General features: G+C 34.3%; 3 protein-coding genes and 1 long non-coding RNA gene across 4 annotated transcripts; 3 read left to right on the top strand and 1 right to left on the bottom strand.

The window, feature by feature from the left end:
- Positions 1-17407: 17407 nt before the first annotated feature.
- On the bottom strand, positions 17408-18332 carry LOC134243841 (uncharacterized). Its single transcript, XR_009987123.1, has 2 exons — positions 18073-18332; positions 17408-17878 (listed from the first exon to the last, which is right to left on the bottom strand). It is a non-coding gene; the product is annotated as an uncharacterized LOC134243841 (long non-coding RNA).
- A 1787-nt stretch (positions 18333-20119) lies between these two features.
- LOC134243843 (heat shock 70 kDa protein 12B-like) lies at positions 20120-23429 on the top strand. The gene is made up of 5 exons (XM_062726073.1): positions 20120-20171; positions 20479-20774; positions 21310-21528; positions 21697-21853; positions 22032-23429. The coding sequence occupies exons 1-5, from the start codon at positions 20156-20158 to the stop codon at positions 23108-23110; spliced, it is 1767 nt and encodes a 588-aa protein (XP_062582057.1). The 5' UTR covers positions 20120-20155; the 3' UTR covers positions 23111-23429.
- A 3250-nt stretch (positions 23430-26679) lies between these two features.
- On the top strand, positions 26680-42180 carry LOC134243840 (fat-like cadherin-related tumor suppressor homolog). The gene is made up of 11 exons (XM_062726070.1): positions 26680-26756; positions 27739-27848; positions 27987-28267; positions 29553-29618; positions 31728-31835; positions 32831-32938; positions 37458-37544; positions 41112-41303; positions 41408-41539; positions 41706-41891; positions 42037-42180. Exons 1-11 carry the CDS (start codon positions 26680-26682, stop codon positions 42178-42180), a joined length of 1491 nt encoding a protein of 496 aa, XP_062582054.1.
- A 155-nt stretch (positions 42181-42335) lies between these two features.
- LOC134243842 (cadherin EGF LAG seven-pass G-type receptor 1-like) lies at positions 42336-59568 on the top strand (the record flags this gene model as incomplete). The annotated part of the gene is made up of 16 exons (XM_062726072.1): positions 42336-42665; positions 42811-42996; positions 43205-43342; positions 43610-43795; positions 43971-44102; positions 52973-53158; positions 53355-53489; positions 53783-53971; positions 54113-54250; positions 55971-56174; positions 56539-56667; positions 56945-57133; positions 57219-57347; positions 58677-58862; positions 59065-59211; positions 59377-59568. Coding segments are annotated over exons 2-16 (2283 nt in total), but the record flags the coding sequence as incomplete, so codon positions are not given.
- Between the last annotated feature and the right edge of the window lie 8784 nt (positions 59569-68352).

Below are 68352 nucleotides of genomic sequence, written 5' to 3'. Positions count from 1 at the left end.
ACAGCGTGTACGAAAATCTTAAGAATTATTTTAAAATATCAGTAATTGTAGTTATCCACGTTTGTTTTATATTCAAACAGATATTGGAGCATGAATCTATTGCTTAAAACCCTCAAAACAAAATTTACCATAAGATGTACTCGATAAATACGGCGTAGGTCTGACAAGAACAAACGTATGCAAGAGCACAAAGACAGATTTATATGCAATTTTCTTAAATATAAGTGGTACTATTGTTCAATTTCGTAATCGGGGAGACAGTTTAATTTCTGGAGGAGTCTAGAAGGCATTTTTTTGCCAAAAAATAGGTTTATTAGAGGAAGGACCCAGAATCAGGAATCCACTAGACTGAATTTCTTCACGACAGCGTCCAAACCCGCATGCCCTGAAGAGTAAAGGGTTTTCGGGATAAACAGAAAGTGATGTTTTTTCCCATTAACAATATTCGCCAGATCTTTGACCTTTTGACTTGTTTCGATTTCCAAACTTGTAAAAAACACCTTTCAGAAGGAAGAAACAAGTCCAGGAAATCACTGGATCTGCCTTTTCCAGTATACTAAGGCTCATACCCAAAAATGAGTTCTAAAAGCAATCAGAAAGTGGATAAAAATGTTACAGCCATGTAAAAAAAGTTGACTTCATGACCCTGACCCTGAGGATTGTCCTAGTTGTTTTAACTATAGTCGTTTGCTAGATATAAGACAAGGCTTTCATTTTATTCTCATTTTGTTTTTCACACAAGCATTACTTTTGACAACACCTTTAGGATGACCGTGATCTCGAACTTTGTTGCAGTTAAAAAAGAAAAAAAACTTTAATTTTAATTTTATAAGCCAAACATTTTGATATATTTTGAATGATGGACAGACAAGATTGGACGTAAGAAAAGACAGTTCGGTTTACCACAGATATATAATTGCATCACAACAACTAGATGCTGTCATGAGACAGTAATACCCGCACTAAGGTGTTTGCCTCTAGATACACGCTCCTACATATTGGGCGGCTTTCCAAGGAAAAATTGAGTATGAAATTCTCCCTGTGACCTATAACTCAGAACCTCTTATATTTATTATACATGCTTAATTCATTATATACCAGTTTGAATTCTATTAATGATGTAAATTAGATTTTGATAAATGTTTTGCTCATAATAGGACCTTTTTAAATTTACTAATCCCCCCCCCCCCTCGACACCACAATCACACAGTACATACTTTTGGAATAGGATAGATGGAACAGTTTTGTTAAAACATCGTTTGTTATGAATTAATTTAAAATTTGTTCTTGTACTATACATGTTAACATGTAAAATCTACATCACATCACGTTGCGTCACCCATTATCATATTTTTAGATTAAACTCCATTCGGCACACCTTGGCCAATTCCCACTTCATCTGATAAGGTGACGGCATCGACGGCCCGAAGGTTTGCCGAATGGAATAGCATTAGAATTGCATTAATTCATGTTGTGTTATAATTGGATTATACATGTATTTCATGAAGTTGACAAGACCTATGGAGGTCGGTAAGTACAAGTTTAAGTATAGTGGGGGGTAAAATAAACCCAAACGATTAGGTTAAAGTTCAAAAAGGGTCAAAGATCATCGCACGCCACACTAGACGAATTTCATATTGTAAAGTTATCTCCCGTTATCGATGTGACATTCAGTTACTGCCAATACTGGTGCGAATCCAAGTTTTTTTCGGGAGTAGGGAGGGGGTTCACATCTCAGTCAAAAAATTCCAGCCCAGAATTTCCTGACAAGCAGGAGAAAAAAAAAATGAAAACAAATAAACAAAATAAAAACAATGATAGTGGGGTCAATGTTTTCTAAGTTAGGGGGAGGATGTCCAAAGTCATTTTTTATTTGCTTCAGTATATAGTCTTGTTTAAATAACAAAGGAAATTCCAGGGGCGGGGGGGGGGGGGGTCCAATCTCCCTCCCACTCCCTGTCCCTGAAATAACAATCTATTTTGTGATTCCAATTAAATGGTATATTTTTTTCCATTTGACTAATTATACATATTTTGTTTCTTGTGTTTATATTATGTCTGTCTATTTGTCTGCAGAAATTATAACCTTCCCCATAAGTTTTAAGTGGGATGGGCTATACAAATGGCTTCCACATTTTATAAGTTTATTTCTTGTGACAATTAAGACCTTTTATTTGGGTACCATTAATTTTTACCTCTGATCGCTTGACTAGGATACACATTTTTACAAGAAAAATACCAAACTTTAAAGTTGGCCTAAATTTTGATCAGTAGGTGCTAGGGCTTTCATGCTTAACGTGTGTATTCATTGTGAACTGTCAACAGGTATAAATATGTTTGACCTTGACCCTAGAGTTTGAACCACTTAAAAAAAATTAACCTTGGCAATTAACTTTTGAACAGGAAGTACTAGGGATTACTTATTTTACATGTGCACTCCTTGTGACTTTCTTCTGATACCAACAATTTGAACCGTTTGACCTTGACCTTTGAGTTTGACATATATTTGAGAAACTTCAACCTTCGCCATAGGCTTCCATACAGGGACATCAGTGTTTCACAAACACATCTTGTCTTCATTATTATTTGGTGGTGTCTCCATATGAGGGAAAAATTCCCGAGAGAGATGTATTCACAACAAACAAACAAATTACTAACGAAAATATAAAACATGTTTATGTTGGTCATGCATATCTCTGCAAGAAAAAAACAGCTTTTCAAATACTGCAACCATATTGTAATCCTTTCCGAACACTCATTTGAGCTTTTCTGGTTTCCTTATCATATAACGTCTGTCGTGACGTGTCGTCCATCTGTTTGTCTGAAAACTTTTTACATTAATAACTTCTCTAGAAACACTGGGCCAATTTTACCCAATTCATATAGAAATATGTACCTTTGTATGTCAGACTTTCCATCTGTCTCAATAAATTTAACCTTGGTCATCACGGTCATAATTACTGAATGAGAAGAGACAAGGCATTCATATTAAACTTATGTACTAGTATTTACCTGTGAGAATGGCATGGTTATACCCGCACTTTCTAAAGAAAGTTCGGGTATATTGTTGTTACTCATGTCCGTCCGTCCGTCTGTCACACTTTTCTTCCCTGAACTCCTCTTACATTTTACACAGTAGCTTAATCATCTTTTGGGAGATGTTTGGTGGTGTCATGTAGATGTGCAGTAAGGTTTCAGAATTTTGATTTTGCCCCGTGGGGTCAAATGGGGGTCGAAAAATGACGTTTTTTATGCAAAAAGTCCCGTCTTCCCTGAACTCCTTTTACATTTTACGCAGCAGCCTAATCACCTTTTGGGGGATGATTGGTTGTGTCATGTAGATGTGCAGTAAGGTTTCAGAATTTTGATTTTGCCCCGGGGGGTCAAATGTTGGTCGAAAAATGACGTTTTTTATGCAAAAAGTCCCGTCTTCCCTGAACTCCTTCTACATTTTACTCAGCAGCCTAATCACCTTTTGGGGGATGATTGGTGGTGTCATGTAGATGTGAAGTAAGGTTTCAGAATTTTGATTTTGCCCCAGGGGGTCAAATGTGGGTCGAAAAATGATGTTTTTTATGCAAAAAGCCCCGTCTTCCCTGATCTCCTTCTACATTTTACACAGTAGCCTAATCATCTTTGGGGAGATCTTTGGTGGTGTCAGGTAGATGTGCAGTAAGGTTTCGGAATTTAGATTTTGCCCCTGGGGGTCAAATGGGGGTCGAAAAATGACGTTTTTTGATGCAAAAAGCCCCATCTTCCCTGAACTCCTCTTACATTTTACTCAGCAGCCTAATCACCTTTTGGGAGATGGTTGGTGGTGTCATGTAGATTTGCAGTTAGGTTATGGAATTCTGATTTTGCCCCTGGGGGTCAAATGGGGGTCGAAAAATGATGTTTTTTACGCAAAAAGCCCCGTCTTCCCTGATCTCCTCTTACATTTTACTCAGCAGCCTAATCATCTTTTGGGAGATGGTTAGTCGGGTCATGTAGATGTGCAGTAAGGTTTCGGAATTTTGATTTTGCCCCGTGGGGTCAAATGGGGGTCGAAAAATGAGGCTTTTTATGCAAAAAGCCCCGTCTTCCCTGAACTCCTCTTACATTTTACTCAACAGCCTAATCATCTTTTGGGAGATGGTTGGTGGGGTCATGTAGATGTGCAGTAAGGTTTCGATATTTTGATTTTGCCCCGGGGGGTCAAATGTGGGTCGAAAAATGATGTTTTTTTATGCAAAAAGCCCCGTTTTCTCTGAACTCCTCTTACATTTTACTCATCAGCCTAATCATCTTTTGGGAGATGGTTGGTGGTGTCATGTGGATGTGCAGTAAGTTTTCGTAATTTTGATTTTTTTCTCCATGGGGGTCAAATGGGGGTGGAAAAATGACGTTTTTTGTGCAAAAAGTCCTGTCTTTCCTGAAGTCCTCCTTAATGTTACTCAGCAGCCTAATCATCTTTTGGGAGATGGTTAGTCGGGTCATGTAGATGTGCAGTAAGGTTTCGGAATTTTGATTTTGCCCCGGGGGGTCAAATGGGGGTCGAAAAATGACGTTTTTTATGCAAAAAGCCCCGTCTTCCCTGAACTCCTCTTACATTTTACTCAGCAGCCTAATCACCTTTTGGGAGATGGTTGGTGGTGTCATGTAGATGTGCAGTAAGGTTTCGATATTTTGATTTGGCCCCAGGGGGTCAAATAGGGGTTAAAAAAATGACGTTTTTATGCAAAAAGCCCCGTCTTCCCTGAAATTCTCCTACATTTTACACAGTACCCTAATCATCTTTTGGGAGATGGTTGGTGGTGTCATGTAGATGTGCAGTAAGTTTTCGTAATTTTGATTTTTTTCTCCGGGGGGTCAAATGGGGGTGGAAAAATGACGTTTTTTGTGCAAAAAGTCCTGTCTTTCCTGAAGTCCTCCTTAATGTTACTCAGAAGCCTAATCATCTTTTAGGAGAGTTAAATATTTTGAAAATTATGTAAAACATCAACGTTAAAGAGTAAAAAAACATCGCATGCAGGGAAACACCTTGAATTCTTATGAGTAATTAATGTACATGTCAAATATGAGAGTCATATCTCATCTCAATCAAAAGTTATAAGCAAATGCAACATTTTTGAAAAGTAGGTTAGTCTTCAAGGTCAAGGTCACAGAGTAAAAGTCATGATTCATTTGGAAAGATCTTATCACAGGTAATAATATACATGCATTATAATATGAATGCCCTAATTTTTCTCTTTCAAAATGATGAATTTATAACAATTTAATTTTTTTGCAAGTAGGTCAAACTTCTAGGTCACATGTAAAAAAAAAACCATGCCATTCTCACAGGTAAATACTAGTACATAAGTTTAATATGAATGCCTTGTCTCTTCTCATTCAGTAGATATGACCGTGATGACCAAGGTTAATTTTATTCAGACAGAAGGACAGTCTGACATACAAATGTACATATTTCTATATGAATTGCATGGGTAAAATTGGATCAGTGGTTCTAGAGAAGTTAAAAATGTAAAAAGTTTTCAGACAAACAGATGGACGACATGTCACGACAGACGTTATATGATAAGGAAACCAGAAAAGCTCAAATGAGTGTTTTGAAAGGGTTACAATATGGTTGCAGTATTTGAAAAGCTGCTTTTTTCATGCAGAGATATGCATGACCAACATATTCATGTTTTATATTTTCGTTAGTAATTTGTTTGTTTGTTGTGAATACATCTCTCTCGGGAATTTTTCCCTCATATGGAGACACCACCAAATAATAATGAAGACAAGATGTGTTTGTGAAACACTGATGTCCCTGTATGGAAGCCTATGGTGAAGGTTGAAGTTTCTCAAATATATGTCAAACTTAAAGGTCAAGGTCAAAGGGTTCAAATTGTTGGTATCAGAAAAAAGTCTTGTCACAAGGAATGCACATGTGAAATAAGTAATCCCTAGTACTTCCTGTTCAAAAGTTAATTGTCAAGGTTAATTTTTAAGTGGTTCAAACTCTAGGGTCAAGGTCAAACATATTTATACCTGTTGACAGTTCACAATGAATACACATGTTAAGCATGAAAGCCCTAGCACCTCCTGATCAAAATTTAGGCCAAGTTTAAAGTTGGGTATTTTTCTTGTAAAAATGTGTATTCTAGGTCAATTAAGTGATCAGAGGTAAAAATTAATGTTACCCAAATAAAAGGTCTTAATTGTCACAAGAAATAAACCTATAAAATGTGGAAGCCATTTGTATAGCCCATCCCACTTAAAACTTATGGGGAAGGTTATAATTTCTGCAGACAAATAGACAGACATAGTATAAACACAAGAAACAAAATATGTATATAATTAGTCAAATGGAAAAAAATATACTATTTAATTGGAATCACAAAATAGATTGTTGTATCAGGGATAGGGAGTGGGTAGGGAGATTGGACCCCCCCCCCCCTGGAATTTCCTTTGTTATTTAAACAAGACTATATACTGTAGCAAATAAAAAATGACTTTGAACATCCTCCCCCCAACTTAGAAAACATTGACCCCACTATCATTGTTTTTATTTTGTTTATTTGTTTTCAGTTTATGAGTTTTTTTCTCCTGCTTGTCAGGAAATTCTAGGCTGGAATTTTTTGACTGAGATGTGAACCCCCCTCCCTACTCCCGAAAAAAAATTCTGGATCCGCACCAGTATTGGCAGTAACTGAATGTCACATCGACAAGGGGAGATAACTTCACAATATGAAATTCGTCTAGTGTGGCATGCGATGATCTTTGACCCTTTTTGAACTTTAACCTAATCGTTTGGGTTTATTTTACCCCCACTATACTTAAACTTGTACTTACCGACCTCCATAGGTCTTGTCAACTTCATGAAATATAAATCCAATTATAACACAAAATGAATTAATCCAATGCACACCATTCTGCAGCATGTTATAATGCTATTCCATTCGGAAAACCTTCGTGCCGTCGATTCCGTCAACTTATCAGATGAAGTGGGAATCGGCCGAGGTGTACCGAATGGAGTTTAATCTAAAAATATGATAATGGGTGATGCAACGTGATGTGATGTAGAATTTACATGTCAAGAACAAATTTTAAATTAATTCATAACAAACAATGTTTTAACAAAACTATTCCATCTAGCCTATTCCAAAAAGTATGTACTGTGTGATTGTGGTGTCGAGGGGGGGGGGGGATTAGTAAATCTAAAAAGGTTTTATTATGAGCAAAACATTTATCAAAATCTAATTTACATCATTAATAGAATTCAAACTGGTATATAATGAATTAAGCATGTAAAATAAATAAGAGGTTCTGAGTTATAGGTCACAGGGATAATTTCATACTCAATTTGATGAATACATGTAAATTACAGGCACGTAGCAACAGGGGGGGGGGGGGGCTGCCCCCCTTTTTCCCAACATTACCTGTACTATAAGAAAATGTCCATTGAAAAGATGGTTGCCCCCCCACACTTTTTACCACAGTATATACATAGCAAGGAAATATGGGAAAAAAATTGGAAGTGAAAGTAATTTTGCCTTGAAAAAAAGGTGGCCACTACCCCCCCCCCCATTTCATTTTTTTCCTTGTTAATTTTTTTAGGTAAGTAAAAAAAATTTTCTCAGGTTGGCCCCCCCCCCACTTTCAAAAACGATGCTACGTGCCTGAATTATATAGAATTGTTTTGACTTTTTCCTTGGTAACCCGCCCGTAGGATTGTGTATTTAGAGGCAAACACCTTAGTGCGGGTATTACTGTCTCATGACAGCATCTAGTTTGTTTTTTTTTTTACATATGACCTAGAAGTTTGACCTAGGCTACTTGCAAAAAAATTAAATTGTTATAAATTCATCATTTTGAAAGAGAAAAGTTAGGGCATTCATATTATAATGCATGTATATTATTACCTGTAATAAAACCTTTCCAAATGATTCATGACTTTTACTCTGTGACCTTGACCTTGAAGTCTAACCTACTTGTCAGAAATGTTGCATTTGCTTATAACTTTTGATTGAGATGAGATATGACTCTCACATTTGACATGTACATTAATTACTCATAAGAATTCAAGGTGTTTCCCAGCATGCAATGCTTTTTTACCCCTTGACTTTGATGTTTTACATAATTTTCAAAATATTTAACTCTCCTAGAAGATGATTAGGCTTCTGAGTAACATTAAGGAGGACTTCAGGAAAGACAGGACTTTTTGCACAAAAACGTCATTTTTCCACCCCAATTTGACCCCCTGGGGCAAAATCAAAATTCCGAAACCTTACTGCACATCTACATGACACTTCCAACCATCTCCCAAAAGATGATTAGGCTACTGTGTAAAATGTAAGAGGAGTTCAGGGAAGACGGGGCTTTTTGCATAAAAAACATCATTTTTCGACCCACATTTGACCCCCCGGGGCAAAATCAAATTTCCGAAACCTTACTGCACATCTACATGACCCCACCAACCATCTCCCAAAAGATGATTAGGCTGCTGAGTAAAATGTAAGAGGAGTTCAGGGAAGACAGGGCTTTTTACATAATAAACGTCATTTTTCAACTCCCATTTGACCACCCAGGGCAAAATCAAAATTCTGAAACCTTACTGCACATCTACCTGACATCATCAACCATCTCCCAACAGATGATTAGGCTGCTGAGAAAAATGTAGAAGGAGTTTAGGGAAGACAGGACTTTTTGCATATAAAACGTCATTTTTCGACCCCCATTTGACCCCCGGGGGCAAAATCAAAATTCCGAAACTTTACTGCTCATCTACATGACACCACCAACCATCTCCCAAAAGATGATTAAGCTACTGTGTAAAATGTAGGAGGAGTTCAGGGAAGAAAAGTGTGACAGACGGACGGACGGACGGATGGACAGACATGAGTAACAACAATATACTTGAACTTTCTTTAGAAAGTGCGGGTATAACTAGGACACTGATAGAGGGGGCTACAATTCCTTGAAATTGTTTGTAGTGTTACTGTAGATATTTAATAAATAAAATGAACAAATTCTTACGTTCCTGTGAATCCACTGTATATATGGAAACATTGAACCATAGAAGTGCAAGAAACAGCTGTAATTTGTTCCTATTCTGCATCTAGGAAGTGATAGAAAATCATGAGCAAGAAAGTTACTCCATATAACTGATTTTTCAACACGTTTTACATTTGATTCTGTTACATTACTTATTTTCCAAACTTCAAACGAATTAGGTAGGAAATACCAATACATGTATCTAAGAAAAAAATGTTCACTTTTCAAAGCATTCTGAAATAACGAATTCCAAAATTTCAAGGAAACTGATGTTATTAAACCCAAAATATATATTTAGCATTATAAAGTAATTTTTTGTCATAAAGTAAAAAAAAATTCTTTACTTGAATTCCTATGTGAAAAAGATAACTTCTCAGTAAATATAAAAGTTATCGGGGGGATATTGGTTTCAGTCTATAGAAAAAGCTTATCAATTCCCTTTCTGGTGGCTGACTTTAGGCCTTTCCATTTATTATTTTTTTATTTCTCGTGTATCGATTTAGTTTTAGACAAGTGCATCTGGCCCTCCCTCAGTATTTAGATACATCCTTTGTATGAGGTTCCTTACCTGATGCTTGAGTAATGAAAACCAGACATTTTACTTTAACATCATACCACATTTTCTAATATCTAATTTCTAAGCCTTTCTCCTCCATTTTAGTCGTAAAGTATTGCCAATGCAGATATTTTCCCCGAGGAATGAATTGCATCTACTAAGCAGTATCTCTCGCACACAAGGTCACAACTACCATTGAAGCTAGTAAGGTAAATGGCTCACTAAATTTCAGATTTCGAAAAAGTGAACTTTAATTAATTATGCGTGTCTTAGTACAAAATTAAAATCTTCAAATCAATTGTTTCATTTTCTGTAAATCGCTCATTTCATCAGGTGCTTCGTTATCGTCTTGAAATCGTAAATTATAATCCAAAACGTATATTCTAAAGATTGTCTTTATTTGCCTAAAAACTGATGGAACCCCACTCTCCCCCAAGAACCACCCTGGAACAGCTTGATTTCCCCCAGATCCCTTGCCTCACTAAAAGAATTAAGCCTTGTTTCGACCTTGCCGCAACAGTATTATTAGCAGAGATGTTCCTGAAAAGCAAACACGTCAATATTTGCTCGGCGTGATTCATATCGAGTACATGTACATGTAACACAAAGTACAAAACGTACTTACACTGTGATAAACTTGTAGTTCTGGTTGATTAAATCAGATTAAAAAGAATTTATGATCTGTATTTCCATAAATGCAAATATGCATTTAAGGAAGAAAACAAAACTAAAAACCTGTATAAAAATCAATTGGTGTTTTTACGAGTGAAAAGTTTGAAAAAATAAAAGTGTGTTAACCACATGCATTTGTTTCGTGTAAAAGTAAGTAGGGGGGTGTCCGGTTTATGAAACAAGTGCCAGTTTAGTGCCAGTACGTGTAGTACCAATAGGGGAATTCAAACCAGGACACTAAAATGTTGAGCGTCTACAGTCAATCTTTCAGAACTATACTTACTATGAAGACTCCTAAATATTAAACAGTATGAAAAAAATAGATTAGATTTTTTGTATTTTTTGCGAATTTTGGCCCTAGGGCAGGGATGCCCCTTAAAAAGATTGCTTTAAATTATTCCTTAGATCAAAATCTATCAAAATTTCAGATCAAATTAGGGACTGGCCTGCCCTGAAGAAATTCAAGCAGAAATTAGTACTACTAGTATATCGGACAAAATATATTGCAAATAATAACATTTTAGGTTCAAAATGCAAATCTGAAAAATTTAAAGAAATATACGGTAGAAAACAATTAGAAGATTGATGTTTAAAAATGACTTTTTTCCGGAGGAGTTCTCTCCTATACACTACAGTGTAGGTCAAATACATACATCCTTTAATATTCTAAAATTAGGTGAAACACATTGCTTATTGTTTATAAAAAACTTTTTGTCAACAAGGTGTTGCTCCGTTTTGTTGGATTGAATAACAAAATTTCTATAAATTGATACGGAAACATTACAATCCACACACACTTATTAATATGCACAGTTACATGTATAGAAGTCTGTAAATTTTAAGTGAGGCAAGGGATTTAAGGGGAACAAAGCTGGTCCAAGTGTGGTTTCTTAGAGAGCGGATCTCGAAACCTGGGTTTCTTAAACAACAAAATGCTTTCTTTGGTCGCAGCTATTGCTGAAAAAATTTACAAATAACCCTCCAAAGAAAGACATTTTATTGTTTATATTTATATCTGTTTAAAAAATCATTTAAAGTACGATTAAAACGATTATTGTATTAATGATGCGAACGTCTTTCATTGACGGAACAGCCAATGATAAAAAAAATCTGTACAAGTGACATGCCTAGTGTAGTTCATGCACTGATTAAAGCAATGGGTTTTTTCAGAAACATAAGAGTAAATATTCAGTGGATGTAAATAGTACGCAATTAATGTTTTCAAGTCTTGAATTATTTTTTACGAAAGCCTATATATAAGGATCAATCTAGAGAAAAAAAAAATTAAAAAGCGTTATAACGCCTTTCGAAAAGGCGTAATAACGCGAAAAAAGGCGTTATTACGCCTTTTGAAATGGCCAAAAGGCGTTAAGGTCAAGATCTAGTAAATGAAGGGTACCTACAGATTTATCAAACTTGAGAAATAAATTCCTTTATTGATGCTTTACAACTTAGGCTTGGTCAAATAAGGTGTTTCGGGGCATAATTTGTAGGTAAACAAGATGAAAAACTGTATTTTAATCTGTCATATTCAGTGAAAAATTAAGAAAACCAGTCATGAATATGGGAGTTTTTTTCGTATTCGGCAAAGGAAATGTATCCAGATTGCCTACAGTCTGTCAGAAAACGGTAATTAGTATGTTCATGACCTCTTCTTTAAATCAATATCAAATTTAATATAGGTATCCGGTTTACTTTTCATATGATTTCAAATTGAATGACATGAAAATACCCAATTTACTACTTAATTCTGCTAAAGCCGTAAAGTACGGGAAAAAGAAAGTTGAAATTGATTATGACGTCATAATGGATCTAGCACCAAAAAATTAGTCTCAAGTTATTTACTAGATCTTGACCTTAATGCGCCTTTCTAAAAGTTAACTAAAAGTTACGTTAAAATGCATTAATGTGCCACAGTTTTACAAGCTGCAACAAAATGTTCAGGAACCAAGCACCCAATTGTTAATTATAATATTTTAACTGTAGCGCTGAAGACCTTACCTCAAAAGTTTGTATGTGTGAAGGGGGGGGGGGGTTACCCCATTCGCACTCGTACTACTGGCCTACTTGAAAAGGAAAATGGAAAGGCGTTATTTAATGTAAATAAATATATGAAAGACTTAATTAAAACTATCTTTATTTATGCAATTCTGCAACTCAATATGCACTGACAACTGTTTGCATTCGTATTAAGAGAAGGCAACACTTTACTTGTGAAGATACGATATAAACAGATGTATCTTGGAGCTTTGCTTGCCATGGATTAAAATTTATGTCATTTGAAGATATTTTTCTCTCTTCTTGGAAAAAAGCAGGCAGACTATTTGCAAAGGTATAATGAGCAATTGAAATCAATGATCCTTGGAAGGTGTGCTTGGTATTAAAGAAGGACTTTGTTCCATATTGAAAATATATGACGCATTTAAAATCTTTTTTCCTGGATTTCTAATTGTTATCTGTTTAAATTATTTCTTGAGAAATTATTCCTATATCAAATTGTAAAATTAATGTCCCAAAGTAAAATTTCTGCACCCCCCCCCCACCCTCGGTTGGGCTGAATACATGTATGTTTAATCATGTATTCAAAATAAAGACGTAACAACGCCTTTTGGAAAGGCGTAATAACGCCTTTTGGAAAGGCATAATAACGCCTTTAAGAATGGAAAGGCGTAATAATGCCTTTTAAAAAGGCGTAATAACGCCTTTTTGGAATGGAAAGGCGTAATAACGCCTTTTTTCGCGTTATTACGCCTTTTCGAAAGGCGTTATAACACCTTTTAATTTTTTTTCTTTAGATTGATCCTAATAGGCTTTCGTAATTTTTACACACTTTTTAGACGATATGAAACACTCGGTAATCATGCGGTGTGGGATTTACTAAAAATGAATCAAAAATCTAAAGGTCTTGATTTTATACAAAGACACACATAAATAATTGAAATTCATTTTGCAGAAATCTAAAAAATTAAATTATTGAGGCATTTGCCTCACTTATTCCAATGGTAGTGACTTAACGGCCTTGGTACAGTACCATACGTTCCGACCACTTTACTATTTGAGAATACTAGTATTCTATCGATTTATCTGGAAAAGCACATGAAAAAAACCCAAAACATTATAGTGGGTGTTTGACTACACGGTATTTAATTCAAAGTAAGTTTTGCATGAAAAGTATATCCGTTGTCATTTAAATTTTAAAAGGTAATATTCTTAAAATGCTCTTTATAATTCCTTTTTTACAAGTGATTGCAAGTTCAGGGCATTTTGAACTTATTGCATATTTAGAATATTCTGAACTTCTAAGCAGTTTAAGCTATCAGAGTTTACAAATTCTGTATTTTAGAAGCTTGAATAAATACAGAACAATGTGTTTAACGTTGAAAATGGCTCAAAAGTGTATAGTAGTTTGTTTTACAGAAAATGTGTCTACATATTGGACAAGAAAGTATATAAGCCAGGGTATCATCTTCTCTCTTCTTATAATCTTAAGTTTTACTAATTTATGGAAATTTGATTAATAGAAATCCACATTTTATATATTATTTTATATCAAGCATGAAGAATTAAAAAACACAGCAAAAACTTGCATATTTCTCTTACCTTTAGGCATTTTAAAGTGAAGGAATTTTACTTCCGTATTTAGTCCTTTGGTGCATAAAGTGTTCAGGTTCAGCGCGCGTATCCTCTTTCTCTTATGAATACTTGTATGAAATGAATTTTTAAAAAAAATCGATTTTTAAATTTTTATTTGATCAACCGACGTTAGCTATTGGTTAAAAATGCTCTACTTTTAAATTACATGTGGTACACAACACAACTCAAAATGAACCTGCATTTTCTAATAAATTTTTCATCATATGATTAACAATTAAGATATTTTGACATTACCAGTCTAAAAATCTCCTGTAGCCGATCGACCAATAATATTCAAAGGTTTGAACATGAATATGTTATTGTATCAATAATATACAAATGGTCTGAACACAAGTTCTAACAACTTGCAAACTTCTCACCATGAATGGCTACAACTGTCAATCTCTATATACATTACACAGAGAAAAAAAACCTACTGATGTACAAACATGTTTCACAATCATAATATTGCCAGTTCAGTGAAAATATATTAGCGGACGGCAGTGTTACAACGCACTTTGAAAAAAAAAATTTCAAAGTGCGTTAAAATTTGGGACCAAGCTAACGCACTTTGAAAAAGTAATTTTTTTTCAAAGTGCGTTAATATCCACCATATTAACGCACTTTGAAGAAAAATGTAAAGATTGATCAATATTCCTTCAAATAATCGGTATGATAAATAACAGATCCTGGTTTGATAACTTTTTATGATAAAGTCATTGTAGGACCTAAGATATTGACGTTTTAAATATTCAAGGTTTTGATAAAATAAAAAGGAAAATTAAAGGGTCTTGAAAAAAAGAGTGACGATTGTTTAAGTTCATTAATTCGTACATTCTTTTTTTTTCCTAGTCTTTGATAAGTAGATGTAAAGGTGTATAGGGGGCACTAACAGAGGACAGCTTCAAGCAACTTAGCATTTATCATAATAAAAAGGGGCCAATTTAATTGTTCAAAACTATGAAATTTTTTTCCCTCTCATACGTTTTACTGTACTCAAAAATTTCTAGTTTTCATCTGTTTTAATTAACTCATTTATCATTGAAAGTTTTCAACGTCATACCAGTTAGGTAAATACATATTTATATGAATACTTTGAGTATAGCATAGACATCGAGACTGGGCGAAGGGCCAGGGGAGGGGATGGGGGGCTAAGCCCCCCACTTATTTTGGAAAGATATATACATCGTATAAGCATTGAAAATGCAGCGTACCCTTTTTAGGTTTATTGCTCCCCTCCCCCGTTTGTTACCGACACCTATGTATTGGAAAGATAAAGATTTGGACTGAGGGATCTTATACCCGTCTTCTCCTCTTTTCGACGGAAGTAAATCAATTCATTTTTGAGGTTAGGGTTAGGCTTACTTTTTTGAAAGATAAGTTACAAATAAAATCTTTCCATGACTAAAATATGATTTTTTTTTTCAAAGTGCGTTAAGTATCTCCATGGTAAAATATATTGATGTAGACTCTTAACGCACTTTGAATATTTTTTTCAAAGTATGTTGAGTTGGTCCCAAATTTAACGCACTTTGAAAAAATTTTTCAAAGTGCGTTGATTTTGTCCCAATTTTAACGCACGTTGAAATTTTTTTTCAGAGTGCGTTGCCACACAGCAGCGATAACAAAATTAGACAGTATTTTAAACAAAATGTGGAGTGGAACTACGGTTTAATATTGTAAATTGTTTAACGTCCCTCTCGAGAATTTTTCACTCATATTTAACCACGGTTTAATATGAAAAGTCTGGTGAGAAGCAAATTCAAGGAAAACAAGCACAAAGAAATTATGTTGCTGCAAAAATGCATATTATCAACAAGAAGAAAATCGGGTGTTAACCTTCATCAAAAGTAATACTTTCCATTGAGTGTTTTGCTAGAAGTGTTTTCGATACAGAGTAAATTAACACTGTAAATGAAATGAAATCAATATCTGCCAAAGAATTTGCGAATTTTGCATTGAACAAGGTTTGTTTGCCGATAACCACTCTTTTAAAACCCGAGATTTTCACTATATCATATGGAATCCGGATAGGGCCACGCACTTCACTATCGCACCATCGAGCATCAACTTTAAGGTCGGTGGCGCGATAATGCAATGGCGCGATAACGATGAAACGGTGGTGCGATAACGATGAAGCGATGATGCGATAGCGCGATGACGATGATGCTATGGCGCGATAATGCGATGGCGATGGTGCGATAGCACGATTGAGCGATAGTGAATATCGCTTCATGGTCATCGTACTATCGCACCATCGTCATCGCATCATCGTGTCATCACTATCACACCATCGCGTCATCGCATTATCGCACCATCGTCATCGCATTGTCGCGGCATAGCATCATCGTCATCGCGCTATCGCACCATCACTTCATCGCTATCGCGCCATCGCCTCATCGTCATCGCATTATCTCTTCATCGCACTATCGACCTAAACCTCGATGGTGCGATGATGCGATAGTGAACTGCGTGGCCCTATCCGGATTCCATGATATCATAATATATTATAAGATTATATTCAAAGTAAAACTTTTAACTTTTCAGAAAACTTTTTTAATTTTTATTTTATCTTACTTGCCTAGTACATATAGTTACGGTCTTGTATTCTCGTGTAAAACTTTGAGTCCCTCTTGTGACCCCGCACTACCACTAGAATCGACACTACCCGAGGATACTTCTGAAATAGTATAAGTAATAATGGATTACTTTAAACATTTTCTATATACTCCTATGGGAAACTTTGACCCCCTATTGTAGCCCTGCCATACTCCCAGAGGTCATGATTGGGATAAGGAGCCAGCGCTGATCCAGGATTTTTTTTCTTCCGAGGGTGGGGGTCCACCCCAGTCAAAATCATTTTCAAAAAACAAACCTAATCTCATTTCCAAACGTGTAAAACCTATTTCGAGTGTGTGTGTTTGTGTGTGTGTGTGTGGGGGGGTGTACATGTAGTCGTTGACTTATTAACTAAAGCTTCATACCTTTCACTTTCCATAACATTTACACAAACAAAGCGAGGGATCCACTTCCAGGGTCACTTAAGCTTGGTTAAGTCTATTATTTAATAACTCTGCAAATTCCGGACACTGGCTAGAAAGATCTCTTGACTCTTCGGCTCTGGTGTGTTAAAAATCATAGGCGCTCCGCCATACATGCACATGTACGTTTGTATAGTTGACGAAATATAGTCATCTTCATATAGGTTTACTCCTCTGTACAATACAACCAACAAAAATCGTTAAGGTAAGTCGGTAATAGGTCCCAGGCAGAAGCAAACATGGAGGGTAGTTGTAGGCCTTGTGGATTTTAGTATATAAGGGTACACTATATTTCGTCATTTAAAACATTTTTGTGACGTCATCTTTTGTTAAACCTGGTTCAATAAATTTGTTATTGTCCTGCATCCCGTCCAATAAGTTACCTGTAGGAGTCCAATAAGATTCAACTTATTGGACAGGTACAGGTAACGTTAAAATGAGAACAAAGGGCGAAGCAAATAAGTAAACACCACTTAAAAGGCAATGACAAATTAAACAATTTAATATGAACAATGTAGGAAATTAGTAGCGTTAAATGTTAATATTTCACAAAAAATCCTATTGAAAATGACACAAATAATCCAGTGAATTGAATGTCTCAGATACATTATTGTAAACGCATCCGTGGCTCCGATCATAAATTTCCTAAATTCACCGTTCATTGCTATATAATAGATTCATTTCACAATGATTGATCCACGGAACATATAAAGAATCCAACGGACACAAAAGATGAATGAGAAGCATGTGTTTTCTTACACACAACCTTGGGCTTTTTGTTTATTGAAATATCCATTTTCCGCATTTAGCACATAATTTAGCTCACGAAATTCCAACGTAATCTGTAATTCCGTTCGATGATTAATGATCATTTGTCCACCTAGTCCTGGGTCGTTTAAGCGAGTATCTGTCGTTTTAAGGAGTGGCTGGAGTAAAATCCTTCCGAGTTCGAAACCTGCTCACAAAAGATAATTGCATTTTTAAAAAATACATCAAGAATAATCTCCCAATTTCAAAGAAAATGCTTAAACAGTTGTTTGAGTAAAATCCTTCAAATCCTATTGCTTTACAAAAATTACCTTTTAACGTGAATTGTTTCTTGCAAATTCCGAAACATAAGAATATATATCCGGACTACAAAGTAAAAACCTGAACTGAGGCATCTTGGTGTAATCGATAAATGGCATCGTCAAAACACCCGATTCTGAGGGTCTTTTTTTCAAAATTAAAATGTACGTTTTCTTCCGTAGTCGTTGCCTTGTAAAATGAATAAATTGTAAAGAATTTAGTAGAACTGACTTTTACGCATGCGTAGTATATATAAAAAATGTCGCAAAGCGGATAAATAAGACGTACTAAACAAAGTTAATGTTCATATTTATCGATATAAAACACCTCTCGATGATTCCAACTATAAATAAAGGCAAAACTAGAGGTACTGTGAGCAATGAGCTCACTAAATAATACCCCCCGCTCCCATATGAATATAATGGCAGTGTACATGTTTTGCTCTGGAAAATCAAAAATATATGTCACGCAATACAGTTAAGGTGCGCAATGGAAATATGGACTAAATTTTGTATTTAAAAATGTATTCGTAATCGGGATGACGATTATTTTTAGTACATTGTTTATATCGGATAATTGTAATTATGATTAATAACTACATATCGAGGACGATTATATTTTATATCTAGACTAGTCACGTGATGCGGCAGTCACGCTATTTTAGCACAATGACTTGAAGTATTGATGTTACATATGAATTTCACTAGTGCAAGGGCATAACCAAGATAAATTTCCAAGTTTAGTATATAAATATTTTCAACACGCATTGTAGTTTCTAAAAAGTGTTGCGATCCTGTCTAAATTCTGCAATTTCATTGTTTAAATTATACTTGTATGACCGAATGCTATATTTTTGCTGGTCAGCGGCATGAATTATTGATATAATTAAATTGTTGTTAAGATTTCATCAGGATCGCAGCACTTTTTAGATACCTTAATAGTTCTATACTTGAAATGTAAAAGCTTACTTTGATCCATAGAGTGTATGCCCTTGCACTAGATCGATTTATTAAACCCCCTACATTACAATCCGATGTACTTGCATACAAATATACGGCAGTGTCAATTAAATACGTAATGTACAGAAAATATATTAATAAAGTAGTGAAGAATACATTAAATCCAAGTTATTGGTCCATAGAATATCTGTAATTAATATTTTATTTAATTAGAGAAAACATATTTTGTTGAGAAAATATTACTTTATCTGTCTCTCACTGCATACAAACTACGTCACGTTGTAAGAAATGACGTCATATTGACAAGTGTATTGCGATCAGTGACTTGTTTATAACTTGTTATGTGGGATTTAATTAACGACAAAACAACATGCTGTAGTAGGTTTTTATGTAGTTTGATGATTTCTTACTGGTTAAATTATCAGATAAACTCATTTTGTGGCATTTTAAAGAAATGTTGTATGACGTATATGGTGAATGATGTCATAGTCAAGTTTTCCCGTACAAATTAGGCTCCGCCTCCTTTTTGTAACCTTAACTGTGCTGCGCAGATCAAAAAGTAAAATAGGAGGTGCACAATGGCAATATGTAATAAAGATTCTGTGAAAGTTTCATCAAATTTCATTCAGTGATATAAGAGGAGCTGCGGATAAGAGATGGGTAGGCCTACCCCAAAAGCGTAACAGACGGACGGACGGAATTAACGATTACTATAAACCCTCCCGCTTTTCAAGCGGAGGTATAATAAAAACCAAAGCTCGTTTTCTTTGGCCTAACTTGATGAACAGTGCCAGGTAGTCATCCAAGCAGAACGAGACCTTACCTGTGGCTGTCCAATAAGTTAACAATGGACGTGTTCGACAGTGGTGAAATGTTTTAAGTAAGTTATAAGCCTTAAACTGACCATTATGTCAGATATAAGACTCTCCTCGGCGCTAACGCGCCTCGGGCCGTCTAATATCTGACATAATGGACAGTTTTCGGCTTATAACCATTACCTACAAACTTACATTGGGAGCGCCTAGCTATGGTTTACTCAACACCTGAATTTTTTTCAAACTATGATAGAAGTTTATTGTAGGCTATTTACAAAGATTGAAAAATATATACACAACCTGAGACAATCCTTTTCTTCTGCATGGCTTCCGTTACTCTTAGTACTTTGATTTCATAAGGGAAGGAAATCTGCACATGGTTTCCGGAAGATGTCGAATCTAAATAGTAAGTGGGGTTTTATTAAAGGTTATTTGTATAAAGGAGAATGAAAAAAATGTCATAAAAACTTAGAAAGATAAAGAGGAAATAAGAATTAAAATCTTTGATGTTTCATACATCAAAACCCGAGACTTCTATGCATGATGCAGCCTACTTTCGGTTTTAAAGTTCGTAGTTCGAATTTCCTCGTAGACCAGATACATAATATCATCTGTTATTTATCTCTCTGGCTTAAAACAAAATCAACGGACTTAATCATACTCCAGTCAAGTGTGAATTTGTTTAGATATATATTATATTGATTTTCATCTAGGTTCAATCAGGTCAAAATGCAGAAAGCTTTTTGTGGCTGCTATCGACTTTGGGACAACTTATTCGGGATACGCCTTCTCCTCTACCTCGGATTGGTCAAAAGTGTTGACCAGTAATTGGACTGGGGGTAAGGTTGTCACCTTAAAGACCCCCACAGCTTTACTGTTAGAAGCGGACCAAACATTTAAGGCCTTTGGATATGAGGCGGAGGACCAGTATATAGACTTGGCACGAGATGAAGAACACGAGGATTATTATTTTTTTCATCGATTTAAGATGATACTACATTCCGAAAAGGCAAGTGTCTAATATTAATTTCTTATTTGATTAAATATTGTATTTATGACAGAAAGTTTCTGAGTAGATGGTAAAGAAAAACACAATCACATGGTACAAGTAGTTCAGATCTGATATTGCTCAATTTTTTTTGGTTGAGATTAATGCACATTTTGTTCAATAAGTATATTGTAGCTCATCCATTCCATTTTTTTTAAAAATCAGCAAGATACAGAACTGATCTGCAGCTTCTGCAAAGGCATTAAGTGCATTTGCAATTGAGACCCCCAAAAATAAAATACAAAATTTGTCTTTTATTTTACAATTTTTAGGGAAATATAAAGGCACAAGAAATTTTAACATTAACAGGGCACACATTTTGTGACGATCATAAATTTCACTGAAATACTTAATTGAGGTCAGGACAAAATCATTTATTGATAAAATTCTGCATGAAGAATTCTGTGCTTAAAAAATGAAATATTTTGATAGGGAAGTTTGTGTAACTATAACATATACTTATACAGTTTTCAAATATCTTTTTTTATTTTTGTAGGCAATAAGTAGAAAAACAAAGCTGAAAGATGCCTCAGGTAAAGAAATGGAAGCCCTTAAAGTGTTCAAGATATCTATAGAGTTTCTGGTGGGTGACCTGATGAAAACTCTAAAGAACAGTTATCCAGATATAAAGGAATCAGACATTGACTATGTTATCACTGTGCCTGCCATTTGGGATGACAGATCAAAGCAGTTCATGAGAGAGGCTGCACGAGAGGTAGGATGATGTCCCAGAAGGACATATTTTTGATTCGAACTTGATAAAAAATAGATTAAGTTGACTAAATTTTTGCTCTAATTTTAGAAAAATGCGCTGATAAAATTGGGTTTTTCTTGAGACATTTCCCCAAGACATTTCAACTTGTTTTTAATTTCTTTATAACAGGCTGGGATTGAGCGATCATCTTTGACAATTGCTTTAGAGCCAGAAGCTGCATCCATTCATTGTCAGTATCTACCAGCCAAAGATCTTAATCTCTCACAGTCTAAATATCTGGGAGAACTTGCTGTTGGGAGCAAGTATTTAGTTGCTGATTTGGGAGGTATGTAATTCATATGAGTAACTCTTCTAGTTACAGTGTACAAGTGCTGCATTTTATAAGTACCCGGTGTATGGCCACAACTTGCATCTATAATTAATGCATATGTATACACTAAGGTGTAAGTTTCAATGTTATATAGGTCATTGTGTTTTAAATTTTGACTACATTTCATTTTTAGGGGGTACAGCAGACATAACAGTGCATCATAAAATTGATGATGGATCTCTGGAGGAAATGCGAGAGGCCAGCGGAGGACCATGGGGAGGTAAATCTGTGGATGACGAATTTGAAAAATATATTGAGGAAATCATTGGAACAGAGTCCATGAAAGAGTTGAAGAAGTCATCTTTTGATGATTATTTAGAACTCATGAGGAACTTTGAATTAAAGAAGAGATCAGCTAAGCCAGGGAAAGAAGGAAACACACATCTGTCCATTCCACTGGGTCTTGTACAAATTGTCAAAAAAGATAAATCCAGGAAATCTCTAGAAAAAGCAATTGAAATGTCCCCATATGCAGGAAAAGTCACTTTTGAAAACTGGAAGTTGAAGTGGAAAAATGAAGATTTTCTACGTTTCTTTGACTACACCATTAAGAAAATTAAAGAACATTTACGAGGAATTTTGTACGATAGTGATATGGTAGCTGTGGAAACAATTCTAATGGTTGGTGGTTTTGCTGAATGTGAAGTTGTCCAAAAAGCAGTTAGAGAGGGTTTCAAAATGAAACGTGTAGTTGTTCCTGATGATGCAGGCATTTCTGTCTTAAAAGGCGCTGTGTATTTTGGGCACATTCCTGATGCTATATCTAGGCGAACAGCTCGATACACCTATGGCATCCAAAGCTGGCCTGAGTTCAACCCAACAAAACACCCAGAGAGCAAGAAAGTTGAAGTCAATGGAAGAGCAAGGTGTAAAGATGTTTTCTTCAAGTATATAACAAAAGGACAGCATTTGACAGCTGGGTATGAAAAATCTCAAATATTTCAAGCTTTGAACCCAAAAGAGAAGAAATTAGAGTGTGCAATTTACATCTCCGACAGCAAAGATCCTAAATACGTAGATGACCCAGGATGTCATCGCTTGGGGGTCTTAGTTATACCCCTACCAGATTTGCCAGATGGTGCTTCAATTGAATTGGAAGAAAGTATGATATTTGGAGAGACTGAGCTAAGACTTCAGGCTAAGGATATATTTTCAGGAAAGAGTTATGAAGTACAATTAGATCTTTTGGCTGAACCTTCGACTGATGAATAAAACCAATTTTTTAGGGCTAATTAATTTTAAAACTGAAAATTAAAGTGTTGATACTTGCCATTATGCTGACATTGTGGATAACATGATCAGTTACTTCTGGAGAGAACTTTAAACATCTTGCAATATTCATAGATCAAGGTGGTTCATTTTAAAGTTTTGGAAATATTCAAGATGTGTTTGTAAAAGTGTTGAAATTTTGTAAAAATATATATAGACTTCTACCCATTATGAGTTCCTGAATATTAGAAATCCAACCAAGAAAACATTTTAAAAAATGAAGAGGAAGAATAAAAATGAACACATTGTAAACTGATATAAACATGAGTAGCCTCTCCTTACCGGGTATAATTGAACTTTGTTAAGATTGAGGGGAGTATTTATTATTTTAATACACTGACATTGTTTTTTTTTTTTTGGTTTCATAACCGAATATATTTTTTGTCAATTTTATTTTAAAGAAATAAACATTTGAAGTATTAGTGTTTTTTTTTCATTGATCCCATTGTATAATATTGATCTTAAATGTTATTTTTGTTCTGAACACGCCCATTAGCCTCTGAAGATATTCATGGAATGCGTTCCTCAAAAATTCCAGTTTAAAAATTGTTGATTGAGATTCTGAGAAAAATTACTCAAAAGTTAAAAATTTAGAAACAAGGGGAATTATCAATCTAATTAAAATAAGACCTTTCATCTCGATTATGAAAAATCAAATTTTAATTAGATTGGGGAAATTATCTTAATCGAAATGTTGTTTGCAGACCTGTTTACTCTCACGATTTCGCCGTATTTTATACGTATTTTTAGTCTAAAATACGTCTCACGTTTTTGCTTTTATAAAAATATGGAAATCTGAAATACGTTCGTTTGGAATTTAGTAGTTAGTTTTTAGCTCACCTGAGCCGAAGGCTCAAGTGAGCTTTTCTGATCACATTTTGTCCGTCGTCCGTCCGTCTGTCCGTCTGTAAACTTTTCACATTTTAGACTTCTTCTCAAGAACCAATGGGCCAATTTTAACCAAACTTAATACAAAGCATCCTTGGGTGTAGGGGAGTTTAAATTGGTAAAATGAAGGGCCAAGTCCCCTTACAAGGGGAGATAATCAAGAAAAGACAAAAATAGGGTGGGGTCTTTAAAAAATCTTCTTCTCAAGAACCACTGGGCAAGGAAACCTGAAACTTATGTGTAAGCATCCTTGGGTAGTGTAGATATTAAATTGTTAAAATCATGACCCCCGGGGGTAGGGTGGGGCCACAATAGGGAATCCAAGTTTTACATAGAAATATATAGAACAAATCTTTAAAAATCTTCTTCTCAAGAACCACTGGGCCAGGAAACCTGAAACTTATGTGTAAGCATCCTTGGGTAGTGTAGATATTAAGTTGTTAAAATCATGACCCCCGGGGGTAGGGCGGGGCCACAATAGGGAATCCAAGTTTTACATAGAAATATATAGAACAAATCTTTAAAAATCTTCTTCTCAGGAACCACTGGGCCAGGAAAGCTGAAACTTATGTGGAAGCATCCTTGGGTAGTGTAGATATTAAGTTGTCAAAATCATGACCCCCGGGGGTAGGGCGGGGCCACAATAGGGAATCCAAGTTTTACATAGAAATATATAGAACAAATCTTTAAAAATCTTCTTCTCAAGAACCACTGGGCCAGGAAACCTGAAACTTATGTGGAAGCATCCTTGGGTAGTGTATATTTTAAATTGTTAAAATCATGACCCCCCGGGGGTAGGGCGGGCCACAATAGGGAATCCAAGTTTTACATAGAAATATATAGAACAAATCTTTAAAAATCTTCTTCTTAGAAACCACTGTGCCAGGAAAGCTGAAATTTATGTGGAAGCATCCTTGGCTGGTGTAGATATTAAATTGTTAAAATCATGACCCCCGGGGGTAGGGTGGGGCCACAATAGGAAATCCAACTTTTACATAGAAATATATAGAACAAATATTTAAAAATCTTCTTCTGAAGAACTACTGGGCCAGGAAAGCTGAAACTTTTGTGGAAGCATCCTTGGGTAGTGTAGATTCTAAAGTTTTAAAATAAAAAAGGGAAGTGGGTTGTTGGGCATGATACGTATAGCAAGAGGGGGAATCTGGTAAAGATCTGCATCACCCAAGGTACTCAGGTGAGCGATGTGGCCCATGGGCCTCTTGTTGTTATAATCTGTCTAAGTTTCACGCTTTTTAATCGGTAAAGATAGAAAGATTTCAAACAAATAAGAGAAAATGGTTTGCCAAAACGCTGTAGAATTTTGAAATGACAAACACTGTGTTGTAAAACCATATTTTTTGTAATCAGAAAATCAGTTGTTATTTATTAATTTATGCATAATCAATGGAAAGTGAAATCTTACTTGCAAAAGCCAAATCTCACGGACAAATCTATACAAAAATACTGAGAGACAACGATATGGGTTAACAGGTCTGTGTTTGGTTACCTTGACAATTACAGCTACTTTTAATTTATTCAGGGATTCGATTTGTGTTATAAAATATACAACTTTTCCTCTTTCCCACGATTCAATATACCCCTCCCCCTGCTTTGAAAAGTGGGAGGGTATATAGGGATCGAGATGTCCATCTGTAGGTCAATTTCAATTTTTTGCAAAGTTAAAAGTCATGTCCTGTCAGTTTTGACAAAAAGCAATGCTCTATACCTCAACCATCTTTCCATTGAAATCTGATGCTGTAGCTCGGGATTAAAATCAATGCTAATTTTAAAATATAACAAGATGTGTTTGTGAATCACTGATGCCCCCGTATGCAACATAGCAAAGATTAAACTTTTCGTAAATGCGAATTTAATATATTGGTACCAAAAGTAGGGTATTCTCATTGGAAATACCAATTACCTTGATCTTTTGATTTTGACCCATACGGGGGCATTACAATCACATCTGTTTTAAGAAATTCTTGACGCTGTGTGTTCCGCGGGTAGAAAACATGTTGATTTAAAAATAAGTAAATTTATTTCAGTTTAATCGAATGGAATGAAACTTTACAAATCAACAAAACAAATGTTTTTACATATTATGTTGTGCTCATTTTAAATTTTTTGTTATTAATATAACGAAGATTGACATCGTCCACGAACTTTTCGAACAACCCCCGTAAATACGTTTTCTGTAAACTCTTTTCCAGCTGATTGAAATTAACTTGTAGGCTATATTCAATAATTTTAGAATAAAATGCAAATTCTTAATTTTTTTGCATTTATTTTGCATTTAAACTTAATTAAGATGTTCTTTGACATATTTATCTTGCATATTGACATATAATTTTATTAAAAAAATAACTTGCATACAGGGGTTAGAAATATACATGTACCAATCATAAAAACCAGCTATTTAATCGCGAAAAAATTATGCTTTATATAATAGTGTAGGTCTTGTGTCACGAGTCTTTATGTCTAGATTTAAAAAAAAATGTCATATTAAATAAAAAACACTTGAGTTTCAATGTTTACCCATATTTCCATTTATATAACGCCAAAATCAAGATAAAATCTTGAAAAATGAGCGATGGATTTTCCCCCAAATAATCAAGTCACGCTGTATGCACCGCAATTATCGCCTGGAAGAAGCAGGAAGTACTGTATATTCCATTTCTTGTGTCACGTCAAATATTTTACTGTAAGTACTTATAATAAAATGGTGTAAATAGTAAAAAAAAATACATTTTGTTTTAAAATACAATGATTTATAGATAACTAGTAAGGTATTTTTATCGATTAATATTAATTTTCTTTTGCTTGAAAACTGCTGTACTTTATTCTGCGTTTATTGAAAATCTCTAGAGCGTTGAAACTATATCCAGATTTTATGTCGCTAAACGATACGAAGAAAGTTTTTCTTGAATAAAAAGGCATACACATTTTTGTGCTGTTTTGTAAAGGTCCTAGTGGTATTGTCAATGTTTTGCTAACAAATATCACACATGGTGCTATAATATGTCTTTCTGAGTTTCAAGCATATATACATATTTCATTGCCATCTTGTCAAACTGGTTAAATTTGGAGATTTAATGCAATCACAACAATGACTGTTCAATTTATTTTCATTTAGCTGAATATTTTCTCATTTATTTCAAAATAAATCCCCCTTGCCGATATCATGCAATGGATAAACTTTATAAATATGACGCATTAAATATTTGTACATTCCCTAGGTCACTATGAAATGTATGTGTTGCGTTTCCAAAATTATTTAAGTAATTTTAACTTACCTTATATTCTGTTAAAGGTGTTTTCAATCTATTAACACTAAACAGTTTGGGAGGAATCGGTCATTAGATTTAATGCTTGGTTTCATCTATATCTAGATATATACAGTTAAACGTTTTTACTTTGCACGATGCAGTTATCTCTTTACATTATATTAAAAGAACACATTTAATTATGAAATTCAATACCATACAAATTAATAATATTTTGCTATCTGACCCTATTAATAAATATTAAAAGCAATAGATATCAATTTCCAATTCATTCCACGTGGCGGCTGTTCATTAACTCTACAGTGTCTCAAAAATTCAGTTTCAAGAAAGTTTCTGTGGATATTTATAATATATATTATAATGTACTAGTAATTGTTTGAGATTACATTATTTTTTTAGGCAAGAACAATACCTCCTAAATATTCAGATGTTGGATCATGATGCTTTTTATGTGCTGTTTACAGCCTTCCTGCTAAATGGACACATACTAACTGTAAATTCACAAGAACGTAAGTGATTTTTTCTTAATTGTGTTTTCATAATTTAAAGTGTTTGAATATTTATGCTTACTGCAGAGTTTCTTAATTTCTCAAAATCTAAAATGCATGCTTATTTGTTAGACTATTTGATTAATTGTTTGTTTACAGCATGCAGTTCACCTGATCCTAACATTGCTGGAACTGTGTACGAATCCACGTTTTCTTCTTTTGACTCCAACTCGCCACTTTATAGAACAGACACAACGATAGAAGGAATAAATCAGGGAACTCAGACAACATCTGGAGTCAACATAACCTTTCTTAGAACACAAGCCACCCCTGCTGATCTTGACTTAAATAATCTGTTTGAATTGATAACTTTACCAGTATCAAACTCAACCTTTGGAAGTAGGACTTTTATCCGATTAAAGTCAGCAATTGACAGAGATGTACGTTTTATATTTCTTATGAAGCAAATCAAACAAAATCACTTAACTCTTCATATGAGACTTTTTCAAAGGTTTGTCGTAGGTTCCTCAAATATCTGATATATCTCTTTGATAAAATATCTCCTATAAACATAACAAGCATATTTTCAAAATAAAATATAATTGAACGTTTATCGGATCAAATTGCGTGTTAGACATCGATCAACTTCTATAATGCTCGATGAAAAGTCTATCACATACCAATGCGTATTTTCGTACGTCTCGAGAAATGTTCAGAAATCATCCCGTATTATATGTCTGATTTAAAACAAACATATGTATGCTACAATTTATTATTCAACTTACCGGGTATGAGAAAATGTTATAAATAAAATACGAGTATATGGATATTACGAAGATTATTTAAGATCACATGTCCTTTCAAAGATATAAATCAGGAGCATAATGAAAACGGTCCACTAAAACATAGGGGGTGGGATCAGGTGCAATGGAGAAGTGAATATCTCTTGCTGAACGGTCCCATCCATTGTGTGCTTCTTGTCGGGGAATAACAGAAAATTCCGTCGACAATGCAGTTTGTAAATAATGGCCTAACAATGTTATAGCAACGTCACCCACCATTTGACTCAATGGTTGTATGTTATTGCTTACATTATATTGTATCGACTATAGAACTTGATAATTTAAAATGAGACTACTGATATTTATATTTGCCACTAACTTGCCTCATGTTAGTCCTTGTTCATACTTAGAGCATGCTCTAGCATATCGAATTAACTGAGAGACATAATCCCATAATTACACGGGGTGATAAGTGTTTACTGCTACATAAGTAAGGGAACTCGACGATTAAAAATGAGGTAGATCATAAGTCTCTGTTGTTAGATTACCATATCAGAAATTTTTTCTGGTGAAATATTCAAATGAGAAACAAATACTTTAGACTTCATGCTATCTTTTTCTAAGCCCACTGACATAATTATGAATGGAAATACATGGTTTCTAAACTGTTTTCAAAATGTTTTAAAAGTAACTATAGACATGTAAGACTTACAGTAACACTTGTGGTTTTATCAACTCAAGAAATATCCATTATGGTTATATAAGAAAAAAAAAACTTCTGGTGTCTTATCTGGAAATGAATATCAATGTTATTTTTAGGTGAGAACGTATATTTTTTCACATGCCGGATAACTTACAACTTAACTTCTGTTTTAAAACTATTTTACGTATATCATATATTCTTTACATCAAGTAATATTTTGTGTTCATTTTTATTACGCAGGGGAGTTCCTATACTGAGAGTGATGACCTCAACAATATTGAATTTCAATTATCTTGTCGTGCATTGGTAAGTAAAGTTGGTTTGCAGATATGACGAAATGTATCATTATGATAGGATCATTCTTTAGAAACAAAGTTATCCCTTACTCTACTCTTGTTTGTACACTCACGTGCCAAAAGTATGTCAATTTTTTCAAGATGGCCGCCGTAAATAAATTAAATCAATAATTTTTTTTTCAATAAAATTTTACTTTCATTCACGAATTTTGACTTATTTATGTCACCATTAAGCTGCCGTATATTATGTAATGCCTTTGTAAACCGGAAGTAGTCATAACTTCTGCTATTTTTCCATTGTCAATGTAAACAACAAGCATGGGACGAAGGGGACGAGAACTTACTATTGATGAAAAGAAGACCGTAATATCCCTAATAGAAAGTGGATTAAAAGCGGTTAAAGTGGCTGAATTACTAAATTTGAATTCCTCGACAATTTGTCGATTCTTAAAGCGATTTCGTGAGCGGGGTGACGTTGAAAATAAACCTCGAAGTGGACGACCCCCATCCATGACAGTTCGCGACCACACGGCTCTCTCTAGAATCGTAAAAAAAGAAAGAAGAAAAACTTTAACGGAAATAACCGATGAATACAACAGGTCAGTGCCAAATTCTGTATCTAAGAGAACTATTCAGCGCGAGCTTCATCGTCAGCAATACTGGAGAAGGACTGTGGCAAAAAAATTGGGGGTCCGTGAAGTGAACAGGAAGAAACGACTTCAGTATTGTAGGGGAAAATTAACTTGGAAAGTTGACCAACAATGGAAGAATGTTATTTTTAGTGATGAGATGACGATAGTTGTAAAACCAGATGGTAAAGTTAAAGTTTGGAGGAAAACATCGGAGAAATGGAGAGGCTATTGCCTGGGGTATCTTGGACAAGGGCCCTCACGCTGCTTGAAGTTAATGGTGTGGGGGACAATAACATACCATGGAGCTGGAATACTGGCATTTGTTGATGGTAATATGAACTCGCAGAAGTACATTAGTGTGTTAGATGAACATTTATGGCCCGTGATAGTAAAATATTTTGCAAATTCACCCTGGCATTTCATGGATGACAATTGCCCTGTTCATCGCTCACGAGAGACAGAAGACTGGAAACATAGGAATGGCATTCTACCATTTTTTTGGCCCCCGCAATCCCCTGATTTAAACCCAATTGAAAATGTCTGGCTTGTTTTGAAAAATCATGTTAAACGTCAGATTTTCCACATCCGTACCATCGACGACTTGAAACACGAACTACAGTATGCTTGGAACAATCTGTCAAAAACTTACCTCAGGTCTCTCTACTCCAGTCTACCGAAACGATGTCGGAAAGTGATCGCATCCAAAGGCTTCATCACAAAATATTAAGTCAAAAAACGAAGAAATAAGGTAAGTGCATCATTTTTTATTCAAGTAGTAAACAAAAACTATGGCGGCCATCTTGTGAAAAAATTGACATACTTTTGGCACGTGAGTGTATCTGATAAAACTATTTTAATGTTCAGCGTACAAAAAGCTTTTTGCAGAATACTGATAAATCGATCCTATTATTGAAATAAGAAATGACATGGGAAAATGACATTTAATCTTACTTGATTATCATATAACATAATATATATATAATACTTTGTGATTCATTTATTGCACCCTCTGCAGACCTTTCTAGAACTGATGTCACTTAATGGCGGTAAATGATATTTCAGAAAAGAAAAAAAGCATGTCATAGCTCATGATCATGAGTCTTTGCTAGAGACGACTTGTAGAATACCAGCAATCTGTGCTGTCTATGAATTTAACTCCACCTTAAATTTTGGAATTTCTACAAAAATTCTAGAGTCAAACAAAGCTACATAGCTAATTTTTAAGTTCATAGATTAGAAGTCATAGCATGAGAAAACGTATCGTATCGAAGAATAGTTGTTTTCAAAGAAATGGGAATTATTACTTTAGTCGTCTCTCTCAAGTCAAACAATGCATAATGAACAACAGTATAATGTACATGTATAATCTTTAAAAGTGTGTACCTTTTGTAACTATCATACACGAAATTGAAACCTTGAGGGAAAAAATTTAAAAGAAAAACAAACATTAAAATGTGTTAAAATAATTCTTTCACTTTGAAATTTAGAAAGACCCAACACAAACAAAGTTTTTCCTGATGCAGTTGGAGATTCGAGATATAAATGATAATGCACCTATATTTAGAAATACTTCTTACTTTGCTTCAGTCATACAGGTAAGTCGACTTCATTAATCGAGACAGTTCACATAATTAAATATGACACTGAATGAAAACCAAAGCAAAATGCATGGAAATTGTGTAGTGATTAATCAACAAAAAATCTTGAGCTGTAGAACATGTGGATTCCATTATTTACAGAATTTAACTATGATCAAAAGTGAAAAACAAAGAGGAACTGCTCTGTAAATACAATTTTTCTCATAAAAATAATCAAATCCCTGTCTAACTTCTTTTTCGTTGGTCAAGAATTTTACAAATCTGGTAATTAAAATCATCATTTGCTTAGCACAATAATGAATTCTTTTACGTCTCGAAATTCATCAGATCAAAGCATAATATCTTCAAAAAATCAATGCATTTTCAACGTTCAATATATATATATATATATATATATATATATATATATATATATATATATATATATATATATATATATATATATATATATATATATATATATGTATTATCAACAGAGCCTCTCCAGATCGAGTGGTCATTAATTGCAAAATTCTGAAACAGGCCCCCTTGCTCATCATAATTATGCATAAAGTTCACGAGGCCTGGAGGCCATAAAAGTTGGACGAGCTCACTTTTGGTCTCAGTCTCACTTTTACCAAAGGAATATATAGTGGAAAAGTGAGACTGAAATCAAAAGTGAGCTCGTCTCAGTTTTATGGCCCCAGGCCTGGTCTATTCCAAGAAGTACAGATTTTCAAAGAATTCGTGCAAATTTACTATATATACTCACCCTAAACGTAAACCCTAGATTCTGGGTGTGTGAATTTTACAATATTTGAAGAGAACCCTAACTTATCTTAACTATATATTTAGCTTGTCTTTTAAATACCCAAAACAGAAATTAAGAATTAAAGAATTATAGCATTTTCACCAGAACCAAGCGATATTTTAAATATTTTGGAATTACCCAAGCTGACGTGACACAGAAAAAAATGAAAGATACGCAATGTTTTAAACATGTAAATTAACAGTCGGCACCAGTGGGAACAACAGTGTATTCTGGGGTAACAGCTACAGATCTGGATGCAGGAAGCAACAAAGAAATTGAGTATGCCATAGTCCAAGGAAATGAAACATTCGTAAGTTCAATGTCTACTAGTATTTACATTTTCAAAAGCGATAAACTGTTATTTATTTCTTGAGTAGAAGTGATAAATTGAAAGCGTTTTCACCAGTGAAGATATCAACATGTTAAATTCACTATTTAAATGGAAAGATTAGTGAACGATGAAAGGTAAATTAAACAAGATGACTAAAGACAAAAAAAATATACACTTTATTTAAGGACGCAGATTTCGAATACTAGTATTTATCTTTGTTGACTGTAAGTAGAACAATAATTCAAAACAAAAGGGTCGGTGTTTCCGTTTCACTGAAACCAATAACTAATGAAGTCACTTCTTAAAGAAGACTGTCCACACAATACCGACCTTAAAAGTAGTTTTACTAGGTATTAAATAGATTGTGAGTAGAGAACAGAGAGAGATTCTAGTAAATCTAGAATTTATTAGTTACTTGCACTAGGTTAGAATGTATCTATATACGACCCCGCTCCTCTTGACACCTACTACTCACTATCTTAGCTAGTAATCAAAATGGTTACTAATAATTTCTAACGCTTTACTAGGCAAACTAGTTATATTAACTAGTAGTTCAGTGTTCTTTGACTCAATGAATCAAGTTAAAGACATTTTTTCCAGAACTATGAAGAAGGAATAACCTTTTTTACAGATATTCCTTTTACACACATATATAATATACTCTTCAAAAAAGAAACGCATATTAGGAACAATACCCTTTAAAATGTTTGTTATTTTTTTCATAATTTCTTTTTTAAGAAAGTTATGACGCATTCGAGTAAATAGCATTATTTTTTAATGCAATTGTTCACTTCACAGCTATTCTACAAATCTCACAGACAAAAAACCCTGATTTTGCAAAATTCCTCAAAAATGTTTGATCTCAATTTTCATGTTTCATGTCTACTTGTTCTGATGCAATTACTTCAGACCCAAAGGGGCTATCAAAAGCGGGGGTTCTCGATTCTTTGAATCTGGTTTAATCTGAAAATTGACGCTTTCTAAATGCTGAATCTGAATGTTGCATATCTACGTCATCTACAGCATTAACAATTCCTGAACTGTACAGACCATCTAAAAAGACTGTTTCAGATGACTATGAATTATTGCAAGAAGATTATTCATGCCATTGTTCTGACCCCACAACACCCCAAATATCGACTTCAAAGATCTCAGATCAATAGACTATGACAATAGCATCACCGCTGAACATTTTGGTTGAGCTAATAGTTCAGAATGTTTATCGGAAAGTCTGTTCTGAATTTAAGAGTGCTGATGCTTCGTAATGAACGTTAGACAGAAAACTGCCTCCTGGACGTTAAAAAAGTTGGTGGTGGTAGTGTAATGATATGGAAAATGGTATCACATAAAATTAGACTAATCTGGTTCGTATTCAAAGGACTTTGGTAGAGAAAGGCACTATTTTGATGTTCTACCTACACATGCTTATTCATTTTTGCGGCATTCTAGAGCCATAGTTCAATCTGACAATACACAGCAACACACGGCTCGTTTGACGGTTGAGTCTATATATCACGAGCCTAGCGTAGTTATGAGGCATTGATAACACGGAAAAATCCGCGGTCGGGTCAACAAGATCCGGTATCCCCCAAGATTATTTATTCATTTTGATCGTTAAATCAATGTTTAAATTTTTTGTTTTATATACAAAGCTAAACGATTAAGTATTTTTATGCAAGTTTTTTTTCATACAAATATAATAATGTATGGGATGAGTTTGACATTTTTGCGCGGTTTGTAATCAAAACAAAACTATGCCGGCCGTCAGAAAGTTTAGAAACTACCAAGAATTCAAGCATTAAATTTCTTTAAAATCTAGAAAAAAGCACAACAAGATTCATTACACAGAGATTTAGCAATAATAGGACACTTTCAAGTACAGGGAGATGGTAAGGAAAACAATTTAAAGCTACCTATGCTATGTAGAATTATTATGTAGGTCTCTCTTTCTATTAGAAGGCTCGCAGAATCAGAGCCCTGTACACAAAGAGTCAGGGATGTCACATATTCTAAAAAACAAATGTAAACTTAATTATTTTGAGAAAATAAAAACGATTAAAAAAATTTTTTAAACAAGTGGCTCCAATCAGCAACGTACCTCCGATCACTTGACTCTACACTAAGAAGAAGGTATGGTTTCCATACAAATTTTGCCCTGTGATTTTCTTTAAAATGAAACTGGTGTTAAAGTTGAAAACTCATGCTTTTTAAATAATTGAAATTCAATGCAGAAAAATCATACAAGTCATTTTTCTCACATGTGTTTTTAAATGCTTATTATGACGTCAAAAACATGTGCATTTTCCCGTATTTTCTTAAAAAGTTGCAGAAGACACCAATTTTCAATGGAATTTTCTTTCAGATAACATTGTCCACAGGCATCGCCCACAAAGATCTTGAGATATGTGATTTGTTATTGAATTTTGCACAAAATATCAAAAAATAAACGTGGGCGACGGCTGTGGACACTGTTTTCTAAAAGAAAATCACCCTGGAAATGTGCCATTTTGAGGCTTTTTCTGTTGAAAATAGAGAAATGCTTCACATTAATGACGTCATATTTGCAGAATGGTAAACCTTCATGCCATATTCTTTTATGATTTATCAGAGTCATTTATGTAACTAATATTTAAGCCAGTTTCAAAACTTTTTGATGTCATTACATTTTTAGGGCGCAATAAAGCTAAAACCATACCTTCTTCTTAGTGTTTCAGCGGTGTGAAACGAGGTATATATTTTTATAAATTGATTTATGATGAAGAATTAATTTTCTTCATAATCCGCCTCATCAGGAGTTTATTTGCATTATGCATTCATGCATCTACACGGAAATAATAACATAAATTATTTTTAAATTGTTGAGGAAGTGAGAATATCACCCAAGTTTTTACTGCGTTTGTAGGACACAATAAGTAATTCTGAGAAGACTGTTTGACAGTCTTCATCCTTTGTAAGGATGTGCCAATATTTTATCAGTTTTCTTTTTAAATGCTGTGAACAGGGGTTGCATTTTGTGACAAAAACAAGAGGAATTCTTTTTTTTAATGTCACTTTTACTTTGCAGGGTTTTCTCTCTGCTATAATTAGCGAATACATTTTGCATGTTAGATTTGATTTCAATGTTATCGTATCCTCTTTTTAAGAGATTAACCTCAAACTCACGCAGATTTCAAGTAAGGTGATTTCTTTGTTTGTATTTCTCATATGGCGTATTTTTTCACCTTTAATGAATCCTTTAAAAACAGAGGAATTATGTGAACTGTTACGTTCCAAATATTGGAATGAGTTTGTTGGTTTAATGAAGGTTTTAAAATCTAGAATTTGACTGGTTTTAAATGTATTTCCTTTAAACACTGTAGTGTCTAAGAAATTGATTTCGTGTGGAGATTTCATATGTGAATTTGAGTAGAGAATGGTGTGAATTAGCTATTCCAAATTATTCATGAATGATAGCTTCTGATCCGTGAAAAATGATAAACCTGTTGTCGCGATAGCGACGATGATATATTAAATTATTCTTCCCTGTAAATTTATCGATCATTTTATCTGTGATTTGGTGAAGGCGACTGTTGCACACAGATGGGGAACGCTTAGAACCCATTACACATCCTATTGTTTGTTTATACATGTATTATGCGTTCTGTAGGTGAAACGTTTTGTGAGATAATAGGTCGACCTCTTGGAATAATTGGTGAATTGAAGCTTAGCCATTGTTTTTAATCTCGTTAAATTCTAGATTTTAAAACCTACATTAAACCAACAAACTCATTCCAATATTTGGAACGTAACAGTTCACATAATTCCTCTGTTTTTAAAGAATTCATCAAAGGTGAAACAATACGCCATATGAGAAATACAAGCAATGAAACCACCTTGCTTGAAATTCTGGGTGAGTTTGGGGTTAATCTCTTAAAAAGAGGATACGATAACATTGAAATCAAATCTAACATGCAAAATGTATTCGCTAATTATAGCAGAGAGAAAACCCTGCAAAGTAAAAGTGACATTAAAAAAAAGAATTCCTCTTGTTTTTGTCACAAAATGCAACCCCTGTTCAGAGCATTTAAAAAGAAAACTGATAAAATATTGGCACATCCTTACAAAGGATGAAGACTGTCAAACAGTCTTCTCAGAATTACTTATTGTGTCCTACAAACGCAGTAAAAACTTGGGTGATATTCTCACTTCCTCAACAATTTAAAAATAATTTATGTTATTATTTACGTGTCGATGCATGAATGCATAATGCAAGTGCATAATGCATAATACTCCTGATGAGGCGGATTTGCAGCAGTATGAAGAAAATTATTTCTTCATCATAAATCAATTTATAAAAATATATACCTCGTTTCACACCGCCGAAACACTAAATAAGTGGAGAGTCAAGTGATCGGAGGTACGTGGCTGATTGGAGCCACTTGTTTAAAAAAAACCTCGTTAAGAGTATATTAAATATCTATTGATTTTATGGAATATATATTTCTAATTTTATTTTTAGCCTGTGCAGTACTTTGAAGTAGAAAAGACCTCTGGTAAAGTTATTTTGAAACAAGCATTATGCGCTACAACAAGCTCTCAATTCCAGGTAAAAAAAAATCACCGTCAAACTAAAGAACGAAATCAATTAAGGAATGAATTTAACAGCAACCCAAGTTATACAGTGTAAGATGGGTTGAGACATTTTGCGCTTTATAAACCGCAAGAGGGTTTATAAAAAATCGTATACTGTTCCAACCCATGTCATACCAGTAAAAATTGATTTGCTTTTCAATTCATTCCTGATAATTTAATTTTCTATCATTCAGTGTAGACAATACAACACTTTTTCGATCAAAAATGAATTCAAATTGAGCATACTTTACAATTAGTCAAGCGGAATAATGCGTTCTAAACCTTACTCATTTTGACGTAGGCAACCTATGTTGTACAATATGAAGTAAATCTTTATCCAATCATATAACTTACAACGAAAATTATAATAATCCAAGAGGCAATCAATGAATTGTAAAACGATGATTACATTTTGTTGCAACTGTAGCCAACTATTTGTCACAATCTATTTATACATAGATATAAATACCCCAGTGGAATCCAGGAAATCACTACCTGGGCCACTAATTTGTACCTTGACCCTAATCCAGAGACCCATGCCACATTAACACTGACATTCCGTAATAATAAAAAATCCATTTGTTATTATTAATTTTTTAATTGTTGAACCTAGACCGCCTGAATTTCTGCTAAATTACAAAATTAATGTATGCGTACCCGTGATATATATTTAACCTCACCCCCTGAGATTGGCCACTGGCACTTTTTCTAGCGATGACTGGTTAGTGATCTTGATCTTGTAGGACATTTTTAATACTCCCAGTTTCGGTGGTTCCCCTAGACCTAGCCCATCCAGAATCCAGGGTGGCACGTGTGTCATCTTGATATCCCCTTCCTAGCTGCTATCTCGGCCATCCGTTTATTTGGTATCAATATACGCTTTGCTGTATAAAGTCTAACTTTTGTTTTCCCCCATCTTCCTTGGTTTGGGTGGCATTACGACCCGATGGCAGCGGATATTTGTTATATTTCTATCTATTTAAAACCCAGTCTCGATATAATGTTAAGTCACTACCACGAACGCACGAGTAATCGCCCTTGCACAGGTATTCGAGGCATTTATCACAATGTGGTGATAAATGCAATTATTTACGAATATAACCAACTGCTATTAGTGAGATTTCTTTCGTGATTTCCTTTAAATCTGATTCGGAAGATATGTTCTCAATATTTTTTAAGGCAATTTGACCAATTCGAAACAAAATCCATCCATGCATTGAGAATATGCATCCTTAATTCTTTGAGAAATACATGTATATTACATACGAATGTGTATATTTATAACTTTTAAATAGAAACAGAATCCGTCAACTTGTAAACAAGTTACAGTAATTGTATATTATTTTTAATTGTAAAGTTCACTGTTACGTGTATAACTAAGCGTAATGGTACCTTTCATTAATAGGGACAACCATGGCGATCTTTACGTCAACATTTTTGGGCATAACTTCTTTGTGACTTGATAGAGATTATAACGGGTTTAAAAGTCATATGCTGAGTCATAGAAATTTATTCTGATATCATGTATTTTTAGAGCAAATAAATAAATATGTCTGTGGTATTTTTTATTCACTCACATGGAGTTTATGTCTATCAGCTAATAAAAGCAAGAGTAAATTCTGAGTACGCTCAATTAAAAAAGAACGAGTCAGGCTACAGAAAATTAAATTGAAGTCACAGGGATTACAACAGCATTTTATAAATTATGTGGTCTTTATAATGATGACTGCAAATGAAAATGGAATTAGCTATCCAGATAAAAAAAAATCTTTTAAACCAAACAAATTAGGTACAGAGCAAAACCCCTAAATAATATCAGAGGTTGGATCAGGTATACCTTGTCGACAAGTCATACATGAGTTCTTCTTGTCATAATCGGGCAAACAGAAAATTCCGCAGACATCTCAGCGTTTGAAGGGGTTGACTGGTGTTTTCATTACGCAATATTTTCTTCATCGTAATAAAATGAAACGTATTTACTGTTTTAAAGCAATTTTTTTCACTTAATTAAAAAAAAATTAAAAATTCAGGAATTAAATGTTGATTTTTTTTGTACAATCTTATATGTTGAAAAAAGGCTGGTTTTTTTTTGACGTTTGTAAAAGTTATAGGTAAAAAAATGTCTGTGAGATGAAAGAACTACTGGAGGGTCGTTAAACAGTTAACCCTACTAAAAACATTTACTCTAATGTGTTCATATTGTACTATCATAGAACTTTTAATTTTCTCATTTCATATATTAAAAAAGCATTGTCTACTTTTTTGACCTTCTAAGGTGAAGGTTGCATGTGTACAATAAAAAGGAAACTAACATTCATTGTAATTGTTAACTTAGCGGACAGGTACAGGTTAGTGAATATCTAAATAATTAAAAACATTTTAATCACAAAGCACACGAGATTCCAACACAATTTTTTGTGATTCTGAATGCTGAAAGCATGTCTTCTGAGGGAGAAATCATATTTTTTATGCAAAACAAATTAAGATATGTAATTCTCAAGTGATATTTTGAATTTTGTGCTTAGTATTGTAAAGAAAATGGGCTTTGCGTTCAAAGTGAATTTTTTTTTGTTTAAATATTTTTCAACTTTTTATCAAGGCATTTCAAGGATGCAAAACAACAACAAACAAACAAATTAACAAATTGTGTTCTTTAACTGACAGAAAGCTTCACAATACCCCACGTTAAAGTTTTCATGCTTAATTAAGGATGTCAAGGATAAACAAATCAACAAATTAAAAGCTTTTTTGTCGCTCTAGTCAGAAATGAACCGGATAATCTAAATTTTTACCAGGAGAAGTGTTATCCCCTCTTTTGTTGTTGGTGCAAATTTCATTCCAATAGAATTAAAAGATATATCCTTAAAATTTTGTCATTGTGACGTGGAACATATATTTCATCATTTATTGGAATAATTACAAAGTTTTAATTTTAGTTACTGTGAATTGGAGTAGATTATTTGCTTACATTGTGAAATATGCTAAATTCATTACATTAAAAATATTTATTTTTGTTTATTTGTGTTGTGTTTTCTTAATTCAATAATTTACCTGTAGCCATCCAAATTTTTTTAAAACTGTCCATTATTTTTAATAATAGACAGGTTTTTAAACTTTTTCGACAGTTTCAGGTAACATATCAGGCTGTTTTGGGCCTTGTAAGAAACAAAAGATGATGTCATACTAATTTTTAAAGACCATTTGAAGTTCTTAAAGAAGGGGTAATGAAATGTTATAAAAGAAAAAGTAATAAATGTATTAAAGCTCCTGAAATTTAAAACATAGAAATTTTAGAATCTTTCCATAATTTTTTATTATTTTTTGTGTAAATCCTTTGTATCTGTCATCTTTAGTAGTACTCTTTAAAAACAGGAAAAGTGTCTTATTGTCTACACTGAAATCGAATTAGAAGGAATAAATCTTATTTTAACCTGTGTTAAACAATATAACATAAATAGGAGCAGTTTAGGCTTTTGTTTAAACCGTTTCGCGGTTTATAAAGTGTAAACTATCCGAAGTTATGCTAGATCTAGTTTTCTAGTTTTCAGTTTTGGCTCGTGACAAAGGAAATCCTCCCCAGTTTTCTGTGGATCATGCTACAGTGAGGATCACCGTGTACAGAAACTTATTCCCACCCGTCTTCCAAGGAACACCTTACACAGCTACTATTAACTTCAACAGTGTCAGTGGTACCACTGTCAAACAAGTCAACGCCACAGATGCTGACGCACAGGTAAAATTTACCTGCTTGAGGACTGAGAAGAGAACTGGATGTATTCAATGATATTTTTTCTGTGCATTGTTTCAAGAAAATTTTATTTTGAAATTCTTTTCCAGAGTCCCCACAATGTTGTAACTTACTCTATCATTGGTGATGCTACAGCACAAACTTTGTTCAGCATTAACGCTGTCAGTGGTTTGATCACAACTCGACAGAGTCTGTTCAATAACAATGTGGAATCCTCTTCAGTAAGATTTTTTTTCTCTGATGAAAAGTTAACAAAGCTATCAATAAGATAAGTCAATCTTATGATTGTGAATTATCATGAGAATGAGATGAAATGAAATCAAATATTGAATAGGAATCTTTTTTAAAAGTGTGAGGGTTTCCATAAGTAAGTAGTTTTTGTTTTAGATTTTTATAGAAGCCAAAGACGGGGCTATTCCAAGTTTGTCGGCAATATCTATAGTTATCGTCACCATTTCCAGAAATCTTAACCCCCCAGAGTGGGTCAGCACATCTTACACAGTGAACATTACAGAAACTCAAGATCTTGAAATCACCATTTCCAACATGAATACAAGGGACGCTGATACTAAGGTATGAGTATGTTTGAGTCAATTTCAAATGAATTTTTTTCCACAGTGTTTTTTTTTCTTTTTGTGAAAACCAAAAATTTGCTACTGTAATAAGTTTTGTGATCACACTTTAGATTCTGCATTGATCTGCTTGTCTTCTGTTTCAGTCGCCATACAACACAAGAATTACAACTTTGACGGGAGATGCTGACATGCTGCAATTTTTCAGACTAACAGAGGATGGCAGATTGTCGGTTCAACGATCTTTGACTCTTTCAACCAAAAGAACTTTCATAGTAAAACAGAAATAATAAAGTTTAAGTATTTCCTACTTAAAGAACATTGTTTATAAAATTTTGAATTAAAGTAATATTTTAGTTCAACAATCATATTTAAAAAAATTAACTGTCATCAGAGAATTCTGGGGTAATTCTTTGAATGGGTAAAATGTACTTGTCATACTTTTCAGGGAACTGTTTCTCTACAAGATGGTGGAAATCCTCCCCTAACACCCACTGGGGTTAAAACAGCCACCATCACAGTGTATGTGTCCAGAAATGACCACACCCCTTATTTTATCAATGACCCATACTCCAAGGACTTGGAGGGAAATATTCAGGCCGGGGCCAGTGTGCTACAGGTCACAGCCAGGGACAATGATCAGGGTCTCTTTGGTAAAGTACGATACAGAATCACTGGAGATGATCTGGCACCGACCTATTTCCAGGTCAATCCCACATCTGGTTTGATTACTGTCAGGAACGTCTTGAGCGGTGTTAATCAAGATCAGCTTAAGGTAAATTTTAATAGGTTATTGTTAAAATTGGCAAAGAAGATAGTGCTATAAATGGGGATAGAAACGCTGGATTCATTATTGGGGGATGAACACATTTTAGAACTCTCTTAGAGATAATAATTTTTATTAAAAAATCTTATTTAAGATAAGAGTTGAAGCTTATGACGACGGAAGTCCTAGAAAAATCAATGTAACAGTGGTAACTGTGACAGTGAAAAGCAACTATCAGCATCCAATTTTTAACAGACTTTCATATGCTGCACGAATCCCAGAAACACAGATTCTCAGTCAACAAATTATTGCAGTGACTGCAAATGATACTGATGCAATGGTATTGAAGATGCTTTTTAAAACAAAATATTATGAGCATTTTATGAATTAATTAAAGATCTATAGAAAATCAGATAATTAGATCTTTTGATTGATTTTTCAAAATAAATTATGTTTTGATATTACGAGAAAATACATGAATTTGTTGCTAAAGTTTTGTATTTATACAAATAATATGGTATTGTTTGTAGTATTTTCTTCTTCTACAGGCACCAAACAATGTTGTGAGATACTCCCTGACTGCTGGACCAGAGGATATTGAGTGTTTCCTTATTGATGCTGTGACAGGAAGTCTGTCTTTGAGACGGTCCTTCCTATATGACCCATGTAGAGAGGAAAGGTATCAGGTAAGGAAATTCAAAATGTGAGGTAATCATTTTATTATGATTCTTTACCACAAATAATAAAAACGGTATCTTCTGGTAGTGTTTCGGATAAAAGCATGGTAAAATATATTTCTTATGCTATAAAGGGTGCTGTTGAAAAATATGAATCAATTTAGGGTAGGGGTAAAAAAATTGTATTAGGCATGGATCATTAAATTCTTTCAAGTAAATATAAGATCTTACTGACAATTTCTCTGCCTCTGAAGTTGATCCTTGTTTTTCAAACAGATGACCGTCACTGCCACAGATCAAGGTTTGAATCCTCTCTCAAATTCAATTACCGTCACGGTAGATGTGGATCGCAATGCCAATCCCCCGATCTTCCAAAACATTCCAACAATCATTTCCATCAATGAGAATCAACCTACTGGACAGGGCTTTTTCACAGTCACTGCCACAGATGCAGATACAGTGGTCAGTTCAATTCGTTTGTTTTTTTGGTTGTTTTGCTAGTTCACGTATTCTTTCGTGATCGATTTCGCTGATATTTGTTAATGGTTTTTGGACTTTACAAATTACAGTGTTACAATGGTGCACTACAAAGATCACCCAAAAATTTGCTTCAGATTTTTGTATATATTTATTCCAGAGTCCCTTGAATGACATCAGATACTCCCTGGTGGGCGATGGTACAGCGACTGTGTACTTCCGAGTAGATTCTTCAACAGGCCTTGTTACTCTGAGACAGACTGTTCAGGCAGATTCAGCTTCTTTATACAGGGTAAAATTTTATAAACTCAATAAATACTCAATAAAAAAAACTTGACAAGTTTATTTGTAAGTCACCTGAATCACTCAAGTGATCTTATTCTACCTTTTTTTCCTTCGTTGGTTTACATTTGAAAAATTTTATTTCTGGAACTGCGAAACCAAATCAATCAGTCTGAGACAAACTAATCTGGTCGTCGCAACTTCTACATACAGGGTAAAAGTGTATCTGTAAGTCAGCTGAATCACTCAATTGATCTAAGTATCTCCGTTTTGTCTGTCATACTTTCACATTTCACCATTTTCATTTCTGGAACTGGTAAACCATTTTCAGCAAATTTTGACAAATACCGTATAAGTGGAAATTTTAGCGAGACGCAAATTTAGCGATTCGTCCTTAAAAACTGGTTATTTATTTTTAGCGAGATGTTATTTTAGCGATTTTAAAATGCACAATTAAAAAGCTATTACAAAAAAACGCAATAAATTGTTAGCGATATTAAATTTTAGCGATCACGGCACTCTCGCTAATAATGCCAAAATTAAATCCTCGCTAAAAATTCTACTTATACGGTAGCTTGTGATAGTAAAGGCAAAAATTCTGAGTGATTTTCATAATCCCCACACCTAGGGCCTGAGGGAAGGGACTGAAATAACCAAAATTAACAATATGTAAATGTAACAATATGTAAAAAACCTTTTTCTTTACTTTTGTACATTGAGCTGTCAAACGGTTTTTTAACCGTGATTTCAATAAACATATTGGTCCCCAAATGAAAAAAAGGCAAACAAAATACTATAACAAACACTGTGTTTTGAAAGTATTCCAATAGTATAGCAAATCACATGCAAAGGAGGCTAACAAAACATTATAAAAAATTACTAACAAAACACTCTAACAAACTACGAACTAAACATTCTAACAAACTACTTACAAAACACTGTGTTTTGTCAGTATTCCAATAGTATAGCAAATCACATGCAAATAAGGCTAACAAAACACTCTAACAAACTTCTAACAAATCATAAGTAAAAAATCATCAATAAAACACTAAATTTGAATTTTTAAAATTATAATTAACAAATTATAATTTAAAAACAAACAAATCCACAAGTCTTTGAAAACATCTAAACACAGTCTCATTTTAAAACATTATAAACACTTCGTGTTTCACAGCTTTTTGAATTCCAGGATTGACATTATTGTTCAATAGACAATAGCGTACCATTCCAACATTTTAAAACACCAGTACACTCTCTATATCATTCTCTGCAGTTAAATTCCTTTGGTTTAAGAAATATAATTCCCAAGTCATTGGCCACTTCTCCAATCACATACATTTTCACAGAATTTCCAAGTATTATAATTCATCACTTAATCCAATGCTTAAAACTGATCTAAGCTAGTATATGGATTAAAAGTCAATCTTAAAATTAAAAAAAAAACTCCCAGTAAAAACATGTCATGCAGTAAATACCTCTTTTATATCCAGATTCATCCTGATTTTGCTTTTTCCAATCAGGGACCAATATAATAACATTTTTTAAATGGAAAGAACTAATATAGGCCGTTGGCCTGCTGTTCAATCCATTTTCATTGAATACTTGTTTGTTATTATGAATAATATACATCTTAAACTAATACTTTTGCAAGTCCCTTCACCAATCTTTTTGTTTCTGCCTGACCTAGTGCTGGTGGTTTGAAAATTTGCCCAAATACTAGTCTAACACAGGATGTAAATACATAAGTTGTTCTTGGAAGCTTTACAGCTCGTAGATAATTCAACCCTAAACATGTTTGTTAATCAAATGAAACGCTAACAAAATATTAATTTGATGCAGACAAGTGTAACGAAATACTGCAAAATGCAATTTCATTCTGCAGAGTGTAATGAAACATTGATAAAACACAAACATTGTAATGAAACATTAACAAAATACCATGCCACCCCCAACCTGTAAAGTGTTGCATTGATGCTTCGTTAAATGCAACACTTTCAAAACATACAAAGAAAATATAAAAGTATGTTTTGGTATGATTTTGAAGATATTTTGAAAGTATTTTGTTAGATTTGTTTTCCATTTGGGGACCTCTTTATCAAAATTCATGGCCCTAGTTTCAAGGGTCCTGGTGCCAGTACAGGGCTATAAAGATAATATAGTAAAAGTGCATTATTCTTCTTCTCCTGAGTAAATATAATACATAGTGATGATAAGCAAGAGTGCAGCTTCCAAATTGTGAATTGGAGGGAGCTCGAGAGGGGGCTTCATATTAATGATATGGTTTAGAAAAAAGCAAAATTCTTTCATTTGCTTCTGGTTATAAAGCAAAGGAATTAAGGTACGGCTATGAAAAACAAGAGTTCTTCTTCCAGAATGGTGTTTTTATGGCCCCTTAGTTTGATGCCTTTGCATAAATGTTGGGTTCTAATAATAATTTAGTGAAAATGTATTAATTCTGTTAAATATAACCCTGTCTGCTCTTAAGTATTGAACAGATAAACAGAATGTATAGTTACGATAAAAAATGCGCCTGCTTAATTTTTTTTTTCAACAATTTTAAATGTTGTGATCCCAGAGCAGTGATTTCAATGTTTCCCGGGGAGATGATGTAGCGAAAATGTGTAATTAAGTTACTGTAAAAACGCTTATTTTCGTGGGGTCAAATTTCAAAATTTGGAAAAATTATTGGCTTTAGGGGGATTTGATTTAGTGGTTCACAATTTTTTAGTACAATGTAGTAATGCTTATGGAATTTTACATTTCGTGGTCGTTATAACTTCATGGGTCACTCCACACCTAAAAAACAATTGTATTGAGGACACAGTCTAAGGTACAGCCTGCAATTTGTGTATTTCATGACACTGGATCATGGGTTCTGATGTTAGGGTAGGACTGTGTTGATTCTGTGGTTAAATACTTTTTTTCTTGAGAAATTTTCATTGCCCTTTGGTATATTTAAGGCAAACAGAGTCAAGTTGTGATAAGCAAGGCTGTTTTTAACATATTTTTGATCATCTGGACCAGCTTGTGACATGTGTTCTGATACTAACCACGCTTTATTTAATTATTCCCCTTTGTCACTCATTTTTGATTTTTAATCACTGTAAATAATGAATTTGAAAAGAGTTATGTAAAAATATTTTTATACATAAAGTACTTTCATAGTTTAAATGATCAACTGGATTTGTAAATTAAGGATATTATAATAATAAATGAGACCGAAATAACTTTTCTCATTAGTATTCTTCAGAGATCAAGGGAGACAAATGTAAAAAGTTACATATGAATTAAAAATAGAACAGAAGAACTAAATGTGCTTTAATAAACTCCATGGTGATAGTTATTAAAGGGAAACAGATAAAAACTTCATTCATAAGATATTACTGTACAGTATACTAGACTAATTAAGGTCTTCCGCTCAGGCGGAAGACCTTCTACTGATTCTGATGGTTAAGATTATTCCCTATTATTCTTTTTTTTTTCCTAGACGCAAACTTTGAGACCTCGTAACTCGCTCATTTCTGAACGGATTTCGCTCAAATTTTCAGCGTTTTTGAACGTTGCAAAACTCTATTAAAATTTTTTCATAAATTTCAAAAATTCCTTTCCGCTTTCGAGTTATTTCCCTTTAACTGAAAATTTGGTACTGTTCATTTCCAGACAAAGGCTCAGAAACGACAAAAGCTGGAGCAGAAATTCGACTGCATTTAAATACTAGAAGAATTGAAGTTGTGCACATCGGTTTTTCTTTTTCGATTTCTGCTCTCAAAACGGTGCTAGATAGGGGTCAAAAATGAGAATGCCTAAAATAGCAAAAATTTACATATATTTCCTGATGTATCTTTTAAACTAAAAATAATTTGTTAAGACATGATGAACAAATATTGTGCATAATTTAAAGATCTATCATTTGACATCATTAAAAATGGGCTGGCCCCTCAAATTAGGGGTCTAGGGCGCTTGAAAGTTTTTTCTTTATAACTCAAAAACGGTAAATATTTCGATATGGTTATCGATTTGAAATGGGTTCTTTAACATCTTATTGATCTCATGAAAATGTTATTTTGTTCGTCAGGTGTTATCATATGAGCAGCGAACTTCATTATCCATGTACAGGTAACTGATTTTATACGGCAAGTGAAGAATTCTTTATGCGTACGCGTATAACACGCATAACTGATATAAACTGGATTAGAATAATATGTCTAACTAAACTGAATGTTAAACTTTGTTTTAACGTATTCTCTAGCTGGATGTCATATAGATTATTCAGAGAAAACTTTAATTTCTCCTTGTATTTAGCTTAAACAACAAGACGGGAGAGAGGAAAAATACCTATCATCTTTTCCTTCGATTAATATTCAATATGGAATTATTTATGAAAAAAAAATTCAAGCTTAAAATAGTTCACTGTCATTAAATTTAAATTTATGCATCGTGAATTTTCCTCGGACCCTGACTGTTGTGTTTACAGTGTTAATGTAACATGTGTAACCCGTTTATCGATCGCGCAATGACCTATATACATTCCGATTTCGGAGGTCAATATTACCGCTCTTTGATTTTAAAAAAAAACCTGACAATCGTTTAATTTTTATTAATCAGCTGAATCAAATTTTGTATTCATGTGATCTAATTATGAAAAAAAAAGTTCTGTCTGCCATCGTAACTTCTCAGTTCGCGAGAGTCCGTTTGACAACTCCATCGCACGTGTGCAGACCATGCAAGGTTACGTGGTCTTGCGGACACAGGTATGTGTACTGTTTGTTATGAAACTGGGTGACCGTAATGCTGGAGACTGGGTGACCGGACTCACGAAATTTACACAAGTTCTATAACTAGACAGTGCAGTTTTATTTTCATAAAAGTCATTAAACACTCTTAAACATATTAAATCTAAAAGTCGAATATCTTTGGATATGGGGTAACCCATATCTATTCTTGTTACTAAAGTCCTAGAGTTCTCTAAACGATGCTAGGTCATCGGTTTACTCAGATTAAAATCAAGAAAATATGTTATTTGCGTAAATCGTAAGAATAACTTACGGTGGTATATTTAGGACACGCAGTTATTTCTTTTTTAAATACCAGAAAAAAATTATCTTGTGAAAACGACATAATTATCTTGTGAAAACGACTTATTATCTTGTGAAAACGAGATATTATCTTGTGAAAACGAGAAAATATCTTGTGAAAACGAGATACTATCTTGTGAAAACGAGATAATATCTTGTGAAAACGAGATAATATCTTGTGAAAACGAGAAATTATCTTGTGAAAACGCGATATTATCTTGTGAAAACGAGATATTATCTTGTGAAAACGACTTATTACCTTGTGAAAACGAGATATTATCTTGTGAAAACGAGATATTATCTTGTGAAAACGAGATATTATCTTGTGAAAACGAGATAATATCTTGTGAAAACGAGATATTATCTTGTGAAAACGAGAAATTATCTTGTGAAAACGAGATATTATCTTGTGAAAACGACATAATATAATAAGTCGAAAATTAAATTAAGAAACTTTGAGTTTTGCATTATTTGCTACAAGGCTTATAATTGTATTTTACCGAATGATATGCTTATATATTTCTTTTATTTTCTCGAATAAAAAGAATATCACAATGACACGATTTTACCACAATGACACGATTTTACGGGTGCGTGATTGTAGCAAGCTGTTTTACACGGAAGAGCGCCCAAAAATATACATTCCGAGTTTTCAGAATACGAGAGAAAAAAAATGAATAATTAGGAATTTTTCTGTAACAAAACGCAAAATTGCCTCTGAGAAAGCTGTGTAGTTGCATACAAATGTTCCAAGCCATTCTTTCGTGAAAATTGGACTAAAACATGTAAAAGAGATCGATTATTAAATTTCCTCTCATGGCGACACGGAACCCTCCCCCTTCCCTGAAATGATACAATGATTTCCTTCAGATTGGAGAATGCCAATTCGGGCACTTAGCAACAGAGGGGGAGCCAGGGGGCATGCCCCCCCTTTTATCCTCAACATTACTTTTACTATTGATGTCTGTCCATTGAAAAGTTGGTTGTCCCCCATAACTCTTACCACAGTATATTGATATCAAGGAAATGTAGTAGTGTATGCAAAGAAAATTGGAAGTGAAAAAACTTGGCCACTAACCCCCCCCCCCCCCCAACACACACACAACGAAATAGGCTTTCCGAGTTTGGGCAATTTCCTATTTTTTATTTTTGGCTTGTCATTTTTTTACAGGTTAGTATAATTTTTTTTTCTCTTGTTGACCCTCCCCTTTCAAAAACGATGCTACGTGCAGGTCTTCAAATAAATGAAAGAAAAACAAGGTTGGCAAAGATTAGTATGCGTCACTAAACTTTCCTTTTGATAAACTTTTTAATTTCTGTGTGCCGATTAGAGAGTACAATCGAGAATCGAAGTGTGTACATGTACTACGTGTATACTAGTTTCTTTGGGTAAGGGGAGGTACCAGTTTCCGATGCATTTGATTTCCGGAATTTTGCATTGCATTTCCAACAATTAATAAAATCATTTCTAACATTCATTATTTTCATTCTGGATTTTTACAATATATTTCTAGCGATTTAAAGTTACAAACAAGATAGAGTCATAATTTTTATAGAATATATTTGGTGAAAGGCTACATGTAGCTGCAGATCTGTAGCTCGCTAGCTGAAAAAAAAAAAAGATGGATCACCAGAGAGCTACAGTGCCACCCATATTAAGAGTATATATTAATGCGTACAAAAAATTGCGCTTGGTTCTGGAATAATTCCTCAGAATTCTTACTTCAACTGCACAATTTTAAGATGGATTTCAAAATGTTCTAGAGACCTCTATCAATAACTAGTACTTGACATCTGCAAGAAGTTCGTTGGGCCGAATTATTTTGCCACCCAAAATGGAAAAAACAATTATACGATATTTCCGATATCTCAAATTCAGGCTCAGGAGGACTAATAAAAAAGGTTGTAAGGAATGTTTTGCTGTAGAAAAATTGAAGGAATGTGTTAGAGACACACGGTAAGTAATATTTTTAGATTGCTGCAGTTGAAAAACACGGATATTGAAATATATAGCTTCAGCGCATTTTTTTGGGGGGGGGGGTGCACAATTAACATTTACACTTTTTAATGGATGGCACTATAGCTCTCTTGCCTGACAATATAGCTAAATTTATGTGAAAGTGAAAGGCTGGACATTTAAATTTAAACATGTACGATGCACATAGTTCTGACGGCCTTTGAGCACACGCAGAAATACCCAAAAAATGAACAATGTTTCAGCCCAAAAGACAGTTTAAACAATACAAATCAATAGCAGCGCAAAGACAGACTTAAAAAAAAATCAGAGGTGGAATCAGGCGAATTTAATCCTTTTACTACACCACCTACCTGGTAACGCTTAATCCTTTTACTACACCACCTACCTGGTAACGATACAGTTATGTGACACGTGTCCGCGTCTTGAATCCCCAACGTACATATAATGCATGTACTTCAATAATATGTATTAATATGTCTTCAAGGAAATCTCATAAAGGAAATTTCATTTATATTTTAATATATTCTATATTTTTCTTGATTATTCGTATTTCTCAATTTCTCATTTTCAATTTCATGTATTTATTTTTTAAGGTAATGAACAGCCAGTCTGTCCATCTGTCACGAGATCTTTAAACTTGATAATAATTACTCAATGAGTTGAAATAATTATAGGACTTTCATATTTCACATGTGCATTATTTGTGACATTTGATTTTCAAATATACTGTGATTTTTGACCCTGTGACCTTGATCTTGGAGCTTGACCTACCCCAAAAATAATATTACTTCAAATTGACCTTAACTTTGAAAGCTTCCATTTTATAAACTTGCATTGCCTGTTACAACGCCTTTCAATATTCTCTGTGATTTTTTACCATTTGACCTTGAAGTTTGACCTGCTTTTCAAAAAACATTAACAATTGTCATACGTTTTGAATGAGAAGAGATAAAGCTTTTATTTTACTCCTGTGTATTACCTGAGACAACACTTTTCTAAATACACTGACTTTTGACAACGTGACCTTGAAGCTTGGCTTACTTTTCACAACTTTAACCTTGATCATAACTTTTGAATTAGAAGAGATAGGACTTTCATATTACACAAAAATCACATGACTTTACGTACTAGTAGATAATGAACTTTGACCTTGAAGTTTAACCGGCTTTTCCAAAATTTAAAAATAACAAAAAATTGACCTTGACTTTTTATAGAGAAAGGGTAGCGCTTTCATATCTGGTTTTAAACATGTTAACTTTGACAAGGCCAATCGAAAAAAGGGTATAACTTAAATCATGCCGAGTGTGTCATGACCTTTAACCAAAGTCATTTAAGATAAGATGTTCTGGCTGGATGCATTGTTTGAAAGAACATGTATGAATGTGTCAATACGGTAGTAGCACACAAATGGGATATTCTCATCACCAGCATGTGTCATGGTGTGACCCAAGGTCATTTTGACAAGGTCAAGGTCGCAAAAACTCCTTTACTATCCATTTTTTATATAGTAAAACATAATATGATGATATCTACCCTTAAAAGATTGCTTTAACATTAGAACGTGGCATGACCTTGACTCAAGGTCTCTTCTCCCTGTCCGCAGCTCCGACGGAAGACCTACTCGTTGCTTTGCAACGAGCTCGGCTCTAGTTATTTCATTGTTTCTGATCATCCTATTTCTCTTGTGTTTTGGTAACAAAGCTCCATCAATCAGTTTATTTTATACTACATGAATCCTCTAAATTTAAACTCATATTGAGTTAAGTCTGATTATACTCAGGTGACCATTAAGACCCATGGGTCTCTGTTTTTTTACCCTCTTAACAGCTTGCACTCCGAGCTACTGATGGTGGAAACGCACCAAAGTATGATGAGAAAATTCTGACTGTCAATGTCAATCGCAATCTCCTCAGTCCTGAATTTGTGAAGCAGGATTATGCTGTCACAATCTGGGAAACTCAGGCCCTCAATGTTTTAGTGGAGGAGGTCTTGGCCCTAGATAATGACACTAAGGCAAGTTTAATGGAAAACAGTATTCTAAAGAAATCAAGTCTTTCACATTAATGTACATGTAGAGAATTTGTCTAGAACTCATTATTATATGTAATTCTAATAATTAAAATGAAAAGTCTATATGCTGAAGTACCTTGTACTTGTATTTAGATTGAAGGAATTGACATAAAAACTTTTCATTTGTTTATTTAAACAGGCTCCACATAATGAAGTAACATATGAAATTGTGAGTGATGCACTTGCTCAGAATTACTTCAGGATCGACATAGAGGGAAGAATTTATGTCAGGATACCTCTGACAGATGACTCTGCCAAGACAGGCCTCTACACTGTAAGATTTCTTATCTTGATTATAGAAATCTGTAGTTCTGTAACTTCCCAGAAATATTTAAAAACTCAGGGCCTTCAGAAACAAAACGTTGTAGTTTAAAAAGCATTATAAAAGTTCTTTTTTAATTCGAAGTAATTAGTTCTTGTTATAAAGTTTCCATGTGAGCAGTTAAGCTAGCTATATTGCTCTATTTTTATATGTTTTCTAAACCAGTCATGTTTGTTTAACAAATACACAAGCAAACCTTGGCATTATTCTGAGTTTTAATTTTTTTTTTGATTTCTGCTTAATAGTTATCTGTAAGGGCCAATGATAAAGGTACTCCTCAACGCTCCAGTGATAACCTGGCCACTGTAAGAGTGACGGTCCTGAGAAACAGAAACTGTCCAACATTTACACCTTCCGTGGTCCCCATCTCTATTGACCAGTCCTCTCTGAGTCGTATGATTTATGATGCCAATGCAACGGATCCAGACACACCTGTAAGTGAAAATTACAGTATTAATTTTGCATTAGCTGAATTATACTCGAATATATTTTTTTGTCAGGCATAAATTATCTATGAAAATGGAAGGGGGGGGGGGTGATAAGAAGTGTATATGATTGATGAGTTTTATTTACAGAATACCCCATTCAGCAAAATCAGGTACACTCTGATTGGAGATGAAAGTGCTCCTTCGTTCTTCAGAATTGATTCTCAGTCGGGACAGATTTCTACAATAGAGCCATCTTTGTTCTCAGATCAAGGCACTGTCTATCAGGTATTGTAAGCTACTGTCTTTCACCGATCTTATTGGTATACTTATTTATTCAAAAAGAAATATCAACACTGAAAAAGGCAGGGTGCATTTTAATTAAATATTGTTTCTTGTTTCCTGTTAGAGGCCAACGAAACTATATTTGTATGCTGCATTTCCTTTTTATTCGAGAGAACTTTATGTTAATTAGCAAAAACAGGCGATACTTTCTTGCAAAAAAATATTGCAATGTTTTTGTTAGGAAAATAATATACCACAAAAGTCAACATTTATGGAAAAGTCTCGCCTATGAATACCCCTGGTATTCATTTTATGATCAACACAAATATTTTATAGAAATTCTTGCCTTAGAAGCTGCTTAGCCCATGTCAAAATGGAAGGCAGTTTGTTGGCAATTATTAAGCCTTCCGAGTTTTATTTTATAAGCAGTTTATTGGCAGTTCCTTAACCTTCCTTAACCTTCCATGTCCCCCAGACAAGTTGATTGATTATTCATAAAAATAGGCAGTTCAACTTTGAGGCAGTTTTTCTTAGCCTTCCCAGTTTTTCAACCAGTTCTGAAGCAATTAATTTTAGCGAAATATTTAAATGAGTTTTAAAAAACCGCTTGAAATTGCAAATAACTGCTTTAGAATTGTTAAACCATTTCCATTTATAGATGAGTCCAATGAATATTTAAAGCAATATGATGATGCTGAAACTGGTACACAAACGTACAATTTTAAATTGAAACCCTGCCAAAATATGGCTGAAATATTGCCAACTTGGCATAAAACAATAATAATCCATAAACTATAGATAAACAACAAAATTGCTAGTTAATTATTTATCATAATGTAGTTTATGAGAACAAATATAAAAAAATAAGTAAAAACCACAGTGGTACCTTTTTCAACCCATTTTCCTTTATTTATTATCAAAAATGCATTGATTTTGAAACTTAATTTATCTAGCAAAACCTAAACACTGCAATTATGTCTTTTTTGGTCTTTTCAGAAATATATTTTCTTTAAAAAATATTAAGATATATCATTATTCATTTAAGGCAGGCTATCTATTGTACCCAATTGTTAAACGTCTACATCATTAATTCTATAAATTTAAAGCTTTGTGGCCAGTAGGCTCACCCTCTTGTTGACCTATAGTATTTTGTCCGACAATACAACATGGCAGCTAAAATAGACCAATCCACACTTTTCAAAAGTTATGTCCCTTGGCCGCCATCTTAGGGGATAAACCCATACAATCCACGCAGTAACCTTTGTAGTTTTCAAATTTGTAACTTGGTCATTTGACTTTAAAAAAGCTCTGCATTTTTTGTACTGGTTGCCCCAAGATTGGGCTAACCACACATTGAAAGAAAAAAAAATTAAACACAGAGGGTTTTTCACAGCACGCCCAAATATTTGGTAGCACAAAGAGGAGAAATGACGTTTCTTTCCCTTTTGACCTTTTGGTTGACCCCCCGCAAAATGAAACAAGTGTTGCAAAGTGTGAATTGGACTATTCAATTTTGGCGGTCAGTTGTTAGGTTCCTGTTAATAATATTTATTGAAACATTGAGCCCTACATTAAAATTTCTCTTGAACCCTATCAAATTATACAAGGAAACTGCTTTGAACTGCTTACAAAACTGCTTAGGAAAACTGTCTTGTCCTCAAGCATATGCATATAAGATATAACTGCTAGGGAAACTAGTAACTGCTTAAAAACTTTTTTTCAGTTAAGGATTCAAGCTACAGATGCTGTGAATACTGCCACAAGCTGCTCAGGAAACCTTGTTTTGCGAGTTACTGTTAACAGAAACTTAAATAGTCCTGTATGGATAAATGTGAATTCACCCAATAACTATGTGAGGACAATTTTTGAGACTCAGTCTGTGACTCAGTTTGTGATTAGGATCCAGGCTACAGATAGTGATGACAAGGTAAGTCTCCCCAGTCCAATGTCCTTTACTCAGTACTGTGGATTATAAATAAAATCACACCATTTTAAAGCATTATAGGGAAAACTATTAGGATTTCTGAAATAAAAAACAAAAAATAAATGATCATTCCCATGCTCTCTGTTAATGAACACAGTACATGTATACTATTATGTGGGGTGCATGCAATTTCTCGTTCCCATTTTCACCAGCCCTCTTGCCTTCATTTAAAGTTGATGAATTCAAAGAAAACAATGTAATTTCCTATATACAACTTGTGGGCAAATTTTGAATGGTACAAGACAGCTTATATAACCCTCATATACTGTTAACAAATAGACTAAATTGGAGTATTGTATTGTTTCAGGCACCAAACAATGTAGTTAGCTATGCTATGACTACCAATTCCCCGAACAGAGACTTGTTCTTTGTGGATGCTGATGGATATGTGTTCCTGCGGAACATTCTTGTGGGACAAACTGGCGACCCTTACACGGTAAGAAGTTTTTTTTAACTCCTTAAAGGAATTTTAAGGCTTATCTAAATAGTTGGTAAATGACAGAATTGCATTAAGTGTTTGGAACTTGGTTCCTTATTGATTCTTTTTTTTCTCATGTAAATGGGGGCTGTTTTGTATATTGTTTAAGAAAGGTAAATATTGGATTTTAAACAAAACATCAAAAACTGGTTCATACCAGAACTCGGAAGTTCATGTCAGAAACATAACATTTACAGACTTTCTGAAGAAATTTCATGAAATGTTTTTTTTCCAGGTGAGGTTTGTAGCAACTGATGGAGGTGTTCCTGCCAAGACCAGCCCCGAAGCCATTCTGACTGTGAATGTGATTCGTAATCAGTTCCCCCCAGAGATCACCAATCTCCCCAGCACTGTCAACATCTCTGAGAATCAGCTTGTCAACCAAGAAATTTTCAGGGTCACTGGCAGGGACAATGACACATCTGTAAGTCTCTCTCTCTCTCTCTCTCTATCTCTGACACCCATCACAATCTCTGAATTGTCTTGCTAATGAAATACATTCTTTACAGGCTCCATTCAACTACTTCACCTTCGAACTTATAGGAGACAATGAAGCCACTACATACTTCCAGGTGGCCCTTGGTGGTTCAGTTACCCTGCGCCAATCTATTGCCGCAGACCCTTTTAATTCGTTCCAGGTTACTAAATCAAAATTACTAAACTTCTTTTCTCTCAGAAAGTGTGAAAGGAACCAAGATAAAAGAAGAGGGTGGTAAATATATAAAACACACTTTTAGGGAACATGCTTATAATGAATTGATGCTTACAGTGAAGTTATTTCATTCCTCTTGACTTCAAAATATATTATAAAATTAATGTAACATATATTTTGAATTACTCATACAACAAAGCAAAACTTTCCATCCTTGCTGTAAAACTTCATTCAGGTGTGTTTACTGTTTTTGCTGAGGTAAAGTATACAGCTCAACGCATTTTTAAGCTCACGTGGTTTTTCGCACAAATTGTGGTCACATTGTTATGATGTAATATAGCGTATCGAGACAACAAAACAAATTTTAAAAGTATTTGTTTGCATAATTTTAGTTTTATTTCATTTACTGAAACATAATTCACACAAATCAATAAGTAGAACTTTGATATATTCATTGCTGAAAAAAACAACTATTCTCGTTTGAATTTTTGTGGTTTCTTGCCAATTGCAGCTGTCTTTTTATCCGTTCTTTTGAAAGCAACAACTCTTGGCAGAAACGTAGACGCGGGCACAGTACAGCTACTGTAAATAGTATTTTCTGTACATTTTGACTCTTAAACTCAGGATGGTAATTGTATTTTTCATCTGTTTTACTGCTTTCTATGTTTAAAAGGTGGGATTTTTAAGAGTCAACCTCTAAAATTTAGAATCATGAGAGATTCATCCCAATGCAAAATTTTAACATTTCAAACCGTAAATGCAGAAGAATTTCCATTTTCACAGAAGGAATTTACTATTAAAAAAATAAACAATACTTCATTATCCTACCCTTTAGTGTGATTCCCTTCTGCAATGTTATCCCTTTTCGGCGCTACATTTTGACAAAACCAAGAGGGGTATGGTAAATTAGCAAAGATTTTAAAAGAATACTCACTTTGAAGAAGACAATTTAAAATTATCAAGTACATGATATCAAGGAAAACTCATTTTATACAATTTGTAAAAACCTATGGTAGAATCGTATAGTCGAAACATCCTACCATTTATTTATATTTTTCCCTTTAAAACACCCACTTTGGACACTTAAGATAATATTTTTAAAAGACATTTATGCTTGACATTATATTTGTAATATAACGAAGGGTTATGTCATTGTACTGTAGTTTGAAAATGGTAATCTTTATTACAACTATGTGACCTTAATTTGTGCAGAAAACCATGTGAGCTTAAAAAGTTTGTTGAGCTGTATAATTACATGTAGGCTTAATTCAGCTTATAAAGAAAAACAGCGTGGCTAATGTTCATTTGATTTTAGCTGCGTGTCCGAGCAAAGGATGGTGGGACACCCAAGAGGCAGGATGAGAAGCTACTGACCATTAGAGTGGACAGAAATCTACAGAGACCAGTAATGACGGCTGGGACATACAGAGCCCGAATCCTGGAGATTCAAGCCGTATCTGAGCCCCTGGTCACAGTGCAGGCCACTGATGGAGATACCTTTGTAAGTCAAGGTTTAATGAAAGTCATCAATATTTCTTCTAGCTGGTTAAATGCAAAACATTCCTATATAATGTAATGAAATATTAAATATAAAAGTTATGATATGAAGAAATGGTTGGTCAAAATGGGACATTGGATTAAATTAAATGCACACAGTTGGCCTAAATGGGACAGTGAATTTAAAGTTTTGTATTCTACTTTAGGCACCAAACAATCAGTTGAGATACTTTATTGTGGGTTCTAACACAACCATTATGGATTACTTCATGGTAAACGAAGACAATGGTGGCGTTATGCTGAGGAGATCCATGTTAGATTACCCAAATCGAGCAACAAGATTTACAGTCAATGTGAGTAGTTTATTGTCTTAAGCGAATTATATTGTTTATGTGGAGGAAAGTTAATATGTTTATAATAAAGAAAAGAATTGAAAAAAATGCTTAAAAACAAAACAAAAACAAAATTTAAAGGGTTTATAGTTAAAGTTAAAGGAAGTCTTCTAAATTTTTTTTCAGTTTCAAGTCAATACAGCAGACAGAGGAAGTGTTCCACGGACGGCTAATAATCCTCAGCTGGTGTCCATCTCTCTGGTCAGAAATACGGATCCTTACTTTGAGAATGTATTTACATACCAGACCCAGGTACAACAGAATGCTGAAGGAGGCACGGTTGTTTTCACACCCTCAGGAAGGGACGCAGATACTGATGTAAGAATTATTCCCACGAAAATACTATATAAATAATGTTCTTTGGAAATCAAATGTTCACAATTATTATCCAATCGGTGCGAATGGGGCACACGCAAAATAATATAATACAGGGATTAATCTACGTTTTGTCACTTTGGTGTAAGTCATCGGGAAGGTTCTTCGGCTGTGTCGGGGAACAACTAAATTGTTCATTAAGTATTCATTTACAGATGATGGTTTTCTTCTGACTGTCAGCTTGGCACTCTTAAGCATGTCTATCGCTATCTGTAACTACCGCCCCCTGGTGCTCGCCTGTTGCCTACGATCTTCGTCAGGTCTCCTACCTTCACCGAATGTTTCGACCCTTAACCATGACATCCTCTAGTTAGTGGATCAGCCAATCCACTACTCGATGGATCGATGGACTTCCAGTAAGATAATCTCGGCGGTGCCATATCCAGCAAAATGACTTTTCTGCTCCTTCTCTCAGTCACCTTGCTGCTGTCTTACATGCTCTTCCTGATACACTTAATCGTGTGAGCATCTTTCACACTGATTGTGCTGGGAATCCTCTACAGCCAACCTCTATTAGAAACCACCAGACACTTCAGCCTCTATCAATGCAGTCTGCCATGGAGTCTATATACTAAAGGCTCTTCCTCTCATGAGCCTTTGCCTCCTCACAAGTTTCTTCCCACAGCGCAGTCATCTTTATTGAGACCAACGTCTTCCACTCCTGGGACATTTAAACTGCAACTGGTCTAAGTTTGGTTTCCAGGATGTTAGGGAAAACTAACTTCCTGTCTAGATCGACTCTGAGCTTCCAGTCATATCCTCTATCCAACACTGATGTCTGTATTGCTGCTCTTGTGTCAGACACCCCTGTCTCATAAAATGTATCTGTCTCCGTTTCTTGTCTGCTGGTCATTTTTTTCTTCTATCCACCTCTTGTGCATCAGCAAACTCCCGTAGGACTTTGTCATGTCGCCATTTATAGCTTCCCTGGATCAGCACAACTTCCTGATAGAATATGCGCCATTGTCCCTCTCTTTTTACACAGCTTGCAGCTAGAATCTTTGCTTATCTCCCACTGTTGCAAGTTTACAGGAGATGGGAGTGTAAACGTTGGTTTTAATAACAACGAGAAGTTGGGTTCAATTTCACCAATGTATTACTACAGGTCATGTTGTTCACAAACAAACAAACAAGAGGTTCTGTAAATAAAATATTAACAAATAATTCACAGACAAACACACATACACAAACATAGCATAAAACACTGAATATTCTGCTCAAGGAAATAATTCCATTTTCCTCATAACTTTCAAAGATCATAAAGTAATTCATGCATTATATTATATGCAAATTCATCGTCATAAAATAATTTACTTTTCACTATAAACATTTCCATTCATTGTATCCAAATGAAATTCTATTTACAACACAAATAGTCATCACAAAATACACAAACTTCACTAAACACAAATCTTACCAAATATATGGTATATGAACCTGATCTGTATATGATCTCCAATTCTCAGTCAGTCATACATTTAGCTATAATAAATTATCTAATTATTGACAAAATATGTAAAACTCATGAAAAATAACTCTTCACTCAAATCTCATTCACATAACTTTCACACTGCATGCTCATAATTAATAATGTTAAAAATGTTAATAAAGTGACCTGTTTAGTATATTGTCCAATGTCCATAAGGTCTAATTCATTCAGAATAGTCAAATTGTAGAAATCAGTAATTTTAGAGACAATCAGTACACTGCTCAGTTCAAGGATCGCTTTTAAAAGTGTCTACTAATACTACAATAGTAAAGTTCTCACCAGAGTATCCAATCAAATACCTGGGTTCATCTATGCATAAATAGCATGCTTGACCAAATGGGAAACACTATGGAAAAGTCTTAGTGTAATAAATATATATAAACGCTCTTTCTTAATACTTAGTATGGAAGTACATTATAAACAAAAAATAAAAACAACTAGAAACGATCTCGTTGCGAGCAACGAGAGGTCTTCCGTCCGATTCACGAAAAAAAAAATCGAAATGAAAAGTGATTAAAAATTTTGGTCACAAGGAGGATTTAACCCAGGTCGCCAACGTGAATGCGCTTTTTTCTCTTTTATCCACAATGCGCAAACCATTAAGCCATCAGGAGTACTGCTCTAAATATACTTGTGTATACTTTTGCAACAGTACACCTTTCTACGAATCAGAAAAGGCGGGACACTTTTCATAATTTCGCGCCAAACGCCACGAGTAAATATTCGCTCCTTTTCTTTGGACTGATCTATTAAATAGGTTTTCAGCTTCAATGAAATTAAATAAATAAAATGTTCTTATCGCCTTTCTTTTATTTCAACGTTAAGAAAGTATATTAAACACATTGTACACATTACATATCGTACCCAGCCCAGTTACACTAAAGCAGTGAAACGGAAATTAAGTTTTAAGATTGACACTGAATTGCAACGTACTACTACGTGAAAGTCCAAGTAGTTTTTCACATTTCATGTATCCTTATGTTAGAATGGTTTAATCAAACGCTCAGCTGCCCCCATGAACCCCTACTCGCGAAATGGCGGAGTTGACAGAGACAGCCGCCATCTTGGGCCCGCTTCAGATTTTCAGATATTAATATCTAGAGTTCAGATTACCCAATATTCAAACAACTTATATAGTAAACATCAATAGAAGAATCTCTATTATCATTCCAAAAATAAATGAAAAATATTGAAAAACAAAAAAGTTAGAAAATACACTTTTTTTCAATTCGCATCTCCTAACGACAGGAAGTATTGACGACGAACGAAAGGTCGCGTCCTGGTTAGTATCTATCACGATCTATAATCCCTGAAAGTTTCACATTGATATCTTTTACCGTTCTTGAGATTAACCACAGATAAAATGTCATTTTAAAATCAGGAAATGTCCCCTAACTTGGCACCAGAAAGGAATTTTCAAAAAATCGCTCAGATAGATCAAGTTCATGTTACGACACATCTTCTCCGAAAAATTCATGTAATTCCATCCAGTAGTCTTCGAGAAATCGCGTGCACAAAATTAGAAAGTCAAAAAAATAATAAGAATAATAATAATAACTAGATACGATCTCGTTGCGAGCAACGAGAGGTCTTCCGTCCGTTTAGGAAAAGAAACCCACGTAAAATCGAGCTGAAAAGAGATTCAAAATTTTGGTCACAAGGAGGATTGAAACCATGTCGCCAACGTGAATGCGCTTTTTTTTTTACTTTTATATCCCCAACGCGCTAACCATTAAGCTATCGGGAGTACTGCTCTGGGAATATACTTGTGTATACCACGGTACTTTTGCAACAGTTCACCTGTCTAAGAAATATAAAAAGCATTCATAATTTCGCGCCAAACGCCACGAGTAAATATTCGCGCCTTTTCTTTGGACTGATCTATTAGATAGGTATGATAGCATCAATAAAATTTAAAAATAAAACATTCTCAGCGCCTTTATTTTATTTTGACGTTAAGAAAGTATATGTAACACATTATACACATTACATATCGTATCTAGCCCAGTTACACTAAAGCAGTGAAACGGAAATTAAGTTTTAAGATTGACACTCAATTGCAACGTACTACTGTAACGTGTCGGATCTGAGCGGTCAGTAGGTCCGTGCTCGGATTACCGAGTTTTACTGGGGATATGATTGAATGCAATATATACAGATAATAATATGACACCTGCCTTGTGTCTTTAAATCAAATGACCTAAGTGCTTTGTATAATTATATATCTTCAGTTAATCCCGGCACCTGCCTGGTGCCATATGATAATTGCCTCACTATACTCGTACAACTGACTATATAAGTCAAGATCTATCTGCCTGGTGCCTCTTCATTTAGCCTTTAACATCTGCCTGGTGTATAACTGCTTACCAAGTTGCCTATATAACTCTAGCCAATTGGCTACAATATACTTACACAGTATGATTTAACTTTGTAAGAGCTTCTCTGTCCTAATGACAAACCTATGGCTAATGTCACACAGCTACATTTTAACTAGTCACTGACTACGGCAACTTTGCACAGTCCTATTTGATCGATAAACCAATTGATTTCTGTACCAAAGTGAAGACACAAGCCAATTGGCTGTACTGCCCCCTTGTACCTCAACTTAATGAATGATCATAAGTTATCAGATATCATATTGATAAAATACTACAGACTGCCTTTCTTTTGGCAACACTATTATTATTTTCTAACGGAACATCATTTATCAATAATACTTGTATAACTCTTTAGTCAATTGACCAATTAATTACAATATTTACATTGATTATCTATTTTAATATAAACAAGTAACGGGAGGTAACTCCTCCAACCATTTCACTACTACGTGAGAGTCGAAGTAGTTTTTTACATTTCTTGTATCTTTATGTCAGAATGGTTTAATCAAACGCTCAGCTGCCTCCATAAACCCCTACTCGCGAAATGGCGGAGTTGACAGAGACAGCCGCCATCTTGGTCCCGCTTCAGATTTTCAAATGTTAATATCTAGAGTTCAGACAAACCAATATCCAAACAACTTATATAGTAAGCATCAATCAAAAAGTCTCTATTATCATTCCAAAAATAAATAAAAAATATTGAAAAACAAAAAAGTTAGAAAATTCACTTTTTTCAATTCGCATCTCCTAACGACAGGAAGTATTGACGACGAACGAAAGGTCGCGTCCTGGTTAGTATCTATCACGATCTATAATCCCTGAAAGTTTCACATTGATATCTTTTACCGTTCTTGAGATTAACCACAGACAAAATGTCATTTTAAAATCAGGAAATGTCCTCTAACTTGGCACCAGAAAGGAATTTTCAAAAAATCGCTCAGACAGATCAAGTTCATGTTACGACACATTTTTTCTGAAAATTTCATGAAATTCCATCCAGTAGCCTTTGAGAAATCGCGTGCACAAAATTCTGAAAAAAAAAACAATAAAAAGAATAATAAGAAACAGTAGAATCACTATAAGGTCTTCCATGAAGACGGAAGACCTTAATAATAACTAGAAACGAACTCGTTGCGAGCAACGAGAGGTCTTCCGTCCGAATCTGGAAAAAAAACTCGTCAAGTCAAGCTGAGAAGTGATAAAAAATTTTGGTCACGAATTGAATCCAGGTCGCCAGCGTAAAAATCCAATCCTCTTTTTTCTCCTTTTATCCCCAACGCACTAACTATTACGCTATTGGGAGTACTCCTCTGAATGTACTTGTGTATACTTTTGCTACAGTACACCTGTCTAAGAATTATAAAAGACGGGCCATTATTCATAATTTCGCGCCAAACGCCACGTTAAATCTTCGCGTCTTTTCTTTGGACTGATCTATTAAATAGGTGTGATAGCTTCAATGAAATTAAGAAAAAAGAACGTTCTCATACCCTACATTTCGAGGTTTCGAATATATATTTAACACATTATACAATTTCTATAGAAAAGTAAAACAAAAGCAGTGAAATGACTAATTTAATTTTTTTTATTTCCCGTCTCAGAAGTGAACTATGCCGATTAGTTACACTTTCATAAAAAAGTTGAAATGTTTCGTCGAAAAAAAATGCCTCGCTCTACGACAGTCAAGGAATCAGATACCATTTATGTTCAATAACTTGATTCAGATCTTTGAGAAAAGAATGTTAATATAAACTCCATTAGACGATCTTATTGAAATGGTTTTCTTATTTTTGTCTTTTCTTTTCGTTTAATATCACACAAGTGTGCATGGGAAAAACAGTGGTTATACGTTTTATACTTACTATATACATGCATCGATATTGCTTCTTGAAAAACTATAACTTTTAACTATGATTTAAGATCTGTTTTTCCGTCTTGCAAAACAAATGATAATAGGTATCTCTCATTTGTACATTTAGTCTTTTCTTTTTTTACTTTGAGAACCAACCAAAACCAATTACAGAAGACGTTTGAGAAGACCCTGGAATAAATCTTTAGTTTGACACAGAATTGTAATGTAATTACTACGTGATCTATTAACGCGCAAACCATTAACCTCACAGGAGCACTGCTCTAAATATACTTGTGTATACATTTGCAACAGTACACCTGTCTAAGAATTATAAAAGGCGGGTCACTATTGATAATTTCGCGCCAAACTCCACGAGTAAATATTTTCTTTGGACTGATCTATCTAATAGGTGTGAAAGCTTCAATGAAATTAAATAAATAAAACGTTCTTTTCGCCTTTATTTTATTTCGACGTTAAGAAGGTACATTTAACACATTGTACACATTACATATCGTGTCTAGCCCAATTAAACTAAAGCAGTGAAACAGAAATTAAGTTTTAAGATTGACACGTTTTTACAACGTACTATTACGTGAAAGTCCAAGTAGTTTTTTTACATTTCATGTATCCCTATGTCAGAATGGTTTAACCAAACGCTCAGCTGCCTCCATAAACCCCTACTCGCGAAATGGCGGAGTTGACAGAGGCAGACGCCATCTTGGGCCCGCTTCAGATTTTCAAATATTAATATCTAAAGTTCAGTCTAACCAATATTCAAACAACTTATATAGTAAGCATCAATAGAAAGGTGTCTATTAATATTCCAAAAATAAATAAAAAATATTGAAAAACAAAAAAGTTAGAAAATACGAGTTTTTTAATTCGCATCTCCTTACGACAGGAAGTACCGACGACGAACAAAAGGTCATGTCCTGGATAGTATATATCACGATCTATAATCCCTGAAAGTTTCACATTGATATCTTATACCGTTCTTGAGATTAACCGAAGACAAAATGTCATTTTAAAATCAGGAAATGTTCCGTAATTTGGCACCAGATAGGAATTTTCAAAAAATCGCTCAGATAGATCAAGTTCATATTATGACACATCTATTCTGAAAATTTCATGTAATTCTATCCAGTAGTCTTCGAGAAATCGCGTGCACAAAATTTTGGAAAAAAAATAATAAAAAGAATAATAATAAGAAACAGTAGAATAACTATAAGGTCTTCCGTGAAGACGGAAGACCTTAATAAGAAACAGTAGAATCACTATAAGGTCTTCCGTGAAGACGGAAGACCTTAATAATTCAAATGGGTTTTTATTAAGTAATACATTTATTGATAAAAACACGCGGTCACAGGAGTGTATCATACACTGACCACAGCAGGAACACAATTCTAAACGGGTCCTTCCTCCACAGTTCTGCCCAGGTTCATCCCCCCGCTCCGGAAAGTCCCACTTCATCCAAGTTCTGTTGATTTTGCCTTCCGTTGATCTTCAGTGCGCCGTACTTCAACCCGAACCATGGTGCGATTCTCTGATGCTGATGCATTTGACCACTGCTGGAAGTGTGACATTCCTACGCCCTGTCGCCGAATGCTTGATTTTCCAATTATGTCTCGAAAGTATAGCATACTCTCTGCTTGATCCACTAATGTTTTCACTGACCACTTTCTTCTTGTCCTCGTTTTGATCCCTGCTTCTGCGACCTTGTCACCTGCTGAGTAACGTAACTTCATTACCAAGTGGCATTTTGCTACCGTGAATTCTTCCACCACAGAGGAAATTAGAATGCGTAACTATTCCCTGAACTTTCTCTGGTATATGATTCCGCTCCATTAACGACTCAATCAGCTTGTGGAACACAGATTCATACGCGTTGGTTAGGTTTTACCACAATGCTGAAAATTTTCTTTCCGTTTTTGACTCCTCGATGAGTTGACGTATGACACTTGGTGTGTTCTACGCATCCAGAGTACCAAGGTATGCCTGCCTTCTCTGCCTTCTACATACTATATATATATATATATATATATATATATATATATATATATATATATATATATATATATATATATATATATATTCTCCACGATGTACACTGATATTCGCTTTGCTAGCATTGACATGAACCTATTCACCTCCACATTTAGCAAATATGTTGTCCCTAAAAAAGTGTCTACGAGTTCTTCTCTTTCGGTACAAAACACCCCTATGTCTCTATCCAGCATGCTGATATTGTTCCTCTCCTCCAAATTACTCGAAAAGCTGTCACTGTCACTTTTCTCAGTACTGTAAATCACTTTTTATTCGCGAGAACTTTATTTTCGCGTAATTACGCGAGACAGTGTGCTCGCTAAAATTTAATTCTCGCGTATAATAGTATTCCTTAAGATTATAAAGAGCAGTTACCACGATTCGTGAAAATTTTGTCTCGCTAATCAAGAGACAATGACTATCTAGCGAAATAAAGGTGTCGCGAAAATTTAGTGATCTACAGTAACTTTTGGCACATCTTATAAACCATATACGGTATCCAATTTTATACGGGAACTGAGCCTGATTTTGCCTTCTTGACCACTTCTTTCAATTCCTTCCATATAGGCTCCTTGACATCCATTACAAAGAAGATGGGGGAACAAGGCGGGCAGAATGCCTATAGCGTCGGATATTAAGAAATAATATTCAGTATGTGAATTGAGTATTCAAATTAACTTCTCATTATTGAAATTAATGAAATTATTAGAAAAATGCCTTTTCTGAGAGATAAAAATATCGTAAAAAAGGATGAGGTGACTTGCGGCCCCCGTTAAATTGACAAAAAATAAAATGTCTAAATTTTACTCAAATTTTTATATGTAACTAATCACTGATATGTGTACCTTCATAGAATACTATTTTTAACAAAAATAGAAACGTAGTTTAAAAGATATTGATCCTTTATTGGGGTAGGGGTGTCATGTTTACATCCAATTCCCATTGCATTTTAACCCCGCCCCACT

Source organism: Saccostrea cucullata, unplaced genomic scaffold (genome assembly GCF_032062105.1).
Source record: "Saccostrea cucullata isolate Sc308-1 unplaced genomic scaffold, CSIRO_AGI_Scuc_v1 ctg2425, whole genome shotgun sequence".
NCBI classification, from domain to species: Eukaryota; Metazoa; Mollusca; class Bivalvia; order Ostreida; family Ostreidae; genus Saccostrea; species Saccostrea cuccullata.
This window is presented reverse-complemented; position numbering and strand designations above follow the sequence as displayed.

Coding starts and splice junctions, on each gene's coding strand:
- LOC134243843 (XM_062726073.1), top strand. Junction 21,529..21,696: donor TGAGAGAGGCTGCACGAGAG/GTAGGATGATGT, acceptor TCTTTATAACAG/GCTGGGATTGAGCGATCATC. Junction 21,854..22,031: donor TTTAGTTGCTGATTTGGGAG/GTATGTAATTCA, acceptor TTTCATTTTTAG/GGGGTACAGCAGACATAACA.
- LOC134243840 (XM_062726070.1), top strand. CDS start 26,680: ATGCACCGCAATTATCGCCTGGAAGAAGCAGGAAGTACTGTATATTCC. Junction 27,849..27,986: donor AACTGTAAATTCACAAGAAC/GTAAGTGATTTT, acceptor GTTTGTTTACAG/CATGCAGTTCACCTGATCCT. Junction 37,545..41,111: donor CAACAAGCTCTCAATTCCAG/GTAAAAAAAAAT, acceptor CTAGTTTTCTAG/TTTTCAGTTTTGGCTCGTGA.